Source organism: Sorex araneus, chromosome X, assembly GCF_027595985.1.
Source record: "Sorex araneus isolate mSorAra2 chromosome X, mSorAra2.pri, whole genome shotgun sequence".
Taxonomy (NCBI): domain Eukaryota; kingdom Metazoa; phylum Chordata; class Mammalia; order Eulipotyphla; family Soricidae; genus Sorex; species Sorex araneus.
Genome location: NC_073313.1, coordinates 313,973,885 through 314,045,973, shown reverse-complemented (window position 1 = coordinate 314,045,973; position 72,089 = coordinate 313,973,885). Strand labels below are relative to the sequence as shown.

Genomic DNA, 72,089 nt, shown 5'->3' with positions numbered 1-72,089 from the left:
CCATGAAGAGAACGAAATAGGGTAGAACAAAAGAGCTGCTTTCAATTCTGGGAGTATGTCCTGTGGCAAAGGAAGAGCTTGTGTTGTCTAAGTGCAAACTGTCCCATGAGCACTAAATTAATGGAAACCCTAGACAGGCATATTTCAGTATCACAACCGGCAAAACTTGCTCATTGGCAGAGCTCTCCAAATAGTAATGGGGATCCCCACCTCCAGTGTGTGAACAGAAATGTGAAAATCTCCCAGGAAGGGTTTGCTGTCTCCAAGTCCTAGGACAGAGGTGGGTATGAGAGGCTGTACTCTGGTGTGGCACAATATTAGTCTTCCTGACTTTAAAGGGAAGCAGAGACATCAACCCCTTTTATCTTTACAGTCACTGTCACTGTCCTCCCCTGCAATTACCCGGTATCTCCTGAGAAAAGCACAAGTTTTCCCATTTATTTGGGAATTAAGGATCCAGAAAAGTGTCTGTCCTGTGAGGAAATTGAAGGGAAACCCACACTGCACCTGAAGGTGAGTGGTTAGAAAAATAATGTGAAAAAATCATTTGATATAAATTTTTCTTCGCAAAAATATCTAATTTTAGAATTAAATAGAAATATTTCCCTGTTTTTAATTATATTTGCTCTTGACTCCTTTTGAAATGTGCCTACAGCCAGCATTTTAAAAAATTTATCCTGTCTCTTATTAATGAAGACTTCCTTTCTTTCTCTCTTTCTCTCTCTCTTTCTCTCTTTTTCTCTTTCTTTCTTTCTCTCTTTCTTTCTTTTTGGGTCACACCTGGTGATGCACAGGGGTTACTCCTGGCTCATGCACTCAAGAATTACTTCTGGCGGTGCTCAGGGGACCATATGGGATGCTGGGAATTGAACCCAGGTCAGCTGCGTGCAAGGCAAACGCCCTACTGCTGTTCTATCACTCCAGCCCAAGACTGCCTTTCTTGAGTTTTGATAGGCTCTGTTGATCTGTCCAGTCACCTTCTCCATTTGTTGGAACAAAGGAAACAAACGGTACCTGAGTTTTTGTGTGTGGGATCTGTCCCTAACTCTTAAGTTTTCAGGGAGCTGTGGTTCTAAAGATGAATGAGTTGATGCTCTTTTCAGGGAAAGAGAAGTCTTTCCTGAACTCTGCCCAAGTGACTCAGGTTTATTGGCTATTATCTAAGAAAGGAATTTTGGAAGAAGACAAAGTAAAAGAAAAACAGTTTACTTAAAAGTGAGGAAGAAAACAAACAATTTAAAAGGCAATGTAGCTTTTTTCAGAGACCACTGCTTTCCAGAATGGGTTAATATGATTTCCTCCAAGTTGCTAAGGCTTGGGGTGCTCTGTGCAGATAAGAGCTATTGCTAAGGCTTTGACATAGGAGAACTTTGAATTATTTATATTTTAATTTAGGTTTTTTGTTCCAGTCAAAGCCTTTCCTCTCCTGAGTGTCCAACATTCCCCCATTTTGTCTCCATCTTTCAGTCTTCTCAGGCCTTAGTTCCTGTGGAATCACCTCCAAGAAAGGTCCAACCTTTGAGCCTTTGGTATTGAATAAATGATTGGTGATAGAAATACATATTCACTTACTTAGAAATAGTTTTTTTTTTACCTAATTACCTAAATAAATTTGTGTACAGATTTACATGTACATAAAGCACATATCCCTCAGTGATACAAGGATATTTCTGAGTGTTAGCTTCACTTTGCTCTTTTGTGTGAAGGTCTCTCTCATCTGTTAGTGCAATTGACCTTCTCTGTTGGCAGTTAGTCAAAGACCCACATCAACCTTACTTTTGTGGATCTTCCAGTCAAACGTCTATCCTGGGCAGCTTTGCAAAAGAATGCCTTGGCTTCTTGCTGAAACTTGATACTTTTTTTTAGGATTCTCTCAGTCTGGTTTGGCAAGTTCCATTTCATTATACGACTGTGGTCACTTGATTGACTTGTTTCTGAGTCACTTCTGTGCCATTTCTAGATTACAGGGCGGGGGCTAGGAAGAGTTCTTCAGTGCTGATTCTATTCTTTTACAATATATATTTTCTAACAAATGGAGAAACTTTCTAGAACTTTAAAACATCTATTCATTGTGTAACTTGACCCTGAACTACTCAAATGTGCTTGTCTCCTTCTGGACACTGTCTTTCACCTTTCAGGATGAGAAGATCTTAGACCTGTACAATAAGCCCGGACCTGTGATGAACTTCCTCTTCTACCGAGACCAGGATGGCAGGACCTGCACCTTTGAGTCAGTGGCCTTCCCTGGCTGGTTCATCGCCTCCTCTGATAAGGGCAAGCCCCTCTTCCTCACTTCCAACCCAGGGGGAACAGACAATACTGCTTTTATATATATTGATTACAGTTAGCCTAGAGGTGGCAGGTTGGTCATAGGCCTCAGTCTTAAATTTTCTTGTTCCCAGCATTTAAAAAATATTTATTACCTCAATATCATTTCACATCAGAGGTGAGCACAACCTGCTTTTATCTTATTTAATAACTGAAGACAAATGATGAATTCATGGCTCTGAGGATGAAATGTGAGCCTAGAAGTAAGCGGAACAAAGCAATATAAAGCTTTTCTCTCAAGATGAAGTCTATTCTGCAACCCCCGGGAACCTTGGGGCCCCAGAGGTGGTAGAAGCATCTCAGGAGTGGGTATGAAGAAATTTCACATCTCATGAGACTATATTTCAGTTTGCTGGACCCGAATGATGCTGATCAGTGTTTTTTGTTTTATCATGTTTTCAATTTTTTTCCTCAGTGTATTACATGCTACATATTTTTGTGTGTACACTATATTCCATTAATATTAGGATCTTTTAAAGAAAAACAATGACTGGGCCGGAGCGATAGCACAGCGGGTAGGGCGTTTGCCTTGCACACGGCCGACCCGGGTTCGATCCCCGGCATCCCATATGGTCCCCCAAGCACCGCCAGGGGTAATTCCTGAGTGCAAAGCCAGGAGTAACCCCTGAGCATCGCTGGGTGTGACCCAAAAAGCAAAAAAAAAAAAACAAAACAAATAAAGAAAAACAATGACTAATAATATAATTACTATTGTCAAATTTCTAATATGTAAGCATGTAGGATAATAAAAAGTATATGTTTATACAACAATAAAAATGCAACAGGTTTAATAGAAAATTCAATATAAACTGAAATCATTCAGAGTAACTCAGAGAGAGCATCATATTGCATGAGTCCAGGACTAGCACGTAGTCAGGGGAGAAAGACCCCTTGCCGAGCTGAGAGTGTGGAATGGGAGATAAGCATGGAAAAGGGAGGGATTATGTCACTATTTTCTTTAGTCTCACAACCTTTCTTGTCTACCTCTCAATTTTTTAAAAAAAATTTTAGGCATATTCTTCGCACTTTAAAAACTGTGAAGTTTAGATGACTTGCTAGAAACCAGAGGAACAGAGTCTAGCTTTCCAATATTTCAGATGACGTACTCAGTCATACTTCAGACAGTGTATACTGATGAAATCCAATAGCTGATTGAAGGTCTTACTCTAGAAAGCCGTGGCTCATATCTGGCTCCACATATTTATTATTTTGTCTCTAATGCGAGAAATGCAGAGAACTGACTTAATTTTTTCTACTTTTGGGCAATCATACTAGGCTAGGCAGAGAGGAAGTCGCTGGTAAGCATTGACATAACAATTTAAGGAAGTGTCTTCTGCAGGTTGACTTGTGACTTGTTATGATTTTTAGGCCTCTGACATCTACATCCTACCACCCATGGCTTGATGGCTCTGTTTTCCTCCTTCTTTTAGCTACTGTGAAAATTTTGTTCATACCGGCATTAAAAGTCCTTGAATTTTCATATGGCACAGTATGAACTCATTAAAAAAGTCACATGAATTTTTTGGTCATATAAGTGGGATCAGAGGTTAGGTGGCCATCCTGAGGAACCAGAAGAACTCTGACAACTTTATTATAGTTAGAGTATAACACAAATGGAAACACTAACTTACATCAAACTCACAGAGATCTTGTGGGACCCAGAGAACAGATACTCAGATCACTAGCATGCTCATCACATCTGAGAAAGAACATGTTACATAGAATGTGAATCCACGGAGTAGCGGCATTCCCATTTCCAAGTGCTTGCCTAGCAAACATCTGGCTAACACACATCTGTGGGATCAGATGCTCTTACTTTTGAGCACCAAGAGCTCCGGGCCAACATTCACTGAAATATTTGAATCTTTAGCGACAGGGTCTTGTAGAAGGATCTGATGAACTTGAACAGTCTTTTGGATTTGGAATAGGGGGAGTTAAGGATCTTGTCCCCCCACCCAGGAGCAGAGATCCTCTGCCCATTTTCCCCTGTCTCTGGCATCCCAGAGGTCAAACCCATAAGCCACCTCTTGCCAGCGCCACATAATCTTGTCATCGTCCACCATTTAGATCGCACGGCTTTTTCTCCCAGAAGAGAGCAACATGACGCCCGTCACACCCATGCCACTGGACTCTGCATCAGGCTGTTTCACTCGGGTTGGGTGAGTGAAACAGAGGAGGGCACGTGAGAGCCCTACCTGCCACAAGGGACCCAGCCCCAGCAGCTGAAAACCCCCACAACCCAACTGCCTCCATGCTCAAGGCTGCTCCCCACATGCTCCAGCCGAGCCTCAAGCACCAGTGAACGTATTTCTGGACCCTGCGGCTGCATTTGCGGCCATGCGACAGACCATAAGACACTTCATACCCATTATTCAAGAGTGCCACGCCACATTTGATGGGGTTCAAATAGTAGGCAACTAATCTTAGAGGGAAATATATATATGCGTATATACATATTTTCAGATATATATATGAAAGCTCACGTCACCCAACCATTAACAACATGTTAGTGATATCCTAAAGAATGTTTTAATGACTCTTGCCAAAATAGAACAATCTTCACACTGTTTCTCTAGCGATACTTTATTGTAGCATTTTCAGCGATTTTTCATAACAGACAATACAATATATATTATTTCAGTTGTGCTTTGGGACAGGGCTTGGGGCTTGGGATGGAAACATACCAAATATGGTGGTGGGAAGATGCAATGGCTGTGGGATTGGTGTTTGAATATTAAATGTAATCAAATATTGTGAACTACCTTAAAAATAAAAATAAAAAAAAGAATCTTGTCCACCCAAGTCACAATTTTGGAGAAAATAGGGTGATTTTGGTATTTTATGTGAAGTGGCTTTGGGATTGTTCTATTTTTGTTCTGTTACAAAATTTGTTCTATTACAGTCTTGAACAATTGTTCAAAATTGTTCTGTCACCAGGAATCCTGCATATCTAGGGCTTCTTCCAAAGCTGGAACCATCAGCAAAAGAACCTGGAAATAAAGATGGTATTACACCCCTAACCCCACACTGAGAACCACCCAGAGGGGTGATAGCTGTTAAATATCTATAAATATGAAAATAAAAATTACAATTTTACTCATTAGATTTTATGAAGTTGCCTAAAAAACTCTTACTCCAAAAATATATATCTATGGTTAAAAGCAATAGTCCCTGCCCTCGTCCTGTTTCCATAAGGAAATTGTTATTCTGTTAAGTTTTTCTGCTCTTTTTCTCTACGTATCTAGGCATATGCCTTTACTTCTGTTTCTTAGATTATCCAACTTTAGACACTATGTATTCTACAAGACTGATATCAATTGCATTTCAAACATAACAACCAGCTCTTTATTTACATCGAATTATATTAGCAAATTAAAACAAGTACATTTATTAGTGACCTGATCCTAGGGTAATCTTGTTAGACTATAATTCCACATGACACTGACAAGGTATGCAACAATCTTTTTTGGATTTTTTAATATTTAGATAATTTTTTTCCATTTAAAATGTTATATTTTTATTTTTATTGAGTCACTGTGAGATACACAGTAACAAAGCTGTTCATGATAGGGTTTCAGTCATACAATGTTTCAACACCCATCCCTCCACAGGGTACATTTCCCACCACCAATGACCCCAGTTTCCCTTTGCCACATCCCCCCCCCCCAGCCTACCTCTATGGCAGGCACTTTTCTTCTCAATTTGGATAATTTAAAAATATGGCTTCCCCAGCAATGATTGAGGACCTGGAGGTAACTCCCAGTATCAGCCTGGTAGTGAGAGGTTGCCAGTTCATAACTCTGACCCGCATTTCTGGGTGTCATCAGGACCACTCCAGGCAGTGCTGTGGAGAGCATGTATAACTGGGATCCATCCACTGCCTATTGATCAATGTTCTGAATTACATCATTACCTTAAGCTTTTTCATTTATGTGTGAGGAAGGAGAAGTACCTGGGATGAACATGACTTGTGGTGATACTGATGTTTAGAAGTAGAACTGGAAATATTAACACTCTTGATTTTGGGTCTTTAAATTTCTGTCTCCTGGAGTTGGTGTTATGAAAAACTATGTGAGAAATCAGCAATAATGATCCAGAGCAAAGTATGATCCATCTCACACCCATTGTTGGGCTAGTCCTTATCTAGCAGGGTGTCAGTAAATAAAGCACCAGGGGTGGGACACTGCTGGTCACCTAAACATCATTACATAATGACTTGATATAATAGGTACCTGTATATTTCAAACTTGAAGCAACATCACAGTTGCCTAAGGTATCAACTAAATGTCCAAATTTTGGACTTACTCCAGACTTACTGCATTAACACTTATTATCCTAGGAATCCCAACTTACTAGGTTTATACAGGGACAAACAAAAATTAACATTTAATTAAATTAAATGTTAGAAAATGTTGATGATGAACCAATTTGGGAAATACTTTTTACATATAAAAAGATTTAGATTACTCATGGTTGGAATGATTTATGAGGTACTGCAAAAATAAAGAGATGCATGAAATTTTATACTTGTTGCCAAATTTCTCAATACTTTTCTTAGACTATACTCACCTGTGTGATTTTTAACTGAACTCGATAGAATGGCTTGTATAAAGACATTTAAAACTATGGGGTCAGGGAAATAGCTCAAAGGACTAAAGCATGTGCTTTATGTGTGGGAGTCCCAAGCCAAGTATTGCCAAGTCAGCCCTGGAGTAGGTGTTGTCCAAAAATCAAAACCAAAACAAATTTTGGTCTTAATAAAACCAAAGTTGTGCTGTAGACTACTAGCCAGCAATTAAAAATTTGAACTATACTGTGTGCAGGGCCAAGACTAAGCCCTGAGCACCACCAGGTACGTATCCTAAACCAAAACAACAAACAAACAAAAACTGAGCTACTGCTGAATGACAAAACCCAAGTTGTTGGTGGTATACAAAAAGGTTTATAATGTATGATTAAATTTATATGTTCAGTAACAGAGAAAACATATCTACGATGATAGAAATCAAAATAGTGGTTTTTTTTTAATTTATTTATTTTTAATTAGAGAATCACCGTGAGGGTACAGTTACAGATTTATACACTTTTGTGCTTATACTTCCCTCATACAAAGTTTGGGAACCCATTCCTTCACCAGTGCCCATTCTCCACCACCCGTAAACCCAGTGTCCCTCCCACCCTCCCCAATCCCATCTCCCCCCCACCCCACCCTGCCACTGTGGCAAGGCATTCCCTTCTGTTTTCTCTCTCTAATTAGCTGTTGTGGTTTGCAATAAAGGTGTTGAGTGGCCGCTGTGCTCAGTCTCTAGCCCTCATTCAGCCCGCAACTCCCTTCCCCCACATGGCCTTCGACTACAATGTAGTTGGTGATCGCTTCTCTGAGTTGACCTTTCCCCGGAACGTGAGGCCAGCCTCGAAGCCATGGAGTCAACCTCCTGGTACTTATTTCTACAGTTCTTGGGTGTTAGTCTCCCACTCTGTTATTCTATATACCATAGATGAGTGCAATCTTTCTATGTCTGTCTCTCTCTTTCTGACTCATTTCACTCAGCATGAAACTTTTCATGCCCATCCACTTAACTACAAAATTCTTGACCTCCTTTTTTCTAACAGCTGCATAGTATTCCATTGTATAGATGTACCAAAGTTTCCTCAACCAGTCATCCGTTCTGGGGCATTCGGGTTTTTTCCAGATTCTGGCTATTGTAAACAGTGCTGCGATGAACATACATGTGCAGATGTTGTTTCGATTGTACTTTTTTGCCTCTCTGGGATATATTCCCAGCAGTGGTATTGCTGGGTCAAATGGGAATTCAATATCTAATTTTTTGAGAGTCGTCCAAATTGTTTTCCAGAAGGGCTGAACCAGTCGGCATTCCCACCAGCAGTGAAGAAGGGTCCCTTTCTCCCCACATCCTCTCCAACAGCGGTTGCTTTTGTTCTTTTGGATGTGTGCTAGTCTCTGTGGTGTGAGGTGGTATCTCATGGTTGTTTTAATCTGCATCTCTCTGATGATTAGTGATGTAGAGCACTTTTTCATGTGCCTTTTGGCCATTCGTATTTCTTCCTTGGTAAAGTTTCTGTTCATTTCTTTGCCCCATTTTTTGATGGGGTTGGATGTTTTCTTCTTGTAGAGCTCAACCAGTGCTTTATATACCATTGATATCAACCCCTTATCTGATGGGTATTGTGTAAATATCCTTTCCCATTCTGTGGATAGTCTTTGTATTCTGGTCACTGTATCTCTTGCGGTGCAGAAGCTTTTTAGTTTAATGTAGTCCCATTTGTTGATCTCTGTTTTTACTAGATTGCTTAGTTCCGTGTCACCTTTGAAGATACCTTTATCTTCAATATCGTGGAGGGTTTCGCCGACCTTGTCTTCAATGTACCTTATGGTTTGTGGTCTAATGTTGAGGTCTTTAATCCATTTTGATCTGACTTTTGTGCATGGTGTCAGGTCAAGGTCTAAACCCATTTTTTTGCATGTGGTTGTCCAATAGTGGTTTGTTTTGACAAGGGATGAAGGCAAATAGAAGTTTCTCAAAGTTACTTTGGATCAAATATTGGTCCTGTTGGAATAAACTGCAAATCACAATGACTTTCTGATTCGTTGCAGCAACACAAGTCATAAGTCAATGGAGAAATACTTCTCTTTTTTTAAAAAAATAATTAATTTTATATTCATAAAGTTGTTCCCAGTAATTATTTACATTCAATATTTCAACACCAATCCCACCACCATTACTGTTTCCCACCACCATTTTTTCAAAATTTCCCACCACCATCCACGCCTGTGCCCCATAGGGGCATTTTGGAGTCTGGAGGCATCTCTGCGGTGTGCTGCTCTCTTTCAAAATTTATTTGTGAGTCTCTGGCCAATAATATAAATGGCACCCAGAGGCAGTTCATTGGCATCAATGCTAGCAAACCGGAGAGGTGGGGGAGGTGAGGGGAGGTTGCCAATCCCCGACTCCGTGAAGCCTGGAGTTTTCAGTCACTAGTCCTGTATACGTGGATTTTTCATCAGATTCATTATCATGTGTGGGGAACTCAGGATGAGACTGTGAAGGTCAGCTGTGAAGGTGGTGGCTATTGGAGGTGTGTGGCTGTCGGGGTTCATTTGGGGCAGGCAGAGAGACACACTTAGCCCCTCTGAGGTGCCCAGGTGAAATCAGCTTGGTGAAGGGTGGGGAAATATCTCTGCGGTGTGCTGCTATCTCCCGAGATTCATTTGTGAGTCTGATTTTCATCTCTTTAAAGATATATTTATCGGTCTCTAAAGCAAGGTTGATAAATGAGCTTGTATAGCTGAGCTGGAGGTGGTTTATAGGTGTAACTCCCACATATCTAACTTTTGCCACTTAATTTCTTGGGAACTTAGTTCCAAGTTGTTGGGGTCTGGTCAGAAGCACAGCAGCAATTTTGGGGTATCAGGAAGCCTGAAGGCATCATCAGGTTACAGATCCACTCACCCCGCAGGTACAGGCTGACCTGCTGGATGGCACCGGATCCCTGAAAATACTTTTCACAATCTGAAGAAAATTGTTTCCTAGCTATAATTCTCCACCCAATCAATCTATCAGTTAAATAAAAGAATATACCAATCTATTTTTGGATAAGCAAGATATATGTGCTTGTATCACTGTATCACTTTCATCCCGTTGCTCATCGATTTGTTTGAGCGGGTACCAGCAATATCTCTCATTGAGAGACTTATTGTTACTGTTTTTGGCATGTCCAATACACACAGGTAGCTTGCCAGACTCTGCCGTGAGGGCATGATAGTCTCAGTAGCTTGCCGGGCTCTCTGAGTGGGGTGGAGGCATCGAACACGGGTTGGCCGCATGAAAGGCGAAAGCCCAAGCAATGTGCTATCGCTCCAGCCCATATGTGCTTGTATCAAGAATTAAGCTAAGATAAATACATGGGTTTCTTGAAGGCAAAGATATCATAGAGAATATGAGATTTCAGCCCACAAGGTGATGGTAAAGTATATTTCAGGAGACAGGCTGGCATAAGGGAGGTCTAATGCCTCTCTTATGAGATATGAACACTGTACTATCTAAAATATTTATAGAAAAATTAACCAAAATAATAGTTTTTACTTCTAGGGAAAATTAGGTATGCAGGAAAGGAAATACAATCATATTTTATTATGTCCCAATTCTCAATAGCATTTATATCATAATACTAATATAAACTTTGTAGGATGATCCAAAAGAATGGCAAAAATATTTGGAGAAGGTATATGAATATATGGATTGGTGTGCATGCACATCTTCATGTGTGTGTGTTTGTGAGACTGAGAGAGAGATAAAAAGAGAGAGAAAGAGAGAGGAAGACATGGGGGATAGGTAATTTGATTTGTAAGTTTGAATTCAACTTTGAAGGAATGACTAGACATAGTAGCTAAAATTGAAACAAAGAAGCGCAACAAGGTCTGGAGAGATCATACAGCAGGTAGGGCACTTGCCTTGCACACGTCTTGCTCAGGTTCTATCCCCAGCATCCCATTTGGTCCCCTTAATTTGCCAGGATTGAACCCTGAGAGCAGAGTCAGGAGTAAGCTCTAAGCATTGCCAGTAAGCTCTAAGCATAGCCAGAATCCTACAAATTAAAACAAACAAAAATATGAAGAAACTGGCAACATATTTACAGTATTTAGAGATATGATGTAAATATATATAAAAAGGATGAGTTGTCTCCTGGCAGTGGGAACTAGAATCTGTTCTGTTTTATTAAAATTTATATTATCCACAGGTGTTTTAAATGATGTGATAACCTGAAATCCACTCTGGCTCTTAATGTTTCTGGTACCAATTATATGTGCTTTTTTTTCTTTTGTACTTTTAAGCAACTCTCAGACACCAGCTGGCTGTCCTAGGATTCAATTCTTTCACTGTCCTGCTGCTTTTTGACTGGCCATCTCACAGCACCCTCACATGCACCTAGGCAAAGATATACCAAGACATGTCCAAGCTGGGTTGAATCATCTGGGTTGTACAAGTTTTGTGCTTGTTTTTTCTTCTGCCTTCACTCGTTAAAGAAGCTGCCTCCTTCTGCGTATGTGTCCTCTGAAGGATGACATCCCAGTCCCCCTTAGGGTATTGCTCTGGGTCCATGGGGGCTGGTCTGGAAGGCCAGAAGCCTGGTTCCATGGGAAGTCATCTGGGATGGCGACTATTGGCACCCTCTTGGACCCATGGCCAGGGGAGCTGACTTTATGTTGGTGTGTTCCAGGAACCTTGGTCCCTATAAATCAGCTTGCTCTTGGGGAGAGTAGGAAATTTTCAGGAGACCTTCAGAAACCTGATTTTAGTGGGGCTGTCCTGTCAATAGCCGGGAATATCAGAGTGGATCTAGTGCTGCGGCAGACTGGTGGTGAATCCATGTTAAAGTAAATCTTTGCTTGACTTGTCTTCTCTTATATGTTGTCCTGAATTGGCAAACGGTATCATGTGAAACAGTCTTTGCTACCCTTCCCAATGCACTTAAAGAAGGCTGGTGGGCCACGCCCAGTGGTGCTCAGGATTTACTCCCCAGTTGGTGAGTTTTGAGAGTATTTTGATTGGAATAGGCTATTGAATTATTGGTCTAATGTGTTTGGGATGTAATCCCTTTCGAGCTCTATTTAAAATAATTTTTATTTTACTTATAGTTTCCAACTTGTATTTGGCATGTAAATCTACACATAGAAAATTTGATTTCCAATAAATTAATTAAAAAATTCAGACAGAATTTGCAAAACAATCTCTGCATTCGAAGCTGCTCGACCTCTTATAGCCTAGTTCTCCCTCTTGGAGAGCCTGGCCAGGTACTGAGAGCATCCTGCCTGCACGACAGAGTCTGGCAAGCTCTCCGTGGCGTATTCAATATACCCAAAGCAGTAACAATGATGGGTCTCATTCCCTTGACCCTGAAAGAGCCTTCAATGCAGCACCGCTGGAAAGAACAAGTAAAGAGAGGCTGCTAAAATCTCAGGGCTAGGATGAATGGAGACTTAACTGGCCCCCGCTCGAGCATATTGATGATCAATGGGATGATATTGATACAGTGACAGAATGTGTTTGGGATAGCTAGGCTGTCCTTGTCAGAATTAGGTAATGAAGGTTGAGATGTGAGTCTAAAGCGCTGGAAAGGGGGAAAATATCTATCGTTGCTAAGAAGCAGCCTTGCTCCCCACACTGATGTACTTGTTGAGGAAGGCCCACTACAGTGCATGTACAGGGCTTGCAGTTCAGTTCTGATACTCGCCTAAGACTTGGGGGGGGGGTCCCCTTTGGCCTAGGTGCTTGGAGAACACCTCAGCTGAGAAGAAGCTCTTCAGGCTCCCTGCGTCTGGTTCCCAGAGGCCAGGCTCCCCCACACTGTTGTACCTGTGGTGGAGGGGCCGCTTCGGTTCCACACAGTAAGCTTTTAATTTTTCTTGATGATGCAGGCAGTGCAAAGGCCATTTTCATAAAAGGTGATAAATCAAACATAAGAATTGTAGAATTTTGGACAAAACATTACAGGGAAGGAATCAAAATGACAAAAATTTGTAAGAAAGTATTTGCTGGGGACCAGAGAGAAAGCACAGTGGGCAGGTGCTTTCCTTGCACCGGCCAAAGCTGGGTTCAACCCTTGGCACCCCGTGGTCTACTGCCACACTGCAGGTAAACTCTGAGCACTGTCCGGTGTGGCCCAAACTACCCCACTCCCAGAATAGAATAAATGTATTAACTTTTAAAATAACCCATAATCTAACTGGGATTAAATTTATAAATTATTTTGAAAGAAAATTTATCACTTGATAAAATTTTTATCTCATTCAAAAGAAATTGACACCTGTTCATTTATACTATTTTTGATGTCTTTTTTGGCAACGTATGCTAGGTGGTATATATTACTGAAAGAAAAATTATTTTTCTACATTATTTTGGTTTAATGATATGCTGAATCCATGATTACTTAAATATAGAAGTATATATTATATGTATTTTCAATGTTATGAAAGTATATTTTACAAATCTGGCATATTTTATCTGTGTTTCTGAGCTACAGTTATCAATTCTAAAGCACTGACCACAAATTCCATTATAAAAGTAAAAGGTAGCAAGTACTAGATTTATGATCTTAATGGGAGTGAATCTTATGCCTGGTGTGATTATCTATTGAAATGATTATACAATGCTTACTATAGATTACTCAAAAACTTAGGCAGATTTTCTAATGTTGAGTCTTCTACATTCTAGAGCAAATCTAAGGATTATAAAATATTCAATGCATTATAAACTTTGAGAACTGATATTTTATTTAGAATATTTTCACTGGCAAAAATGTTTTCATTGACATTTATAAATTAAATGAGGCTACTATTGGTATATTACAATAATGTTATTATTTATATTGTTATTATAATTATTTTTATTATCTGATTCTTAAATTATTTGCAGTTTTATTCATTTAGTTTTTGGCTTTTGGGTCACACCCAGTGGGGATGCTCAGGGGTTACACCTGGCACTGCTCAGGAAACCATATGGAATGCCAGGGATCAAACCTGGGTCGGATGAGTGCAAGGCAAATGCTCTACCCGCTGTAGTCTCTCTCCAACCTCCATTACCTGGCTATTAAACCAAAATAATACTCCTCAAAAAGAGTTGAATATTTTATTTGTGAAACACATTGTGTTGAGAGAAGTTAATTGTTTCTTGAAAGTTTGGTAGAATTCATCCTTAAAATCCAGCCTGAAACTGGATAGCTACCTGCAAAAAATGAACTCTGACCTCTGTCTAATGCCAGGCACAAAAGTCAGATCAAAGTGGATTAAAGACCTTAATATCAGACATGACTCTATAAGGTTCATAGAAGAAAATGTAGGCAGAACTCTCCATGACATTGAAGCTAAAAGCATCTTTAAGGACAAAACAGCACTGACCATGCAAGTGAAAGCAAACATAAACAAATGGGACTACATCAAACTAAGAAGCTTCTGCACTTCAAAAGAAACAGTGGCCAAAATACAGAAAGAGCCCACAGAATGGGAAAGAATATTTACCCAATACCCATCTGATAAGGGATTAATATCCAGGATATACAAGACACTAGTAGAATTGTATAAGAAAAAACCCTCCAACTCCATTAAAGAATGGGGAGAAGAAATGAACAAAAGTTTCCTCAAAAAAGAAATTCAAATGGCCAAAGGGAACATGAAAAAATGCTCCACATCACTAGTCATAGGGAGATGCAAACCAAAACAACAGTAAGATATCATCTCACACCACAGAGACTGGCACACATTCAAAAGAACAAAAGCAACCAGTGCTGGCGTGGATGTGGGGAAAAAGGGACGCTCCTTCACAGTTGGTGGGAATGCCGACTGGTCCAGCCTTTCTGGAAAACAATATGGACAGTCCTTCAAAAGCTAGAAATTGAGCTTCCATATGACCCTGCAATACCACTTCTGGTAATATATCCCGAGGATGCAAAAAAGCACAGTAGAAATGACATCTGTACCTATATATTCATTGCAGCACTGTTCACAATAGCCCAAATCTGGAGACAACCCAAGTACCCTAAAACAGATGACTGATTAAAGAAACTTTGGTACATCTACACAATGGAATACCACACAGCTGTTAGGAGAGATGAAGTCATGAAATTTGTTTATAAATGGATAAACATGGAGAGTATCATGCTAAGTGAAATGAGTCAGAAAGAGAGGGACAGACATAGAGGGACTGCACTCATTTGTGAAGTGTAGGGTAGCATCACATGAGGCTGACACCCAAGGATAGTAGATACAAGGGCCAGGGGGATTACCCCATAGTTGGAAGACTGCTTCATGAGCAGAAGGGAGAAGGGAGATGGAATAGAGAAGGGATCACTAAGAAAATGATGGCTGGAGGAACCAGTTGGGATGGAGATGCATGCTGAAAGTAGTGTTGCTGCTATAGTAGAGAGAGAGTGTGGGGAATATTGCCTGCGATAGAGGCAGGGGGAGGGTGGGAAAGGGGGGTTATACCCATGATATTGGTGGTGGGGAATGTGCACTGGTGGAGGGATGGGTGTTTGATCATTGTGAGACTGTAACCCAAACATGAAAGCTTGTAACTATGTCACGGTGATTCAATAAAAATTTTAAAAAATTAAAAAATTATCCCAGCCTGGGACTTTTTATAAAAGGAGATTCTAGGGTCAGTTTATCAACTGCTTATGGCACATCCAAATTATATATTTTTTTCTTATTTAAAAGCTTTATTTCGTGTAAGCTTATCTATTTCATTTAGACTTCCAAAATTTTGAAGGTAGGTTTTCACCATACTTTTTTGTTTAGAAACTTGACTGTGGTTTTGCTGGTATCCTAATGTTAAACAGTGCTTTTAGATAATAATTTTTTCTTAATGATATTTATCTTCTCTTTGCTGAATAACTCAATAGAACTCATGTCGTTAACTTCAGTATCTTCTATTCACTATGGTTTTTTGGGTGGGAAGGAGAGTTTAAAAATTTGAAAATATAAAGAGATGAAATGATTGTACATAGGGTAGGCCAATTATCTTGCATGCAGCCAACCCAGGTTCAATTCTCAGCACCCAATATGCTTTCCCCCCAAGATTCACCAGAAGTGGTTCCTCAACACAGAGCCAGGAATAAGCCCTAAGCATTGCCTGGTATGGCCCAGAAACAAAACAATTGGAAATATGGAGAGTCTAGCTAGAAAATGCTTTCCAAGCACAGTAGAAATGACATCTGCACCTATATGTTCATTGCAACACTTCACAATAGCCAAAATCTGGAAACAACCCAAGTGCCCGAGAATAGACGACTGGTTAAAGAAACTGGTACATCTACACAATGGAATACTATGAAGCTGTTAGGAGAGGTGAAGTCATAAAATTTGCTTATAAGTGGGTAGGCATGGAGAGTATTATGCTATGTGAAATGAGTCAGAAAGAAAGGATATAGAAGGACTGCACTCATTTGTGGAGGACAAAACAACATAACATGAAACTGACACCCAAGGACAATAGGTATAAGGGTCAGGAAGATTGCTCCATAGTTGGAAGCCTGCCTCATGAACGGGTGGGAAAAGAACAGCTGGAATAGAGAAGGGATCACTAAGAAAATGATGGTTGGAGGAATCCATTGGGATGGGAGATGTGTGCTAAAACTAGATGAAGGATCAAGCATGATAACCTCTCAGTATCTGCAATGCAATACTGTCTGCCATGGAGACAGTGGGAGGGTGGAAAAAGTGGGGGTATACTGGATGGTGGAGAATGTGCACTGGTGGAGAGATGGGTGTTTGATCATTGTGTAACTCAGACATGAAAGCTTGTAATTGTATCTCATGGTGAATCAATAAAATTATAAAAAAAAGAAAGATAATGCTTTGTAAATACACACAAAACGCCTAGACCTACTCCTGAAGAATTTTATTTATACTTCCAAAATACTCGAGTGAAATCTTGAAAAAGTAAAACTAAACTATTCTATTCTGTTTTTTCCTGGTTGCATTTTTTTCTTTCTCAGATTATATTCTTAAAGACCTAAACTATTTTGCCCAGGGGACTATCCCAACCTTGCGGCTATTGTTAGGGAAATGATTTCCCACAGCATGTCAGTCTTTGTAGGATGAGTCACCTGGAGATACCATGGTAGATGGAGACAGCTACAAGGAGGGACACTAGTTTGTAATTGTTCCTCAACCTTTTGTACCTCAGCCTCTTCTGATCTTTGCAACTTTCCCAAGTGTGCAACTCAAGGACACAAGAAAAAGGTAGAGATCAAAGTAGATCCAATTCTCTACTTTTTATTCTGCTAGTTGTCCTGTCCCTCGGAACTCTATAACAAGGTTCATGAGGAGAGGGTGCAAGAGTGATAGGGAGAGGGGAGACAAACACACATACAGAGAGAGGTGAGCAAAAGCTACTTTATTGTAACTCCACAGTGCTTATGTATGCTTAAGTTTCAATCTACTTGAGTCATAGCCTTTAGGTAAAACTAGAAGTAACTTATGGCACTCAGGGCAACTAGGGGAGGTAACAATAGATATCCAGAAGACTGATCTATCTGTTTCTGTTGGTTAACCATCCTGTTCCAAGACACTCTCCATTTCTGTCTTTATTTATCTCTAACTAAGGAAGTGGAAGGAACCTGTAGTTACTCACCCCAGGTAGACAAAGACTCAACTTTCTGTGGCTGCCACTTTTGTTTGCCTTTGTATCAGAGATGAAGTGGTGCAATACAAGCACAATACAGGCACCGATCCATTGCAATTGTCACCTAGTATTAGAGAAGTTTCTGCCCCAGTCATGCTACATAACAAACAAAACTTCAGGATTTAGAACAGTCATTTATTTTGCTCTTTCTCTATGGACTCAGTATCGGTTCAGCTGATCTCACATGGATTAGCTTCTCTCCAAAGTTGTGGATCAAAATCTGCTAGATTCCCCTTATTTGTAGTTTGTATCCAGGACTCAGATGGAAGATGCATTCTTAGAGCCTTCTCCTTTCATAGCAGAGGATAGGAATTCCAAGGGGCTTCCATAGACTCCCAAGCACCGTGTGTGTGTGTGTGTGTGTGTGTGTGTGTGTGTGTGTGTAAAGAGGGGGGAGTGGAAGCAGGGGAAGGAACACCACATACCTAGTGTTGTTCAGAGATTATTTTCTACTCAGTTCTTAGCAGTTCCTCCTGGCATTATCTGGGGAACTATGCAATGTCAGGACTCAAATTCAGCGCTTCTGTATGCAAAACATTTCCTCTAGTCCATTCAGCTACTTTTTTTCTTAACTTGTGACTGTTTCACTCTCATGTCTGCCCACATCCAACTGGCCTGAAAAAGCATATGACAAGACATCAAGGAAATACACTCCACCCACATGGAAGGGAAGAGCAGGTAGATATGGAAGACTTATGGACAAATAATACAATTTGCCTATTCCTATAGCCCTTCACATGTTAGTGGGCATGCACACTACAAAGGACAAGGTGATGAAGAACATAAGCACTTATCAGGAGCCACTGAGTATCCTTGTGAGCCTGAGTTATTTCTGTAGTAACAATATGGGGATGTACTTAAAGAGGCAGTCAAAGACAAACTTGAGAGTCAGATATGTCTGGACACACTGGCCCAGTTGCTATTTGGAGCACATACTATAGAGAAAAAAGATAACTTCAAAGGGATGAATCATCCTTCAAGAAATCAAAGCTAGGTTGGGCAAGCTTAACACAGTACAGCACCTTGGTCATTAGGAAGTTGTAGAAACTTTGAATTTATTCATAATCTATGGCTCAGATTTGTCTCCCGGGGCGATTTTTTTTGCCTCCATCTGCACCTCAAGGATGCAGATCTCTCAGTTCCAGGATTGGTCAGCACAATACCGATCCAAGAACACTTCAAGGACACAAGAAGCAGGAGTGAACTGGTTAGAAGAACCAAGCCCATCCTCAAGATCAACAGGGGACGCTCACTAGGACACTGAAAGGTAGCACTATTTGTAAATCAAACTGGTGAGATCTGAAGAATTTGAAGTCATTAAAAATTATCATGAATCCACTTTCAATGTGTCCCAGCCTGCAGTCTGGTGACAAGACTGGTTAGACTCAGGTGACATGTGCAGAGCATGGCAGTGGCACTATTGATGACAGGAGCAATGGTTGAATGTACCACTGGTCTGGGAACCTGTAGTGGACTGTGGTAAACCAGCAGTATTTGAAATAGAGTCCTAGAGTCCTTAAAAAAGTGTTACAGAAGCAAAAGAACACTCTCATGCACTCAATGTTTGCTTATGATGACCTGGGATCTCTTTCAGAGAAATTAATTGATAGTACAACTTTCCAGGGATGGTGACTTCTCTGATGTCCTTGAGAGTTTGGGGCATCAGAGTGTACCCTAGAATTTTCTGCTAAAACATTCACCTTAAATTCTAAATTTCTAAAATATAAACAGAAAGTCAGACAGTGATCCAGCCCTCGTCATGCTCCCTGAGAAGTTTTTGTGACCGCAGATCATGGAAAGGGAAAATCTAGTAAACCCAGTGTGGAAAATCATTATAGAGCCATGCATGATTCTCAGTTCGTGTAGGATTTTAGATCAGAGCTGACACCAGAACATCAGTAGGCAAAGCCCAGCACATAAAGAGTTAACTGACAAAAAATATCTTGTGTCAAGCTTTCTGGAGATAATGAAACGGGATATGGAAGGAAACCTGGGAATATTGGTAGGGGGAAGTTGGAAGAAAGTGGTGGGATCAGCGCTGCAATATTGTAAGTCTAAAACTCAACCATAAATAACTTTGTAAATCATCATCATCATCATCATCATCATCATCATCATTATCTCATCATCATCCCATTGATCATCGAATTCCTCTAGTGGTCTCAGTAATGTCTCCGTTTGTCCTAACTCTGAGATTTTAGAAGCCTCTCTTTACTCGTCCTTCCCAACGATGCCGCATTGGAGGCTCTTTCAGGGTCAGGGGAATGAGACCCAGCATTGTTGCTGGTTTGGGCATATGAATACACCATGGGGAGTTTGTGAGGCTCTCCCATGTGGGCAGGAAACCCTCAGTAGCTTGCTAGGTTCTCCCAGAGAGAGAAGTAGGCTATAAGATGTCGCTTCCAGGAGCTTGGTTTTAAGTCTCTGGATGTTGGCCATTAATGGGATTACATGGCGCCAGGGGCAGTCCCCTGGGTCTGATGCCTAGCTACCCGAAAATGAGAAATCTAGGGGGAAGAGACCCAGCTCCGATCTGAGCAGGCTTGGAGGTCTCAGCCCCGGGTCCCAGACGCCTGGGTTCCTCTGCCAGTACCTTCATGTGTAAGGCTCATCTGAATGTGTGGAGAGGGGCCTTGAGCATGGCTGTGGCTGGGTTTCAGAGGTCTTCAGCCATGGGAGCTCTGCTCAGGGAGGAGAGGGAAGCTGGAGCCCACCCCCTCCGAGGGGCCCCGAAGACAGCCAGGTGTGCGGGCAAGAGACTCTCTTACTTTGTAAATCACAGTTCCTTAATTTTACAATGTGTTGATTGAAAAATTAAATAAATAAAACTTGAGGCTCTCACTCCACCCATCCTCCTCCATCTCCTGATGAACTCACTACTTAATATCCAAGTTCAAAACAATATTGTGTGTGACTAATCTCTAGTTTTTAGGCTCTGGAGGCAGGAGACCTGCATCGAAAGAGACCATGGATTCAAAGAAGGAGATCCTGCATGTTGGGGAGCTAAGAATGGTAAGCTGATGGGGCCAGAGTAATAGTACACCAAGGTGTTTGCCTTGCACATGGCTGACCCAGGTTCAATCCTAGGCATTCCATATAGTCCCCTGAGCACCACCAGGAGTAATTCCTGAGTGAAAAGCCAGTAGTAATCTCTGAGCATCACTAGCAGTGACCCCAAACAAAAACAAATGAACAAAAGAATGGTAAGATGGCACCAGTTTCAAGCAGTGGGTCAGACCTACTCTATTCTGCTCCTTAAAAGACAGAGATCTCCAGGGAGAAGTAGAGATGTTTAATCAACATTCACAATTCAAGGTACTGGTGACTTTAGCACAATTAGCTTATTAAGAAAAGTTTCTTCCCCTTTTTGTCATCCCTGATAAACATCTGCAACTACCAGACTCTTGGACTACCAAGACTCACCCTGTATCACATGAAATGCAGAGGAGATCTAAAAAATTGTAAGACTGAGACTGCTCCCTATTTTTTTAGAATACTGAAAAGTACAAAACCAGAGGACACTACCAAAGTCAAGGATACTGGATACCTGTGGTCAGTCCTAGTGAAAAGGTCTATTGAGTTCAGAGGTGAACCTACCCAGGAGAGATAGTAGCAAAACATTCCATACCTATGCTACCCAAAGTGGCAATTGAAGAAAACTGACAGATGGACAATGCCATACTTTGATCACACATTTAGAGTTCTCAGGAGATTAAAAAAATTTTTTTTTAAAATAAATCACTATAGCATCACCTAGTGGAAAAACAAAGAAATTACAATAAAAGAATAAAAGAATGAGTCTCCAGTAATTAATTAGATTACTGATTAGGAAATGAGAAGTCTATCAGAGGATGAATTTATAATAACTATTAAAACAGTACAAGTTCAGCAAGAAATTGAAGAATATGCAAATAGTGTTTTTTCACACCCAAATTGAGAGTTAATTTCAACCAAAATTCAGCCTGGCTGTTGGATTCTATAGAACCTGAAAAACCAGATGCCAGAAATTGATCAAACACTTCTGAAGTTCATATGAAACAACAAGCCTCCAGGAATAACTAAAGCAATTCTTGCGGGGAAAAAGATGGGAGGCATCACCTTCCCCAACCTCAAACTGTACTACAGAGTGGTAATAATTAAAACAGCATGTTTGGGGACAAAGACAGATCCATAGACCAATGGATTGGGATTGAATATCCTTACACACACCCTCAAATATATGATCATCCAATCTTTGATAAAGGACCAAGAAATATAAAGTGGAGCAAGGAAAGCTTCTTTAACAAGTGGTGCTGGCAAAACTGGACAACTACATGCTAAAAAAATAAAAAAGGGCTCAGAGCTCTACCTAACACCATGCACAAAAATCAGATCAAAATGGATTAAAAACCTCAACATCAGACCAGAATCCATAAAGTACATTGAAGAAAAGGTCGGCAAAACCCTCCAGGACTTTGAAGCTAAAGGTATCCCTTACCCCAGTAGGGATATTCTTGATAACCTATTAGTATCAATATTTTAAACTACATTACTCCAATGAGGGGTGGGGAGAGAGAGAGAGAGCGAGAGAGAGAGAGAGAGAGAGAGAGAAGAACCTGTCAAAGAGGCAAGCCAGGGTGGGAGTGCGTGGTGGGGAGTGATGGAAAGGAACCTGGGGACACTGATGCTGGGAAATGTTTACAGTGGTGGAGGCATGCATGTTGGAATACTATATGATTGAAATTCAATCATGAATGGCTTTGCAATGCTCTAAAAATTAATAATAATAGTAAAAGTTTTCTGTCAATTGACTCTTTGCCCAGAAATTTCAAAGTTTACGTTTTTTTTTTATCCTACAAAGTTTTTGCTTTTCGTTATTGTTGTACATTAGCATACAATTTGTTCTATGACTATTTCAAATTTATATAATTATACCTTTATGGTATGTCTGTGGAATTAGTTCATTAATGCTTTTACTGTTTCTATTTACTTGGGCCATTTTGATGAATAATCTGATATTATTTATTGAATTTTTATTAATTTTCATATTTGGGAGAGGATGTTGCATCTATCTAGCATGTTTACCCACATCCAAATGTGTGGAGTATTAAGATAAAAAAATAGTGTCAGAAAGATGTGACAGCAAAGCAAATCTAGGTGAAGTGCTTGTGTTCCTGGGAGAAGCAGTTTTGGAGCTGTCCAATCTAGGATTATGGCATAATCCCAAAAGAATAGTGTCAAGTGCCAAAATCCCTTAGAAGAATTTCCAAAAGGGAAAAATCTTGAAAGTCATCTACCGCAGTGATTGTGACATTCAGGATTGTGTCTTTTGAGATTATGAGCTGAATTCACAGGTGACTCATTGTGAGAAAGGTGAGCCGAGAAAGTCATTATTGTTGTCACAAGGTCTCCACATTGCTTTATTAATTAGTGATAGCTTCATAATAGAGATTGGAGTGATAGCACAGCAGGTAGGGCGTTTGCCTTGTACGCAGCTGACCTGGGTTCGATTCCTCTGTCCCTCTCAGAGAGCCTGGCAAGTTGCGAGAGTGTCCCGCCTGCAGGGCAGGGCCTGGCGAGCTACCCATGGCATATTCGATATGCTCAAAATGGTAACAACAAGTTTCTAATTGGAGATGTTACTGGTTCCCACTCGAGCAAATCGATGAACAATGGGACGACAGTGCTACAGTGCTACAGCTTTATAATAACATCTTTAGAGTTTTAACATTGGGATCTGGATTACTGATCATTTCTACGATGGAGTCTTTGACTTAGTGAGTACTAACCTGAATTCAGTTCAAGTCACACTTAACAGTGAATTTTATTTTATTGTTCTGCAATACTCCAAAAACAATTATGGAAAGAATCTGGCAAATTCTGTTATACTTATATAGAAAAATCATGTATTATGGAATACTATACAGCTTATAGTTAGAAAAGATGAAGTAATGAAATTTGCATACAGGTGGATCAACATGGAAAGTATCATGTTAATTGAAATGAATCAGAAAGAGAGGGACAGACATAGAAAGATTGCACTCATTTGTGGAATATAAAGTAACAGAATGGGAGACTATCACCTAAGAATAGTAGAGATAAGTATCAAGAGGAGTACTTCACAGCTTGGAAGCTGACCTCACACACTAGGTGACGAAGTAGCTCTGATAGAGAAGGGATCACCAAGCAAAGTGTGCTAGGCGGGCCCACTAGGGATGGGAGATACGGGCTGAAAATAGACTATAGATCAAAAAAGATGCCTACTTAATACCTCTGTAGCAAACCACAACACCCAAAAAGAGAGAGTGAGCAAATGGGAATGCCCTGCCACAGAGGCAGGGTGAGGTAAAGGGGACAGTGTGGGGGTGGTGGGAGGGATGCTGGGACCATTGGTGGTGGAAAATGGGCACTGGTGGAGGGATGGGCACTCGATCATTATATGACTGAAACGTAAGCATGAAAATCTGTAAGTCTGTAACTTTGTCTCACAGTGATTCACTAATAAAATAAGATAAATAAAATAAAAATCATGTATTTCGTAATCATTTTTTAAAAAATTATTTTTATTTTTGGGGGGCTGGAGCATTAGCACAGCAGGTAGGGCATTTGCCTTGCACGCGGCCGACCTTGGTTCGATTCCCAGCATGCCATATGGTCCCCTGAGCACTGCCAGGGGTGGTTCCTGAGTGCAGAGCCAGGAGTAATCCCTGTGCATCGCCAGGTATGACCCAAAAAAGTTTTAAAAAATTATTTATTTTTAAATTGAGATACAGTTACAAAGTTGTCTATGATTGGGTTTCAGTCATATAATGTTCCAACACCCTTCACCAGTGTGTATTTCTCACCACAAATATCACCAGTTTCCATCCCATCCCCACCTCCCTGCCCTCTATGGCAAGCACTTTTCCTCTCTCTCTCTCTCTCCTTCTCATATATATACATATCTATCTATCTATCTATCTATCTATCTATCTATCTATCTATCTATCTATCTATCTATCTCATTCCTTTTTGGTGTTATTGTTTGCAATACAGATACTGAAAGGTTATTATATATATCCCTTTACCTACCTTAGACCCCGACACACTTAATGTTTTATTTTCTACAGAAGTGATAGTCTTTGCAAATGCAGCTTAGGTGTTACATAGCTATAGTATCCATTCTTTTATTCTGAGACAAAAGTTCTCATTCATTTCTTTAGTGGATGGGTTGACTGTGTTTCATGAATCCTTAGCTCTAAAAAAGTTGTCTTCTTATCATGTCACTTCTGTTCCCTCTAATTTCACTGGTACTCAGAAATACTTAAGTTTAAACTGAGGTCTTCTTCGGTGTGCTGGTGAGTTGGAGAAGTGCTGGCTTAGTGAGATATGTAGAATAATGGGAAGGTAGAGAAGGGCCTGGATCAAGTGGAACAAGATTAAGGCTAAACAGGACAGATGTCACTATAGTAACAGGATTTTTTAAACTTATCGGGGAATGGAAAATTGCAACTTTCCAAATGCCTTAAAACCTATAAAAACTACATATCTGAATTGCATTTCTTGGGCCTCTGAACATCTCCTTGTCTGAGCTGTTTCTCTACATCCATGATACACCCCATCCTGATGTCTCTCTTTCAGTCCTATAAGTCTCTTTGAGATTTGTTGTTGTTGTTGCTCTTTGAGTCACACCTGGCAGTACACAGGGGTTACTCATGGCTCAGGCACTCAGAAATTACTCCTGGTGGTGCTCAGGGGACCATATAGGATGCTGGGAATTGAACCCGGGTTGGCCACATGCAAGGCAAACGCCCTACCCGCTGTGCTATGGCTTCAGCCCCTCTGCATGATTTTTGTTCCTTCCAGTTTACTTTCTGCAATGGTACTACTTAGGATCTTTTCTAGTCATTAGCTTTATAACATAGGTATAATCAACTCCTTGTATTCAATTCTGTTTTTTTTTGTGTGTGTATGTAGGGTTGTTTATTTTTCAACTAAATCCAGATAATCAAAAGAGTAACCCAGGAAACTTGGGAGCTGCACAATGTGGCCTTTTAGATGTTATTTTGTGGGGAACATCTTAGAAAAGATAAGATGCTGACATAGTGGTAAAAAAATCTTCAACTCATTAGAGGAATCTTGAGGGTAATGACACTGGTGGGCCTGACTTTAAATACAAATGATTCATGACCACGAACTTTCCTAGTAATAGATTAGCTGGAAAGAAATCTATAGGGTTTCAGTTTCTTCAGGAAGGACCATGTTCCTCTGAGATCAGTCAGAAACTGGATTGGAAAGCCAAAGAGGTACAGCAAGGATTTCTTCTTAGGTATAGGTTTAGGAGTTCATGTAGGTGCACAAGCGTTATTGATATTGATATTGTTTTATTATTTGCACTTTTCTGTTTTCTATAATGGCACGAGATTCTAAGTGTTAATTGTGCCTTGAAATTAACTTATTTCTCAGAAAATGTTTATGTTTTGGGGCCAGAGCGATAGTATAGTGAGTAGGGTGCCTTCCTTGCATGCAATCAACCAGGGTTCATTCCCCAGCATTGCAAGTAGTTTTCTGAGCATCACCAGGAGTAATCCTGGAGCACAGAGCCAGGCATAAGCCTTGAGAACCACAGTATGTTGTCTCAAAACTGAACAGAAACAACAAGAAAAACCATACACATACAGAGGAAAATTGTTTATTTGACTTCAGAAGATGGGATAAGGGTGTATTATGAATATGATACCCCTCCATAAATTACCATTAATTGAGGCTACAGTAGTCTACTTTATAAAGTAAAAGCTTGGGACTTATGGCTAAGTTTTGGGATAAATCCTAGCTACATTTTTACTTTTGGAAAGTGCTGGAATTAATATCCATTGGGTAACATCATGGACCAAGGTTTACTCAATTGAGGGAGTGCTTCATAGTGCACGGGGCTTCTCAAATAATAGGAGTGCTTGTACGTTTGGAAAAATGTAACTAGAATATATTCAATTGAGCCCTTCCTTCAGGAACGTTCCAAGCTAGAGTGGTTTACTTGCTAGAAGTACCATACAGATGTTCAAAATGATAGAACTCACTTGGTTTGAGGAGAGCGGATGAGCTTTCTGCCACAGCAGAGGGGCTCACTTTTTAAGGCGTGTGGTATTTGTAGCCCTAGAGGGTCTTGGCAAGAGTATTGAGCTCTGGGAAAGTTCCTCCATAGCCCTTTCTGAAAACCCAGAGTCACAGTTCCATATCCTGTGAATTTGGTGCAGAGTCTACATATAAGGAAGCTCAGACAGGTTGTACCTGGACTGATGCTGTGATTCCTTCCTGAAGGCCTTCCAGATCTACTGGCAGTTGGAACTGGCCAAGATTCCTATCATGTGATTGTTACTACCCCTCAAGGAAACAGGAGCCTCCCTACGCTCTCTAAATATAAGGCCATGGTCAGTCAGAGGCCATTGCTCTTCTTGGGAGCTGCTGGAGATATCACTCAGTCTCCTGGACTGTCACTAAGGTCTTTCTTAACCAGCTTGGACTTGAAAGTCCTCTGATTCTAGAAAGTTCCTCCTGTAAGTGCTTTAGGACTCAGTGAATTGTGGGATTATGCCAGGGTTGCCACCTGTCCTGTGTTGTAGTTAGGACACTAGCAGAGTGGTTCTGCATGGGATGACCTGCTTCTAGGCAGGAGCAGATGCCGAGGAGAGTGGATCATTGCTGGGAGGAGGTGCCGAGTTTTCAGGTGCTGTAGGGCACTGATGATCCAAACTCATACCTGGTATTGAAAATTCTAGAATGACAATGTCACTTCAAGGTTTCTGGTAGGAAGTAAATTCTGCCTGATAGTCTTCCCTTTTAGTAGAAGACTTAGTACAAAATATGATCCAGATTTTGTACTAAATCTGAGTCAGACATTGCGTCCAGCTAGAGTGTACCAGCTTCCTGTCCAGATCAAATGTCTTAACAAGCAGTGTCTTGGAGTGAGTGTTATCTCCAGCGTCCTCCAGTTTGTGGCAAGATATGTTTGCTCATTCTCTCCTGCTTTTATCACTAATAATCTAATTCTGTTGCAAGCTCCTCTGGGAGGAAAAAGTCTGCTCTTGTATCCTTTGAGGCAACTTGCTTACAGTAGAGCTTAAAGATAAAAAATGAGAAAGTTAAGCCATAAGGAAGAGCGCCAGTGAGAAAACAGCCAGGTGAAGTCAACAAGAGCTACTTTACTTCTCATCTGTGCAGATTTCTATTCATGTACCAGGAAGAAATTTCCACCTAGGTAAGAGGCTGAAAAGAGGAAGAGCTACTGGTGTCATGTGGAGGACATTCAGGAAGCCGAGTGGGGTGCACATACCTGAACCAGAGATTTACTGTTTCTTCCATTGTTTCTTCCATTCTGAGTGAATGTCTGGAGATCCAGTGGAGATTACTAAAATGAAACTATGACTCATCAAGAATATACAGTGGGTAGATGGGAGTAGAAAGATATAAATCATGTAGCATTGTAGCACTGTCTTCCTGCTGTTCATCAATTTGCTCCAGCGGGCACCCGTAACATCTCTATTGTGAGACTTCTTGTTACTGTTTTTGGCATATCAAATATGCCACGGTAGCTTGCCAGGTTCTGCTGTGCAGGCGTGATGCTCTGGGTAGCTAGCTGGGCTTTCCAAGAGGGATGGAGGAATCAAACCTTCTGTAGAGGTAAAAACCAATCTGCATGCTTTCACAGGAAAAGCCTTGGACTCTTGGTGGTCTTTTCATATTCTTATTATGTGTTTAGATTCTCCTGTAGCTTCCTTTCTGAGGGGATCTTACAATCACTGGGGCGTGACTCAGTTTTTTCAGCTGGGTAGTGCCTCAACTTCTGCATCTTTGTTGTTGATTTAGTTTCTCAATCTCCACAGAGCTCAGAATTTGCATCTCAAATCGTTGTGTTCCTTATGCTTTGGGTAATTTTAGGGCTGGTCAATTTCTTCTTAATTGCTTCCCCAAAAGTTATTACCAGGGTCTCACTATCGGCTGACAACATTCCCCCCAACCTTGGTATTTCACCCCCTTAAACTTTTTTTCTCTTTTAGAGTCTTTGTTTTTTGAATTTTTTATTAGTGAATCACTGTGAGGTACAGTTACAGATTTACAAAGGTTTGTGCTCGCTTTTCAGTCATACAATGGTCGAGTACCCATCTCTCCACCAATGCCCATTTTCCACCATCAATGGTCCCAGTATCCCTCCCACCTCCACCCCAACCCCCTCACCACGCCTCTGTGGCAGGGCATTCCCTTTTGCTTTCTCTCTCCTTTTGTCCCCCCCTTAAATTTTTAAGGGGTGAATAGGTGATTGTCCATCTTCTATAACTTCTTCCTGTTAGTGAAGGGCATGAGACTGCTCATACAGCGAATAAAAAAGTTTTCAGGTTGACTTAATACTAATGGGGCCCAGGCAAGAGCTTATTAGGTTTCAGAGATGTTAGTTTAAAAGAGAAATAGAGTAGATTAGACAATAATTTAAAAAATATTATGCCGTGGAGGAGAAAAGCTTTCCTTGGATCAAAGAAGGCAGATTGCTTTAAAAAATAAGGAAAAATGAATATAGCATAAGCTTTGTTGTTTAAGCTTTGTTTTGTGTTCTGATGAGTTTGCTATGAAAGAAAGATCTATTTGTATTTTCACTGGCCACCTGTAAAGACATGTTCAAAGTTAACAGACATATAACTTAGCTTTTAGTGTTGGATTTTTTTTAGAAGTTTAAGTCCTCAGAGGATTCATAGCAATAAGTTGATTTGCTCTCTGTCAGAGTCTGGGTCCTGGATGATGTAGATGGGGCTGATTTTATCTTGAAGAGATGAATCTAACTAGAAACTCCATTCAGTTTTACATCAATATAGGGTGTACTTAAGATAACTTTGCAAGAATGCTTCTGTTTTATTAGAAGGGGGTCAAGTATTACAGATTTTTTTTTTTTGCTTTTTGGGTCACACCCAGCAGTGCTCAGGGGTTACTCTTGGCTCTGCACTCAGGAATCACTCCTGGCCAGGGACCATAAGCGATGCTGGGAATCAAACCCAGGTCGGCCACTTGCAAGGCAAATGCTCTACCCGCTATGCTATCACTCTAACCTCAGTATTCCAGATTTTTCAGTAAAAGCCTGCTACCTGGCTGAATTTTTGATGTGACTAATGCTCCATTTACATTAGGTGAAACAATATTTCTATATCCTAGAATTGCCTGCTGTACCTGTCCAAAACTAGTAATACTTTTAGTTAATTTTAAATGCTCTGAGTCTATTGTTAAAAAAGAGCCTGTTGGAATTCCAGTCAAGAGGGCAGCGGTTCAGCGGCCAGTGTCAGAGCTGGCAGAGGGACAGCAGCCCTCAGTGCTCTGAACTGCTGATGGGGTCGTAAAATTTCTGTGTGAGAGAATATGGGTGCCCCTGGATATTCTGTCTCAGGGAGAGCACCATGAAACTAAACTGGCTAGGCACCCCCGGCGGAGTGCCAACCTGAAGTGGGACTCCAGCAGTCAACTGGTGGAGCTACTGCAGCTCTCGGTCTCTCAGTGCTACAGGTGGCCACAGAGTTTTAAAGTGATTGAATCAGGTAATTTGGGTCCAACACAGTGCCATTGCAGAGCGAGGTCCTGGAGTTGAGAGAGTTCCCAGGTTCCCCCCATGGGGGTCCTGTCAGTGGGGGCAGGCCCGCCACCATTTTCTCCCCAGACTAACTTGTACCACTCACAGTGTTACTATGGAGGGGGACCTTCCTGACCACCAACTGTCTGGAGACCGAGGATGGGGGTGTGTGCCCGCTGGTCAGGCTCTTCTGGACTGGTGGCTGCAGCCCACCCAGAGTGCCCCCATCACATATGGTAGAGCACTGGCCCTGGTCCTAGTCCTTGCTGGGGTCACAATTGCCATCACCACTGGGGCCCAGGGGGCGTGATGCCACAAGCTAGTCAGCCTGGACCCCCTGGTGAGTGCATCAGCAGCCTGATGGTGCCCACTGGGTTTCTGACACCCCAAAATTGCCACAGTGTCTTCGACCAGGTTCCAACAACTCAGGACTCTAGTGTGACAACTAAATATATTAATTTCGTTGTTAATATGAGTTACACCTTCTCTGTCCCTAGCCAATTTCTAGGACTTCTCAAGAAATTCTGGGATGTCTCAGGAGGAGGATTATCTAATCTTGATTTATTCTTGAAAAGTCACTAGCTACATTTGTTAGAAAAAATCGTTTGGTAGAGTAAAAGTGGAGCAAAAACTGTTTTAGTAACATGCCTTTTTGTACAAATCAGATTCGAGTTCTTTAGGGGTTTTAATCTTTTTGGGGGTATGAAGATATAAAAACTCCCCATTCTAAGACACAAACAAATTGCCTAGAAAAAGTTAAATATTTAGATCAGATACTTTTAAGGGTTGGTCTCTATCCAGAAACCATAAAAAAGTTATTCTAAACTCAAACTAGGAAACAATTAAAAGCCTTCAGGGAATGACAGAATTCTGCATATTTTGGATCCCCAACTATGGCATTATAGCAAAACTTCCTTCTGAGGCACTATAGGGGGCTGATTTTGAGTTTTTAAAGAGGAATAAGAGCTACCATTTGGCATTTCACACTCTTAAGTATCATTGAGCTTTGACTCCAGTTTTGGCAATACCTTAAATGTAGCTGAGAAGCAAGATGTTGTACTAGGTCTGCTTACCCAAAACCTGGGGGAAATTCCTAGATTTGGAAACTATTATTTAAATATTTTGACATTGTGGCTCAGGGTTGGTGCAAATGCCTCTGAGTGGTGGCACGAGCTTCTGTCCTAGTAGAGGAGTCCACAAAACTTACTCCAGGACAGCCACTAGATGTCCAGACTCCCCACCAAGCTCAGAGTGTGCAAGAAATAAAGGACCATCAAGGCTGAGAGGTGGGAGAATGAGAACGTTCCAAGCCCTACGATTAGTTACACTCTCCAGAGTAACTCTTAAGGTTATTAGACACTTAATACAGAAACTCTTATTCCCATGCTGTTTGAAGGTACAGATCTCCTTCAAAGAGAGGTGATGGAATGAGGTAACAGGTTTTATCTAAAAGACACATTCCTAGATGAGTCAGATGAAACTTGGTTTGCAGATGAGAGCAGCCTACTTCATGAAGGAAGTCAAAAAGTTACATATGCTGTTGTGAGTCTGACCTGGTCCTCTGAAGAACTAGACTCTAATTTCTACAAAAATGCATGTTACTAAAACAGTAATTGCTCCACTTCTACTTACCAAATGACCTTTGCTAAGGGGAACTTCAGCTCAAAAGGCAGAATTAGTTTCTCTCACTGAGCGTTCCAATTGGCTGAAGAATTTTGAGTAAACATTGATACTGATTCTAAATATGTCTTACAAGCTCATGCCAAAATATAAATAGAAAGTGGGTTTCTAAGAGTAAAAAAATATGATAAAGCATAAAGAAGAAAATTTGAAACCACAGGAGCAGTGTAGAATGACAAAGAAACTGCAGGGGCCATCATAAAAGAGATATTGAGATAATTAAGGGAAACATCCAAGTGGGTGGCAATTGAATTCTTGTTCACTTGTGGGGCTTATCCCCATCCAGAGAAAATTTCTATTAGGGCAGAATACTTTTTTTATAATGTAGGAGTACTGCTATTTATAAGCCATTGATTAAGCTGATTGAATTGGGCATGAACTCCACATTACTTTCTTAAAAATTCTGAATGTTTATTTTATTATTATTTCCCCCCTCATTTTTTTTAAATTCACTGTGAGATACAGTTACAAAGCTTTCATGTTTGAGCTTCGGTCATATAATTATCAACCACCCTTCTCTTCACCAGTAAACATTTTCCACCACCAAAATCCCCAGTATTTCCTCCCCCTGTCCGCGCCCACTTTGTTCCAATCCTTTCCCTGCCTGTGTGGCAGACAATTTCCCCCATACTCTCTCTCTACTTTAAATACATTCGATATTTTGACACCAGTCCCACCACCTCTCAAACCTGCTAGATAAGGCTAGATAATTTGTTTTGTATTGCTTGTTATGGATAGACTATAATGTTCAGGAAATTCTGTGTTGTTCTCTTCCGGGAACTTTAGTTTGTAGTCTCTGGGTCTAGGCTGTTGATGAGATTACTAGGTGCCAGGGGCAGTTTGTGGGTGTGACTGCCAAGCATTGGAAAACCGGGGACCTGGGGGGAGGAGGCCCAGTCCAGGGCTTGGAGATCTCAGTCACTGGTTCCTGCATATCTGGGTTTTCCTGCCAGTCTGCTCTTTGGTGAAGTTCATCCCGTTTTGGGTGAGGTTCATCCTCTCTTGGGTGAGGTTAGTCCATGTGTGTGGAGAGTGGCATTAGGCATGGCAGCATTTGGGTTCTGGAGTTTTTAGGCTGCCAAATTTGTGCTTGGGACAGGGAGGGAAACTCAACCCACCCCCCTGCAAGGTGCTCCAGTGAAGACAGGCCTGGCATGGGGTAGGGACTTCCTGCGGCGCTCTCTTCCAAGAGAGAGCTTTAGTTTATAGTCTCTGGGTCTTGGCCTTTGATGAGGTTACATGGTGCCAGAGGCAGTCTGTGGGTGTGACTGCCAAGCTACTGGAAAACTGGGGACCCGGGGGAAGGAGGTAGATCTGAGTCCTCCTCATTCCTGATCTGAGCGGGCTTGGAGATCTCTGTCACAGGTTCCCACATGTCTGGGTTTTCTTGCCTGTTCGCTTTCTGGTGAGGTTCATCCCGAAGCCAGGATACTTTGTTTTTTGTTTTTTAATTTTTTCCTTTATTTATTTTTAATTAGTGAACCACCGTGAGGGTACAGTTACAGATTTACTCATCTTTGTGCTCTTGTTTCCCTCATACAAAGTTCGAGAACCCATCCCTTCACCAGTGCCCATTCTCCACCACCAGTAAACCCAGAGTCCCTCCTACCCTCCCCAATCCCATCTCCCCACACCCCGCCCCGACACTGTGGCAGGGTATTCCCTTTTGTTCTCTCTCTCTCTAATTAGATCTTGTGGTTCGCAATAAAGGTGTTGAGTGGCCGCTGTGCTCAGTCTCTAGCCCTCATTCAGCCCGCAACTCCCTTCCCCCACATGGCCTTCGACTACAATGTAGTTGGTGATCGCTTCTCTGAGTTGACCTTTCCCCGGAACGTGAGGCCAGCCTCGAAGCCATGGAGTCAACCTCCTGGTACTTATTTCTACAGTTCTTGGGTGTTAGTCTCCCACTCTGTTATTCTATATACCATAGATGAGTGCAATCTTTCTATGTCTGTCTCTCTCTTTCTGACTCATTTCACTCAGCATGAAACTTTTCATGCCCATCCACTTGACTACAAAATTCTTGACCTCCTTTTTTCTAACAGCTGCATAGTATTCCATTGTATAGATGTACCAAAGTTTCCTCAACCAGTCATCCGTTCTGGGGCATTCGGGTTTTTTCCAGATTCTGGCTATTGTAAACAGTGCTGCGATGAACATACATGTGCAGATGTTGTTTCGATTGTACTTTTTTGCCTCTCTGGGATATATTCCCAGCAGTGGTATTGCTGGGTCAAATGGGAATTCAATATCTAATTTTTTGAGAGTCGTCCAAATTGTTTTCCAGAAGGGCTGAACCAGTCGGCATTCCCACCAGCAGTGAAGAAGGGTCCCTTTCTCCCCACATCCTCTCCAACAGCGGTTGCTTTTGTTCTTTTGGATGTGTGCTAGTCTCTGTGGTGTGAGGTGGTATCTCATGGTTGTTTTGATCTGCATATCCCTGATGGTTAGTGATGTAGAGCACTTTTTCATGTGCCTTTTGGTCATTTGTATCTCTTCCTTGGGAAAGTTTCTGTTTATTTGCTCACCCCATTTTCTGATGGGGTTGGATGTTTTCTTCTTATAGAGTTCAACCAATGCTTTATATACCATTGATGTTAACCCCTTATCTGATGGGTATTGTGTAAATATCCTTTCCCATTCTGTAGATAGTCTTTGTATTCTAGTCACTGTATCTTTTGCGGTGCAGAAGGTTTTTAGTTTAATGTAGTCCCATTTTTTGATCTCTGTTTCCACTTGGTTGGCCAGTTGCATGTCATCTTTGAAGATACCTTTATCATCAATATCGTGGAGGGTTTTGCCAACCTTGTCTTCAATGTACCGTATGGTTTGTGGTCTGATGTTGAGGTCTGTAATCCATTTTGATCTGACTTTTGTGCATGGTGTCTGGTCGAGGTCTAAGCCCATTCTTTTGCATGTGGTTGTCCAGTTGTGCCAGCACCATTTGTTAAAGAGGCTTTCCTTGCTCCACTTCACATCTCTTGCTCCCTTATCAAAGATTAGATGATCATACATGTGGGGTTGTGTGTAGGGATATTCCACCCTGTTCCATTGGTCTGCAGGTCTGCCTTTGTTTCAGTACCATGCTGTCTTAATTATTACCACTTTGTAGTAAAGTTTGAGGTTGGGGAGGGTGATGCCTCCCATCGTCTTTTTCCCAAGAATTGTTTTAGCTATCCGTGGACATTTGTTGTTCCATATAAATTTTAGGATTGCTTGATCCATTCTTTGAAGAATGTCATGGGTATCCTTATAGGGATCGCATTGAATCTGTATAATGCTTTGGGGAGTATTGCCATTTCGACAATATTGATTCTCCCTATCCATGAGCAAGGTATATGTTTCCATTTCCTCATGTCCTCTTTTATTTCATGGAGTAGCGTTTTATAGTTTTCTTTGTAGAGGTCTTTTACTTCCTTGGTTAAGCTGATTCCGAGGTACTTGATTTTCTGGGGTACGATTGTGAATGGGATTGCTTTTTTCATGTCCCTTTCCTCTGCCTCATTGTTTGTATATATAGGAAGGCCATGGATTTTTGGGCATTGATTTTTTTTTAAATTTTTATTATATCAACATGTGGAAAGATACACAGTTTTCAGGTTTATGTCTCAGTTATATAATATTCAAACACCATCCCTTCACCAGTGCCCATATTCCACCACCAGAATCCCCAGTATACCCCCACCCCTTCACCCCCCACTGTATAATTGATGAATTTCACTTCATTTTCTCTTTACCTTGATTACGTTCCATATTGCAAAACAAAACTCACTATTGTTGTTGGAGTTTCCCCCCAAGACAGACAGCCTTACTAAGGAAGCATTTGATAATTGGTTTTCCATTAAAAGATTGTATGTTTTCAGTTTTTAGAAAAGGTCGCGGGGCCGCGCTAATGGCCGCATGGCTCGGATGTGTTCCAGTCCCGCAACCCGGAACTGTGTTAGTTGCTGCTCCGTGTCGCCAGAGCTCCATTTGGAGAAGGCGTCCCAGCTGTACCTCCTCCGTCTGGATCCCTGGTGTTGTTGGCCCCGATTCCGGTCCGGAGCATTTCTCTGGCCGCGTTGCTCACCAGACTGCCTGGCCTCTTCTCTGTTCAAATCTGGGCATTGATTTTGTAGCCTGCAACTTTACTGTATAAGTCTATTGTTTCTTTTTTTGTTTGTTTTTTTTTTGGGTCACACCCGGCGATGCACAGGGGTTACTCCTGGCTCTTCACTCAGGAATTACCCCTGGCGGTGCTCAGGGGACCTTATGGGATGCTGGGATTAGAACCGGGGTCGGCCGCGTGCAAGGCAAACGCCCTACCTGCTGTGCTATCGCTCCAGCCCCTAAGTCTATTGTTTCTAAGAGTTTCTTAGTAGAGGCTTTGGGCTTCTCTAGATATAGTATCATATCATCTGCAAATAGTGAGAGTTTGATTTCTTCCTTCCCTATCTGAATGCCCTTAATCTCTTTTTCTTGTCTAACAGCTATAGCAAGTATTTCCAGTACTATATTGAAGAGAAGTGGTGAGAGTGGGCATCCTTGTCTTGTGCCTGATCTTAGAGGAAAGGCCCTTAGTTTTTCTCCATTGTGGATAATGCTTGCCATAGGCTTGTGGTAGATAGGCGAAGCCAGGATACTTTGAAGGAGAGAAATAATAGAAGTTGCAGTAAGGTTTTTCAAGGAAATAAGCTAATTGATGATTAATTAAACAAGGTAAACTATTTAATTCAGCCAAAGTTGTGAGCTTCTGAGGGTAAGACATAAACATGTGGTTAAGGCATAAACATGTGTTCAACATGGGATTGATCTCCAACACCACATGCTTCCCAGAGATGCGCCTAGTAAAGAACAGGAGCAACAGAAACTTGCAACCATAGCTGGTGAGGAGAACGGACACTGGGAAGCAGTCTAGAAGGTTTTACTTTTTTAAAAAAGCAAATGTGCATCAAAAATGAACCAGAAATCTTCCCCTACCCGTACCCCCCACAAAATCCTGCAACTGAACATTTACACCAGCTTTATTCATCTTTGTCAAAGCCTAGAATCACTATTGACAAAGCGTTTGCTATAGCCAGGCTGTGCTCCTCAGGGGATGTAAACTGAGAGGTGAGTCCAAAGTGCTTGGAAAGGGGAAAATAGAAGCTGCAGCTGCCCTGGAGGCCACACGCCCTACTGCTGCTATAACTGTGTTTGATTTGGCCATGTCGGTGACGGAATAGGTTTAAATTCTCACTTCTGATGCTGTCCTGTTTGTGGCTTTAGGACACAAAGCCTTTCTTTGTCAAAATCCGGAATGAATGGTTTGAGGCTCTTCCTGTTCCTGGAGCGAGCAGATACAATTGGGCTACACTAGCACACCACAAATGGAACAAATGGAGACGTTACTGGCGCCATCAAGGGATGACAAGTGATACAAGTGATTGTGTTTTGGCCTTGCCTTCATGCCCTCAAACCACTACTCCCAAGCAGAGGGTGTTTTTATATTTTTAAATTTTATTTTGTTAAATTTTATTTTAATGAAGTTGTTTCCAATAAATTATTACACCCAATATTTCAACACGAATCCCACCACCTTTACACCTTCCTACCAATATTATTTCGAATTTTCCCAACACCACCCAAGCCTGCTTGTATTGCTTGCTATGAATAATTGACTAAAAATGATCCAAAAAAGCTTTCCTTAGAGGAAAATGTGTGAAAATTGTTGCATCTCACCTTGGAGCCAGTAAGCCCCTATATAAGAGATGACTAACATGTTGTGATCAGTTGAGACTTTGTGTGCTAATATATATATATATATATTTAATGAAGATCAGTTGCCTTCTAATTTACACCCCATCAAATGTGGTGTGTTACTCTTGGTTTATAAGTGGCATGTCACATGCCCACTAATAAAATATGCCATGTCACATGCTCACTTTTGCTCCTGTGTGCTCCAGGAATTCTAAAATTTTAAACAGGGTGCTAGAGCTGGAGTTAAATTTTTAACTGGATGGTGATTTGGGGGTTCGGAAGCATCTCTGTAGCAAATTGCTCTCTTCTGAGATTTATTTGTGCGTCTCTGAATCATGGCCATTCACGAGTTTATATAGTGACCAGAGGCAGTTAATGGGCCTGGCTGCCAGGCAGCCAGAAACACAGGGAGATGGGGGGAGGGAGCAAGGGGTGCTTTAAGCCCCCCAGAGGACACTGGGCAAGTTCTAGAGATATTTTTGATTTTTAGAACTGTGAATGAGGGCACTAGTAGAGCTAGTGCAGAAGTCAGGATGCTGATAAATGCTTTGCAATGCATAGGAGAGTGTCCAGAGCAGTGGATTATCCAGTTACCAATGTCCACGGTGCTGAGATTGAGAGGTGATGGTCAAAACCATGTCCTTACACTCAGCCCTTGTCTTATTTTTTCCCAACATCTATACCCTTTACCCACTAATCTCATGAGTATAGAATAGTAAAAGAATGAATTAGGAAATGAATTGGGTCTTTATTTGTATAAAATGCAGAGTTAGTACTAGAGAGATAGTAGCATTGTAGTCCCATTGTTCATCGATTTGCTCAAACAGGCACCAGTAACATCTCCATTGTGAGACTTGTTACTGTTTCTGGCATATCAAATACACCACGGGTAGCTTGCCAGGCTTTGCCATGCAGGCAGGATACTCTCGGTAGCTTGCCGGGCTCTCCGAGAGGGACGGAGGAATCAAACCCGGGTCTGCCCGTGCAAGGCAAACGTCCTACCCGCTGTGCTATCGCTCCAGTCCATCATCACTGTGGAGAGGAATGAATTTACTATGCAATCTCTGGAAGTTTTATTATTTAAGTGCAGCATGAAGAGCAGACACTATTTTTTTCCATTTCTCATCTTCGGCAAGAAGCCTAAGAAGAGTGAATTCACTGTGTATCTGGAGTGACGTCTGTGACTAGTCTCTACTGTCCTAAGAAGGAGGCCATAGGGTCGTCTGGCCTCAGGCATTTCATTCTGTAGGCCTCCATTTCTTCCTCTGTGGGCTCCTCAGTTTCATAGATACTATTGTGTAGGCTATCATTGGTTTGTCCTTTCTCCCTTGCCACAAAGAGTTTAGGTTTATCTGGTAATAATCTCTAAACATTTTAAGACATCGTTGGTATGTCCTGTTCCCCTTGTCACAGGAAGCTTAGGTTTATCATAGTGCTCCTGAGGCAATTCCATTCCACTGCATTTATCTGTAAACTCCTCTCTATGCTTTCTTCTCCAACCTGTCTATCACCTTTCCCCCCTAATCAGACTGTGTTAACTTGTAAGGTCAGATTCCTCAGAAATCTATGATTTTATATGTATGAGTGAGATATTGCTTTTGTCCTCTCCTTATGTCTTTTGAATAGTTTAGTTTAAAGCAATGTCCTTTTTGTATGGACAAAGGAAGACAGTCAATATTATACTTTATAACTTGGGATTTAATTGGCTTTGAATATTATTCATTCCCAGGCATCTGCTTTCTCAACTTAAGCCCCAGTTGCCCTTAGTTCCTAGCACCCCAAAAGCAGGGTCTCGACGAAGGACTGAAAGGACCCAGGGCAAGCTCTGAGCTACCCTGGAATTGAACTGGGCCAGGCCAAAGTGCCACGATACTCAACTATAAGTTGAGAGCAGATCATGGAAAAATGCTGTCATGATCCCAAAGTAACGATGAGACTAGGACCCTGCTAGGGATAGGAAAGACTAATCTGGCCTGAGCACTGTAGTCTGAGATAGAGATGGCCCCAGGAGAGCAATTCTATCTATAAGCTTAATGTATCTCTTACTATGTCCATACAAAATGATTAGTATTATGAATGCTTATATGTTAGTTGGACAAGGAGAGGAGAAACACACCCATGGGATTTTGCTCTTGGGCAGGTGTCCTGCTGAAAGAGAATCTGTCCTAAAAACAGCATCCTCTGAGGGTCACAACCTATTAATTGTGACCACACCTATGTGTAAGCCCCAAACCCTCATGCTTGGGGATTTAACGAGGCTCTAGGAGTGGGCTGGGGGGCCGCCAGCTCTGGGGAATCTAGATCCTGATCAAGAGCGAGAAGGAAAATGAAGGATTATGGGGGAGGAAGAAGCAGGAGGAAAATCAGAGAATGGAGATGGGAATGGAATAAACTGCAACTGAGACCAACCAGCCTGGCCCTCATTCCTTCCTTCACCTGCCCATCTTCATCGACCTCCCTGGGGTAGGGGAAGCAGCGTGACACTACTGAACTCAGGCGGATGGAGAGACAGAGACCTGCTGCCCCATTTTTTTGTGATTACACACTATTGTATAGCCACTTCCACTCATCGATCCACATGATCTCCTTGACATGAAAAGGCGGGCCTCCTTGGCATTCAGAGCCTTCTTCAGTTTTTCGTATTTCTTTTCTTCATCATCACTGTCTGAACTACTCTTGATGCTGCTTCTTCTTCTTTTGCTCTTCTTTTAGTTTTTCCTGATGTATCTCCATAAGGGTGTGAGGCTTTTTCACTGACTCTTCTTCAATTGTATCATTTAGAATATATTCTGTGGTCACATGGCCTCAGCCTGCGGTGGCCTCACCTGCCAAGGGCTCCAGGTCCCGACAACTTTGGGCTACGTTACGGGCCCTGAAGGCTGCATCTCTTCCCCAACGCGCCCCCAGTGTGTCTTGCAGTGACTCTGAGGAAGAAGAGGAGGTGGGAAAGAAGAAGAAACGCCAAAAAAGCAGCCTGTGTGCCAGTGCTTCGACTGCATTTGAGAAGAGAGATAGTACAGGGTGAAAATACTTGCCTTACACGAGGCTGACCCTGGTTGGAACCTTGACACCACATATGGTACTCACCCCTTGCAAAAAATAAAGAAAAATGTGAGTTGTATTAATAGGAATTTAATGGAATGAACAAATTTCCCACTCTGCCAAAATGAATATGTACCTAATACACAGCAAGCAGTTTAAGAACAAGTTCAGTAACTAATTCACTTGCATTTTTTTTTTTTTGCTGCAATTTGGCACCACCTATGGTAGTTGCTTCCTTGATTTGGGTATCCTTGGACATTTGTATATTCTTTTCCCAACTGGTTGGGACATTCATGATTTTTCCACTAATTTCCATTGACTTCTTTAATCTCCCAGTTGGTTGTCATTTGTTTCATTGCTGTTATTTTAATTGGCATGGATATGTGGATAAACTTCTCCTGCACTTGACCTTAGCCAAAAGGCCGAGAAGCGATGATAAGCTTCTCCTGACTTATGCTTGCTTGCATGCTAAAAGATGCCTGGATGGCTTACTGCTTACAAGCAACCTCAAACTTAGTGGCTTCCAGAAAAAGTTATGTTCTATTACTTGGTTTCAGGATTCATTTTGCTATTTCAAGGATTTTTTGTGCTTCCACATGACATTAGAAATGTTATATTTATTTCCTTGAAAATACCTTTGGTTTTTTGATAGGGATTGTATTGAATCTGAAGATTGCCTTAGGTGAGTTTTTTGTTTTAAATATTTTTTATTTAATGCACAAAAACATGGCAATGGTTGATACAATTTTAGGATCAAAATTGAGTAGATAACAAAGTTGCAATATTAGCATTAATAGATTAAGAAAATAAATTTATATCTGATTACAGAATTGTAAATCTTTGCCTAAGAATTTAATAAGCTTTTTGTTGCTCCAGAAGGTGTTCCAGTCTGTGAAGTCTAAACATTTTCATATAAGATCTCTGTCTTAATAGCACTTATTTTTCTAATCTGTTACCACAGGATATCTTTCCTCTCTTTGTGACTCCCATTTCTTTTAGTAATGCCTTAAAGTTTTCCGTATATCATCATCCACTTCCTCTGCTGTTTGTGCTCAGTATTTTCTCTTTCTTGAGGGAGAGTAAATGGGATTATTTTCTAAATTTTCTTTTTTTCTAACTTTTCCCTGAAATGGCCAATACTATCATCCAGAACTGCCAGGGGTAATTCCTGAGTGCAGAGCCAGGAGTGACCCCTGTGCATCGCTGGGTGTGATGCAAAAAAAAAATTTAAAAATTGTTTTAGTCACTTTGAATTTGATTTAATTTCTACTTAACTGAGATAATGTTGTATGGAAAAAACGGATGGGTCAACAGTATGCACATTTAAATTGTTGGGCATAGTTTGGATTAAGAGTTAATGCTGTGTTTTAATTTATTCAGCTCTTTCATTGCTACTGTAGTCAAGGTTACATGTTTCTAACAATTGACAATTATGTTCTTGATGTAATTCTGCAAAATTGTTTTCAAAATGTCTGTGTTGACTCACATAATCATTCACAGGATGAGTGAATTGTATTTCCTCACAACATCTTCTAAATTTATAACTTCCTAATAGGTAGAAAATAAATTTCATTACTGTTTTGATTTGTATTTTGCTAATCATGAGTATGGCTAGTTGTGGTCATGTCTAATTAGGGCATTGTATTTCCTCTCAGTGAAATGCTTTGTTTATATTATTGCTCATTTTCCTATGGGTTATTTACATTTTTATAATTATGTAAATACAATAAATACTTTGGATATTAAAATATGTTTGTTACAAATGTTTTTTGATAGACCATATCATTTCATTTCTTCCACTGAGTGTTTTGTCTAAGATTTAAATTTTTTTTTTTTTTTGCTTTTTGGGTCACACCCAGCGATGCTCAGGGGTTACTCCTGGCTCTGCACTCAGGAATTACTCCTGGCGGTGCTTGGGGGACCATATGGGATGCCGGGGATCGAACCCGGGTTGGCTGCGTGCAAGGCAAACGCCCTACCCACTGTGCTATCGCTCCGGCCCCTAAGATTTAAAATTTTTGATGATGCCTGATTTATTATCTTCTCTCTCATGGCTGTAATTTTTGTATTACAGGGGAAAGGCTAACAGTTCTTTCATTTGATTCTTTGTCTAAGAATTTCAAACTTTAGGCATTTAAATTACAACGATTCCATAAATGTTTTATAGTGAACTGTACAGTAAAAGCTTTTATTTTTAGCTTTTATTAAACATACGTGTATAATTTGGTCAATAGCTGTTTTAAATTTAGGGAAATCTTATTTACTATTATGAATACTTTGTTTTAAAGCCTTTAATGGTACTATTTCTTCAATTTCTGTCATCATTTTGGTGCTATTTTTGTTAATTTGTTTTAATTTTTCAGAAGAAAGAAGAAAAAGATGAAGGAGAAGGAGAAGACAACAAAAGAAGATGAAGAAGATGAAAGCAGAAGAAGCAGAAGCACAAGAATAAACAGAAGTAGCAGAAGGAGCAGACAAAGCAGAAGCAGAAGCAGCAGTAGCAGCAACAGAAGAAGAAGAAGAAGAAGAAGAAGAAGAAGAAGAAGAAGAAGAAGAAGAAGAAGAAGAAGAAGAAGAAGAAGAAGAAGAAGAAGAAGAAGAAGAAGAAGAAGAAGAAGAAGAAGAAGAAGAAGAAGAAGGAGGAGGAGGAGGAGGAGGAGGAGGAGGAGGAGGAGGAGGAGGAGGAGGAGAAGAAGGAGAAGAAGGAGAAGAAGAAGAAGAAGAAGAAGAAGAAGAAGAAGAAGAAGAAGAAGAAGAAGAACAAAGAAGAAGAAGAAGAAGGAGAAGAAGAAGAAGAAGAAGAAGAAGAAGAAGAAGAAGAAGAAGAAGAAGAAGAAGAAGAAGAAGAAGAAGAAGAAGAAGAAGAAGAAGAAGAAGAAGAAGAAGTCAGTTTGTTAATTCACAATTTCAAGTTTGAGTTTTCAAGGGAAAATTAGCTTTAGAAAGATGTGACAGCAAAGCAAATCAAGAAGATGGATTTGGGTTCCTTTGAGAAGGAGAGTTTAGGTCATGTTCAATATAGGCATTGGGCCATACAATGTCAAGTGCCAGAATCAGTAAGGTGAAAATCCAGAAACTCAAAATCTTGAAAGTCTTGAAAGTATACTTCAGGGATTCTTGCAGTCAAAATTGTGTCTTTCAGGAGTTTAACAAAACCCACAAAAGGTGGACTCACAGTAAAAGGACATTAAGAAACTCATTATCATTGTTGCCACAAAACCTCAACATTATTAATCAGTGATATATTTATAATAGCATCTTAGAATTTGGAAATTTAGATCTGGTAAATTTATTTATTGCAATTATTTCCATATCTAGGGCTTTGGTTTTGTGTCTACTTGGCTAAATTCAATTTCGAGTATCTTGCCGTGCAGGACAAGATATTCTCAGTAGCTTGCCGGGCTCTCGGAGAGGGGCAGAGGAATTGAACCTGGGTCGGCTGCATGCAAGGCAAATGCCCTACCCACTGTGCTATTGCTCCAGCCCAAAGAGGACACATACCACAATTATGAAGGATGTTGAAGACTTTATCTGGGCAGGGGGAAATCCTAGCTTTTTTCACGTTCTTTGGAATCAATGATAAAACAATTCTGACTTGTTTTAAGTCACTTAGACCTTTTGAGAATCTCCTGCATTATTCTACCTCTATTTTCCCTTCACCCATAAGGACACACTTCCTTTTCAGAAATATGAACATTAGTTTGAAGAAGACACCTTGATATCTGATATTTGATATTATCCCTCTGCGTTCCTTGATGATTTTCAATACCTCCAGTTTTGTTTTGTTTTTGCCTGAGATGGTAACTAACAGGGGCAACTCGCCCATTCTTTTCTACTCTTTAGTATTATAGTATATGACTATCCAACTTCTTGAATTCAGTCCTGTTCTCTGTTTTTGCAATTTATGGTGTGGGTTCTATTTTCTTTACTAGCTTCATATTGAGTCAGGGACAAAAATAATGCAGCCTAGTTGATGCTATTTTGTGGTAAGAATCCCAGGAAAAAAAGAATATGATGACTGATGCAGAGTGGAGAGACCCTTCGCTCACCAGTGAGGTTTTGAAAAGATGGCACAGGCTGAGCCTGGCTTTGAACTGAAGTGTGTCAGAATTCACAATCACACTCTTTTCTAGTAATAGCTGAATAGGATTGGATTTTCAACAGGGAAGAACTATGTTGTTATAAGGTGAACCAGAAGATGGGGAGGAAATTCTGAGTGGGTGAGCGAGTATTTCTTCTCAAACAGGAAGAGGGGCTGGTTGAGTTGCTTACTTGCATTGCTCCATTTAATTATTTATATTTTTGTTTTATTTTTTTCTAGATAGGGAGACAGAAAGTTATAAATTTTACCTACTTCTGAAATTAACAGGGTTCTCAGAAAAATTCTTGTTTGATCTACCTTAAGAGATGGAATTTTGTGTGTATTTAAAGAATAATAAAAATAATTTCATTACCATTTATTGAGTCTATAAATATGTTATTTACTGGAAAAGAATGTAGGAGACCATTTGGAACTGTGTTTCAATTTGGGGACAAATCCTAGCTATGCCTATAGATTAAGGCAATGCTTGAGTTAATATTTTGTGGCAGGGGAGGGAGAAGAAGTAACTTGGAATGAACTTTACTCAATTGAGACTGTGATGCTCAGTATCTTAGGCATCCCAAAGGGATGGTGTTTCTCTGAGGGTTTTAAGAATGTAGGTAGGGAGCTTTCAACTGAACCCTTCACTAAAGAGAACTCAACGTGGAGTGTTTTGGTCTTCAGAAATACCAGCCAACTTGGCTGAAACATACAGCTAATTTCAAAGTCAAAAGACACCTTTAGAACAATCATGATAAGCTCTCAGTATCTGTATTGAAAACCACAAAGAAGGAAAGTGCCTTCCACAGAGACGGGCTTGGAGGTTGGGGTGGCAGGAGGGAAAATGGGGACATTGGTGGTGGAATGGGTGTTGGAACTTTGTATGACTGAAACCCAATCATAGAAAACCTTGTAATTGTTTATCTCATGGTGAATTAATTTTTTAAAATTTTATTTATTCACCATGAGATATAGTTACAACTTTCTTGTTTGAGTTACAATCACACAATGATCAAACACCCATCCCTCCACCAGTGCACATTCCCCACCATCAAAATCCCCAGTATACCCCACCTTTCCCACCCTCCCACTGCCTCCATGGCAGACAATATTCCACATATTCTCTCTCTACTTTTGGGCATTATGGTTTGCAATACATATACTGAGATGTTTAAAAAAAAGACTCCTTTAGTAGGAGAAGCAAGGTCAAGCTTCCCACCCCAGACAACTCCCTTCCTGAAGAATGTGATGCTCAACTAGTTCCAGAGCTGCGTGACTGAACTGAACTCTGGGGAAGTCCCTCCAGAGCCCCTTTCTGAACATCAAACATGATGAACATCTCATCAACTTTATTTCCTCAGAGGCCTGCCTTACATATAAGCGATCTCAAACAGGTTGTAGTTCTGCCGATATTGTGATTTTTTTCTTCAGAACCTCGTCAGTTTCTTCATCAGGGCATCTGGCAGGAGGAGCTGATTTGCTTTCTTGTCACACAACTGTCACACCCCTTCAAGGAAGCGGGAACCACCCTGTGCTCTCCAGATATATGAACAGGCATCGTGACAGCCCATTACCACTCTTGGGAGCTGCAGGAACTGAGACTCAGTCCCTAGGAATAAAGGTCTTTCTTTGGCACCAGAGCTGAAAGTCTTCTGACCCTTTTCTCTGCTTTTTGGTTCAGTGAAGCCTGGGACTGTGCAGGCAGGTTCCATGTCTTATGTCTCTCAGGGGTAGTTACTGGGTTCCTGTTCTGGCATGAGTCTGTCTTGATTATTGGCAGAGTCAGATGTCAAGGGGATGGAGGGGGCTGCTAGAATGAGTGGGCAGAGGTATCAAGGGGTTCTGGGATACTGATGATCCAAACTCATGTCTGGTCTAGGAATTTCTAGACAAGATACTGTTATTGGCTGAATTTCTGGGAGGGTTAAAATTCTGTCTGACCTTCTCACCCTGCTTATATCAGAAAGATTTATTACAGGATGAGGCTCAGATTCTCTGAGCAGGACTTGGTGTAATTAGTTTGTCCCAACCCCCTGTCCAGAACAATGACCCGAGAAGGTCTTGAAAGTTCTCTGAAATTTTATATTCATATCACTGTCCCCACAGATGCTGAGACAACCTCCTTACAACAGACATTCCAGAATACTCTTTTTTTCAATTTTCCAGGTGATGTTGGGATGGATCAAGGGAGGCTGGAGACCCCCACATCGGCAGATGTCTCTTCAGAATCCTCTCTCTGTGCGCCACACTGCATCAGGCATGACCCTCGTGGAGCAGGGATTAGTCATGGTGAGAACCAGTGCTTGATGACAGCTCTAGCTCCAGACCAACATACACTAGTGAGCACCAAAGGGAGTAGTTGAACTTCACATGTGCACTGATAATTAACCAGCTTAGACCCATTAGGGCTTTGCCCTTCTCACAGACCACAGAGCTTCTCCGTACAGAAAGTCTGGAAACCAGGTCCCGTGAGTACTTGCAAGCTTGGTGTGCAAAGCTAGACATTTCATACCGAAGGGCCTGGAGTAGGTGATCCTTCTTCTGGTGTGCAACAAAACAGCCTTAATCTTAATGTTTCTTTGTTATCTTTTTCCGTTTGACAGCAAGGGACTCATCTGACTTTGGAGAGGTCTCTGACTTGAATCACAATGTGTGGATCCTGCAAGATGAAAATATTGTGTCAGTTCCCCGGAAGGAAAGTGTGACTCCCGGTGAGTGGGGATTCTGTGACTGCTCCTGGAGAGGGTGCCCCGCTCACATGACTGGGCTTGAGGGCTGCCACTGGGCCTCTTGTTGAAGGGTGGCATCACAGTGACCCATTTGATAGAGGTGGATTTCAAATCTTCCTGGGAAGAAAAGTATGGGAGAAGTTTATATGGAACCCCATGAAGAGAACGAAATAGGGTAGAACAAAAGAGCTGCTTTCAATTCTGGGAGTATGTCCTGTGGCAAAGGAAGAGCTTGTGTTGTCTAAGTGCAAACTGTCCCATGAGCACTAAATTAATGGAAACCCTAGACAGGCATATTTCAGTATCACAACCGGCAAAACTTGCTCATTGGCAGAGCTCTCCAAATATTAATGGGGATCCCCACCTCCAGTGTGTGAACAGAAATGTGAATATCTCCCAGGACGGGTTTGCCGTCTCCAAGTCCTAGGTCATAGGGGATGTGAGTGCATGCTATGGTGTGGCACAATATTAGTCTTCCTGACTTTAAAGGGAAGCAGAGACATCAACCCCTTTTATCTTTACAGTCACTGTAACTTTCCTCCCCTGCAATTACCTGGTATCTCCTGAGAAAAGCACAAGGTTTCCCATTTATTTGGGAATTAAGAATCCAGAGAAGTGTCTATCTTGTGAGGACATTGAAGGGAAACCCACACTGCACCTGAAGGTGAGTTGTTAAAAAAAATAATGTGAAAAAATCATTTGATATAAATTTTTCTTGGCAAAAAAATCTAATTTTAGAATTAAAAAGTATTTCCCTGTTATTACTTATATTTGCTCTTGACTCTTTTTGAAATGTGCCCACATCAGCATTTTAAAAAATTTATCCTGTCTCGTCTCTCATCAATGAAGACTGCCTTTCTTTCTTTCTTTCTTTCTATTGAATCACCGTGAGATAGTTACAAAGCTTTGAGCTTTGATGTTTGAGCTTCAGTCATAAAATCATTGAAACTTGATACTCCTTTTTTAGGATTCTCTCAGTCTGGTTTAGCAAGTCCCAATTCACTGTACAAGTGTGGTCACTTGATTAACTTGTCTTTGAGTCACTTCTGTGCCATTTCTAGATTACAGGGCGGGGGCTAGAAAGATTTCTTTGGTGCTGATTCTATTCTTTTACAATATATTTTTCTAACTAATGGAGAAGCCTTCTAGAACTTCAAAATGTCTATTCATTGTGTAACTTGATCCTGAACTACTCAAATGTGCTTGTCTCCTTCTGGACACTGTCTCCCACCTTTCAGGATGAGAAGATCTTAGACCTGTACAATAAACCCGGACCTGTGATGAACTTCCTCTTCTACCGAGACCAGGATGGCAGGACCTGCACCTTTGAGTCAGTGGCCTTCCCTGGCTGGTTCATCGCCTCCTCTGATAAGGGCAAGCCCCTCTTCCTCACTTCCAACCCAGGGGGAACAGACAATACTGCTTTTATATACCATAGTTACAGTTAGCCAAGAGATGGCGGGTTGGTCATAGGCCTGAGTCTAAAATTTTCTTGTTCCCAGCATTTAAAAAATATTTATTACCTCAATATCATTTCACATCAGCGGTGAGCACAACCTGCTTTCATCTTATTTAATGTAGTACTGTCGTCCCATTGTTCATCGATTTGCTCGAGTGGGCACTAGTAACATCTCCATTGTGAAACTCCTTGTTACTGTTTTTGGCATATTGAATATGCCACGGGTAGCTTGCCAGGCTCTGCTGTGTGGGTAGGATACTCTTATTTATTGACTGAAGACGAATTATGAATTCATGGCCCTGAGGATGGAATGTGGGCCTAGAAGCAAGAGGAATACGTGATATAAAGCTTTCCTCTAAAGACAAAGCCTGAGAACCTTGGGGGCTCAGAGGTGGTAGAGGCATCTCAGGAGTGGGAAATGAAGAAATTTCACATCTCATGAGACTATATTTGAGTTTGCCGGACCCGAATGACGCTGATCATTGTTTTTTGTTTTATCATGTTTTCATTTTTTTCCTAAGTGTATTAAATGCTACATATTTTTGTGTGTACAGTATATTCCACTAGTATTAGGATCTTTTAAAGAAAAGCAATGACTAATAATATAATTACTCATGTCAAATTTCTAATATGTAAGAATATAGGATAATATAAAGTATGTGTTTATACAATAATAAAAATGCAACAGGTTTAATAGAAAATTCAATGTAAACTGAAATCATTCAGAGTAACTCAGAGAGAGCATCATACTGCATAATTCCAGGATTAGCATTTAGTCAGGGGAGAAAGACCCCTTGCCGTGCTGAGAGTGTGGAATGGGAGGTAAGCATGGAAAAGGGAGTGATTATGTCACTATTTTTTGTACAGTATCACAACCTTTCTTGTCTACTTCTCAATTTAAAAAAAATTTAGGCATATTCACCGCACTTTAAAAACTGTGAAGTTTATAAGAGCCTTTCCCCTAAGATCATGTACAAGACAAGGATGACCACTCTCACCACTTCTCTTCAATATAGTACTAGAGGTACTTGCGATAGCTATTAGACAAGAAAAAGAGATTAAGGGCATCCAGAAAGGAAAGGAAGAAATCAAACTCTCACTATTCGCAGACGATATAATACTATATCTAGAGAAGCCTAAAGTCTCTACTAAGAAACTCTTAGAAACTATAGACTTATATAGTAAAGTTGTAGGCTACAAAATGAACACCCCAAAATCCATGGCCTTCGTATATACAAACAATGAGACAGAGGGAAGGGACATGAAAAAAGCAATCCCATTCACAATCGTACCCCAGAAAATCAAGTACCTCAGAATCAGCTTAACCAAGGAAGTAAAAGAACTCTACAAAGAAAACTACAAAATGCTACTCCATTAAATAAAAGAGGAGATGAGGAAATGGAAACATATATACCCTGCTCATGGATAGGGAGAATCAATATTGTCAAAATGGCAATACTTCCAAAGCATTATACAGATTCAATGCGATCCCTATAAGGACACCCATGACATTCTTCAAAGAAACAGATCAAGCAATCCTAAAATTCATATGGAACAACAAATGCCCACGGATTCTTGGGAAACAATTCTTGGGAAAAAGACGATGGGAGGCATCACCCTCCCCAACCTCAAACTTTACTACAAAGCAGTATCAATTAAAACAGCATGGTACTGGAACAAAGGCAGAGCCGCAGACCAATGGAACAGGGTGGAATATCCCTAAACATAACCCCAAATGTGTGATCATCTAATCTTTGATAAGGGAGCAAGAGATGTGAAGTGGAGCAAGGAAAGCCTCTTTAACAAATGGTGCTGGCACAACTGGACAACCACATGCAAAAGAATGGGCTTAGACCTTGACCTGACACCATGCACAAAAGTCAGATCAAAATGGATTACAGACCTCAACATCAGACCACAAAAAATAAGGTACATTGAAGACAAGATCGGCAAAACCCTCCACGATATTGAAGATAAAAGTATCTTTAAAGATAACATCCAACTGGCGAACCAAGTGGAAACAGAGATCAACAAATTGGACTACATTAAACTAAAAAGCTTCTGCACCGCAAAGGACACAGTGACCAGAATACAAAGACTATCTACAGAATGGGAAAGGATATTTACACAATACCCATCAGATAAGGGGTTAACATCAATGGTATATAAAGCATTGGTTGAACTCTATAAGAAGAAAACATCCAACCCCATCAGAAAATGGGGTGAACAAATGAACAGAAACTTTCCCAAGGAAGAGATACAAATGGCCAAAAGGCACATGAAAAGGTGCTCTACATCACTAATCATCAGGGATATGCAGATCAAAACAACCATGAGATACCACCTCACACCACAGAGACTAGCACACATCCTAAAAACAAAAGCAGCTGCTGTTGGAGAGGATGTGGGGAGAAAGGGACCCTTCTACACTGCTGGTGGGAATGCCGACTGGTTCAGCCCTTTTGGAAAACAATATGGATGATTCTCAAAAAATTAGAAATTGAGCTCCCATTTGACCCAGCAATACCACTGCTGGGAATATATCCCAGAGAAGCAAAAAAGTATAGTCAAAATGACATCTGCACTTATATGTTCATCGCAGCACTGTTTACAAGAGCCAGAGAATCTGGAAAAAACATGAATGCCCTAGAACAGATGACTGGTTGAAGAAACTTTGGTACATCTATACAAAGGAATACTATGCAGCTGTTAGGAAAAATGAGGTCATGAATTTTGCATATAAGTGGATCAGCATGGGGAGTATCATGCTAAGTGAAATAAGTCAGAAAGAGAGAGACAGACATAGAATGATTGCACTCATCTGTGGAATATAGAATAACAGAGTAGGAGACTAACACCCAACAATAGTAGAAATATGTACCAGGAGGTTGACTCCATGGCTTGAAAGCTGGCCTCACATTCTGGGGAGTGGGCAACTCAGATAGAGAAGGGAACACCAAGTAAAATGTGGTTGGAGGCCATGCGGGGGAAGAGTGATGCGTGCTGAATGTAGACTAGAGACTGAACACAATGACCACTCAACACCTTTATTGCAAACCACAACACCTAATTAGAGAGAGAGAACAAAAGGGAATACCCTGCCACAGTGTCAGGGGGTGGGGGGAGATAGGATTGGGGAGGGTGGGAGGGATGCTGGGTTTATTTGTGGTGGAGAATGGGCACTGGTGAAGGGATGGGTTCTTGAACTTTGTATGAGGGAAACATGAGCACGAAAATGTATAAATCTGTAATTGTACCCTCAAAAAAATGAAAATAAAAATAAAAATGAAAAAAACTGCGAAGTTTTTTTGATAGAAACCAGAGGAACAGAGTCTAGCTTTCCAATATTTCAGATGATGTACTCAGTCATACTTCAGATAGTGTATACTGATGAAATCCAATAACTGATTGAAGGTCTTACTCTAGAAAGCCGTGGCTAATATCTGGCTCCACATACTTATTATTTTGTCTCTAATGCGAGAAATGCGGAAAACTGACTTAATGTTTTCTACTTTTGGGCAATCATACTAGGCTAGGCAGAGAGGAAGTCGCTGGTAAGCATTGACATAACAATTTAAGGAAGTGTCTTCTGCAGGTTGACTTGTGACTTGTTATGATTTTTAGGCCTCTGACATCTACATCCTACCACCCATGGCTTGATGGCTCTGTTTTCCTCCTTCTTTTAGCTACTGTGAAAACTTTGTTCATACCAGCATTACAAGTCCTTGAATTTTCATATGGCACAGTATGAACTCATTACAAAAGTCACATGAATTTTTTGGTCATATAAGTGGGATCAGAGGTTAGGTGGCCATCCTGAGGAACCAGAAGAACTCTGACAACTTTATTATAGTTAGAGTATAACACAAATGGAAACACTAACTTACATCAAACTCACAGAGATCTTGTGGGACCCAGAGAACAGATACTCAGATCACTAGCATGCTCATCACATTTGAGAAAGAACATGTTACATAGAATGTGAATCCATGGAGTAGCGGCATTCCCATTTCCAAGTGCTTGCCTAGCAAACATCTGGCTAACACACATCTGTGGGATCAGATGCTCTTACTTTTGAGCACCAAGAGCTCCAGGCCAACATTCACTGAAATATTTGAACCTTTTGCAACAGGGTCCTGTAGAAGGATCTGATGAACCTGAAGAGTCTTTTGGATTTGGAATAGAGGGAGTTAGGAACCCACCCGGGAGCAGCTGAAAACTCCCACACCCAACCGCCTCCATGCTCAAGGCTGCTCCCCACATGCTCCAGCCAAGCCTCAAGCACGAGTGAACGTATTTCTGGACCCCGCCGCTGCATTTGCGGCCATGCGACAGACCATAAGACACTCCATACCCATTGTTCAAGAGTGCCACGCCACATTTGATGGGGTTCAAATAGTAGGCAACCAATCATAGAGGGAAATATACATATGCGTATATACATATTTTCAGATATATATATATATGAAAGCTCAAATCACTCAACCTTTAACAATATGTTAGTGATATCCTAAAGAATGTCTTAATGTCCCTTGCCAAAATAGAACAATTTTCACATTGTTTCTCCATGGATACTTTATTGTAGCATTTTCAGTGATTTTCATAACAGACAATACAATATATATTATCTCGGTTGTGCTTTGGGACAGGGCTTGGGGCTTGGGATGGAAACATACCAAATATGGTGGTGGGAAGGTGCAATGGTGGTGGGATTGGTTTTTGAATATTAAATGTAATCAAATATTGTGAAATGCCTTAAAAAAAGAATCTTGTCCACCCAAGTCACAATTTTGGAGAAAATAGGGTGATTTTGATATTTTATGTGAAGTGGCTTTGGGATCATTCTATTTTTGTTCTGTTACAAAATTTGTTCTATTACAATCTTGAACAATTGCTCAAAATTGTTCTATCAACAGGAATCCTGCATAACTAGGGCTGCTTCCAAAGCTGGAAACATCAGCAAAAAAACCTGGAAATAAAGATGGTATTACACCCCTAATCCCACGCTGAGAACCACCCAGAGTGGTGTGGTTCTCTAAATATCTAAATATAATATTTAATAGCTGTTAAATATCTATAAATATGTAAATTAAAATAACAATTTTACTCATTAGATTTTATGAAGTTGTTTAAAAAACTCTTACTCCAAAAATACATATCTATGGTTAAAAGCAATAGTCCCTGCCCTAGTCCTGTTTCCATAAGGAAATTGTTATTCTGTTAAGCTTTTCTGCTCTTTTTCTCTATGTATCTAGGCATATTGCCTTTATTTCTTTTTCTCAGACTATCCAACTTCAGACATTATGTATTCTACAAGACTGATATCAATTGCATTTCAAACACAACAACCAGCTCTTTATTGACTTCGAATACTACTAGCAAATTAAACGAAGTACATTTATAAGTGACCTGACCCTAGGGTAATCTTGTTAGACAATATTTTCACATGACACTGACAAGGTATGCAACAATATTTTTTGAATTTTTTTTAATATTTGGATAATTTTTTCCATTTAAAATGTTATATTTTTATTTTTATTGAGTCACCGTGAGATACACAGTAACAAAACTGTTCATGATAGGGTTTCAGTCATATAATGTTTCAACACCCGTCCCTCCACAGGGTACATTTCCCACCACCAATGACCCCAGTTTCCCTTCTGCCACACCCCCTCGCCCAGCATACTTCTATGGCAGGCACTTTTCTTTTTAATTTGGATAATTTTTCAATATGGCTTCCCCAGCAATGATTGAGGACCTGGAGGTAACTCCCAGTATCAGCCTGGTAGTGAGAGGTTGCCAGTTCATAACTCTGACCCGCATTTCTGGGTGTCATCAGGACCACTCCAGGCAGTGCTGTGGAGAGCATGTATAACTGGGATCCATCCACTGCCTATTGATCAATGTTCTGAATTACATCATTACCTTCAGCTTTTTCATTTATGTGTGAGGAAAGGGAGGTACCTGGAATGAACATGACTTGTGGTGATACTGACATTTAGAAGTAGAACTGGAAAAAATAACACTCTTAATTTTGGGGCTTTAAATTTCTGTCTCCTGGAGTTGATGTTATGAAACACTATGTGAGAAATCAGCAATAATGATCCAGAGCAAAGTATGAGCCACCTCACACCCACTGTTGGGCTAGTCCTTATCTAGCAGGGTGTCAGTAAATAAAGCACCAGGGGTGGGACACTGCTGGTCACCTAAACATCATTACGTAATGACTTGATATAATAGGTACCTGTATATTTCAAACTTGAAGCAACATCACAGTTGCCTAAGGTATCAACTAAATGCCCAAATTTTGGACTTATTCCAGGCATACTGTATTAACACTTATTACCCTAGGAATCCTAACTTACTAGGTTTATACAGGGACAAACAAAGATTAACATTTAATTAAATTAAATGTTAGAAAATGTTGATGATGAACCAATTTGGGAAATACTTTTTACGTATAGAAATATTTAGATTATTCATGGTTGGAATGATTTATGAGCTACTGCAAAAATAAAAAAGATACATGAAATTTTGTATTTGTTGCCAATTTTCTCGATACTTTTCTTGGACTTTACTCAACTGTGTGATCTTTAACTGAACTAAATAGAATGGCTTGTATGAAGACATTTAAAACTATGGGGCCAGGGAAACAGCTCAAAGGACTAAAGCATGTGCTTTATGTGTGGGGTCCCAAGCCAAGTATTGCCAAGTCAGCCCTGGAGTAGGTGTCGTCCAAAAATCAAAACCAAAACTGGGAGATTGTGCTGAAAGTAGACTATAGATCAAACATGATGGCCACTCAATGCCTCTATTGCAAATGACAACACCCAAAAGGAGAGAGAGAACAAAAGGGAATGCCCTGCCACAGAGGTGGGGGGTGGGAAGGATACTGGTATCATCAATAGCGGAGATGGCACTGGTGGTGGGATGGGTACTTGAGAATGACATGACTGAAACACAGCATGAAAAGTTGTAAGTCTGTAAAAATAAATAAATAAATAAATAAAATGATTAAAAAAACCCCCAAAAAACCAAAACAAATTTTGGTTTTAATAAAATCAAGTTGTGCAGTAGAATACCAGCCAGCAATTAAAAATTTGAATTATACTGCGTACAGAGCCAGGACTAAGCCCTGAGCACCACCAGGTACGTATCCTAAACCAAAACAACAAACAAACAAAAACTGAGCTACTGCTGAATGACAAAACCCAAGTTGTTGGGTGTATACAAAAAGGTTTATAATGTATGATTAAATTTATATGTTCAGTAACAGAGAAAACATATCTACGATGATAGAAATGAAAATAGTGGTTTGTTTTGACAAGGGATGAAGGCAAATAGAAGTTTCTCAAAGTTATTTTGGATCAAATATTGGTCCTGTTGGAATAAACTACAAACCACTATGACTTTCTGATTTGTTGCAGCAACACAAGTCATAAGTCAATGGAGAAATATTTTTCTTTTTAAAAAAATAATTAATTTTATCTTCATAAAGTTGTTCCCAGTAATTGTTTACCTTCAATATTTCAACACCAATCCCACCACCGTTACCCTTTCCCACCACCATTATTTCAAAATATTACACCACCATCCACGCCTGCCCCATAGGCAGATGCTAAATAACTTTTTGGAGTCTGGAGGCATCTCTGCAGTGTGCTGCTCTCTTCCAAGATTCATTTGTGAGTCTCTGAATCACGGCCAGTAATGCATATAAACGTCACCCAGAGGCAGTTCATTGGCATCACTGCTAGCTAACCGGAGAGGTGGGGAGATGAAGAGGGGTTGCCAATCCCCGACTCTGTGAAGCCTGGAGTTTTCAGTCACTAGTCCTGCATATATGGGTTTTTCATCAGATTCATTATCATGTGTGGGGAATTCAGGATGAGTCTATGAAGGTCAGCTGTGAAGGTGGTGGCTATTGGAGGTTTGTGACTGCCGGGGTTCATTTGGGGCAGGCAGAGGGACACACTTAGCCCCTCTGAGGTGCCCAGGTGAAATCAGCTTGGTGAAGGGTGGGGAAACATCTCTGCGGTGTGCTGCTATCTCCCGAGATTCATTTGTGAGTCTGATTTTCATCTCTTTCAAGATATATTTATAGGACTCTGAAGCAAGGTTAATAAATGAGCTTATATAGCTGAGCCAGAGGTGGTTTGTGGGTGTGACTCCCACATACCTGACTTTTGCCACTTAATTTCTTGAGAACTTAGTTCCAAGTTGTTGGAGTCTGGCCAGAGGCACAGCAGCAATTTTGGGGTATCAGGAAGCTTGAAGGCATCATCAGGCTACAGATGCACTCACCCCTCAGGTACAAGTTGACCTGCTGGGTAGCACCGTATCACAGACAATACTTTTCACAATCTGAAGAAAATTGTTTCCTAGCTAGAATTCTCCACCCAATCAATTTATCAGTTAAATAAAAGAATATACCAATCTATTTTTAGATAAGCAATATATGTGCTTGTATTAGGAATTAAGCTAAGATGAAGATATGGGTTTCTTGAAGTCAAAGATATCATAGAGAATATGAGATTTCAGCCCACAATGTGATGGTAAAGTAGATTTTAGGAGACAGGCCGGCATAAGGGAGGTCTAATGCCTCTTTTGTGAGATATGAGCAATGTAGTATCTAATATATATATAGAAAAATTAACCAAAAATAACAGTTTTTACTTCTGGGGGAAAATTAGGTATCCAGAAAAGGAAATATAATCATATTTTATTATGTCCCAATTCTCAATAGCATTTATATCATAATACCAATATAAACTTTATAGGATAATCCAAAAGTATGGCAAAAATATTTGGAGAGGGTATATGAATATATGGATTGGTGTGCATGCACATCTTCATGTGTGTGTGTTTGTGAGACTGAGAGAGAGATTAAAAGAGAGAGAAAGAGAGAGGAAGACATGGGGGATAGGTAATTTGATTTGTAAGTTTGAATTCAACTTTGAAAGAATGACTAGATATAGTAGCTAAAATCGAAACAAAGAAGTGCAACAAGGTCTGGAGAGATCATACAGCAGGTAGGGCACTTGCCTTACACACGTCTTGCTCAGGTTCTATCCCCAGCATCCCATTTGTCCCCTTAATTTGCCAGGATTGAACCCTGAGAGCAGAGTCAGGAGTAAGCTCTAAGCATTGCCAGTAAGCTCTAAGCATAGCCAGAATCCTACAAATTAAAACAAACAAAAATATGAAGAAACTGGCAACACACTTACAGTATTTAGAGATATGATGTAAATATATATAAAAAGGATGAGTTGTCTCCTGGCAGTGGGAACTAGAATATGTTCTGTTTTATTAAAATTTATATTATCCACAGATGTTTTAAATGATGTGATAACTCTGAAATCCACTCTGGGTCTTAGTGTTTCTGGTACCAATTATTATGTGCTTTTTTTTCTTTCGTACTTTTAAGTAACTCTGTCCTAGAATTCAATTCTTTCACTATCATGCCACTTTTTGACTGGCCATTTCACAGCACCCTCACATGCACTTAGGCAAAGATATACCAAGACATGTCCAAGCTGGGTTGAATCATCTGGGTTGTACAAGTTTTGTGCTTGTTTTCTCTTCTGCCTTCACTTGTAAAGAAACTGCCTCCTTCTGCGTATGTGTCTTCTGAAGGATGACATCCCAGTCCCCCTTAGGGTATTGCTCTGGGTCCATGGGGGCTGGTCTGGAAGGCCAGAAGCCTGGTTCCATGGGAAGTCATCTGGGATTGCGTCTGTTGGAGCCCTCTTGGACCCACGGCCAGGGGAGCTGACCTTATGTTGGTGTGTTCCAGGAACCTTGGTCCCTATAAATCAGCTTGCTCTTGGGGAGAGTGGGAAATTTTCAGGAGACCTTTAGAAACCTGATTTTAGTGGGGCTGTCCTGTCAATAGCCGGGAATATCAGAGTGGATCTAGTGCTGCGGCAGACTGGTGGTGAATCCATGTTAAAGTAAATCTTTGCTTGACTTGTCATCTCTTATACGTTGTCCTGAATTGGCAAATGGTATCATGTGAAGCAATCTTTGCTCTCCTTCCTAATGCCTTTAAAGATTGGGGGACCACACCCAGTGGTGCTCAGGATTTACTCCTGGCTTTGTGCTTAGGGATTACTCCTTATAGGCCCTGAAGTCCTTAAAGGGTGTCAGAGACCTAAACCAGGCTGGCCAGATGCAAGGTAAAAGCGCTACTCATTGTGCTACCTCTCTTGGACCTGAAATTTTTCCCCCTTAATTTTACACTCCACCCAGATGGTAGGTTAAAATCATTTTGTGCATGGGTAATTGTACAAATCAATGTTTCAGAGATAAGACGAGATTTATAAATATTTAAATTGCTGGCCTCTCACTGATGTCAATCTGTCTTTTCTGCTGTGTGTTATTTGGGCAGTTGCTCTTACTGAGTTTCCCTGAGAACATATGAGAAACTCATTGTACCATTAGAGAAAGAGCAAGCTGGATATTTAACCACCAATTTCTTTTACTGCTGTTTGAAGTCCCCTGCCCCCAGATAAAACACATCCCTGACATGTACAGCTGATAGGTGACACAGTAGCAATGAATCAAGATGGGACTAAGTATTGACAGCATTTTCTAAGCATCCCTAATTGAACTAAAACAGTGCATAATGCTAACTCAGGGCACTGGTGCATGTGGGATTCAAGCACTCTTCCCCATAATCCAGACGAGTGATCAAGAGTTCATGAGGCACAGGGTGCCTTGCTCAGGCATGGCTCCTTGGAGTGAGAAACACTGGCTCTGAGGTGCTTGAGGAGCACACACTGGGGTGTTCTCCCCATGTCTGAAGTAGGTAAAGAATACCTTGGAGAAGGGCAGGTGTGTCCCTCCACTTGCCCCTAAGAACCCAGGTGAGCACAAACATTCAAAACTCAATTGCTGCCTCACTCACAGCTGACCTTCACAGACTCACCCCCAGCCTCCCATGCATGAGATAGAATCTACTAAAAACCGAGGTATGCAGGACTTGTGACTGAAATCTCCAGGCTTCTGGAGTTGGGAATGGGACCCACCTCCCATCTCACTGTGCTTCCACCTTCTTTGCAGTCATGCTCACGAACAACCTCTGGGAGCCATTTATGCTTATTAGGGACATGATCTAGACACAAATGAATCTCAGAAAAGAGCAGCACGTTGCAGAGATTCCTCTGGACCCCCAAATCACCATCCACTTAAGAAAGAAAATTTTCTGATTCCTGTTCTAACACCCTATGAAAAAATGGTAGGATTCCAGGAGTGCATGGCCACTTTCATAGCCACGTGACATTTTATACAATTATGCCACTAATACAACAAGAGTAGTACACCACATAGGTGGGCTGTAAGGTGGACGACAACCAATCTTGATAAAAGTACATATATATATATATATATATACACATACATACGTATATATGTACACACACATATATTAGTATACAAAACTCAAACTCTAACAACATGTTAATGATCTCTAATTCAGAGGTTTAATGGCTCCAAGATGAGATACAATTTTCACACACTTTCCTCTAAGGCAACTTTTTGGGAAAAATTTTAGTCAATTATTCATAACAAGCAATATGAAATAAATTATTTAGCATCTGCCTTTGGGGCAGGCTTGGGTGGTGGAGGGAAAACTCGAAATAAAGGTGGTGGGAAAGTGTAATGGTGATGAATTTGGTGTTGAAATATTAAATGTAATCAGTTACTGTGAGCAACTGTGAAAATAAAAAAAAATTTATTGAAAATACCTAAAAAGTAAAAAAAAATATGATGACTATGGTAAAGGAGCAGTAAGAAGCTACAAAGGTAGGGGGGTGGTGATTCCCATCCCTTTTTCGGTCATCCTGGAAGTACGGGCTTCTACCCTTTGGAATAACATTTACATGTGTCATTTTTGTGACATCAGGTCTGTCACAGTCATCAGTGCTGGGATTATCTCATAATGCTTTTTCCTCTAACTCAGTGTTGAATTTCCTGCTTACTACTTTTAAAGTTTTAGTATGCTTTTCTTTTACAGGGTGCACTGACAGGTCACAACTGTGGTGTGACTGACTGACCTTTAATGACGTAAAGCCTTTCTGAATCCTCTGGCGTCAAGAACCCAGGGCGGCAGGCACTTCTGGCCCAAGTGGGGCAGAACCTCCTTCCTTGCCCAAGTGGATAAAAGGGCCTTATAAGAGTTTTTCAGACACCAATGTGTTGAGAAAGCCATGGTCCATGATGATTGGACACACGGACATTTATAAGTAGATTATAGGTCCACTCTGTAGCTGCAAAGCCTGTTGATCTTTGATTTTATTTTGCTTCTAGGCCTCTGGCCTTGGTATGCTTCTATATTTGGGTGAATAAGTTTTATAGGCACAGCTGCTTCCGCTGGAATGTAGACTGTGCTTACTAAAGGTGAGGAAGCAGGGTGAGTTCTGGAGAGCTCAGAAACTCTGAAGAATCAGAAATTCTGATTAGGCTCACTTTTGAACCTGTCACCAGCCTATCTTTGGACTCAGATTAAACCTGAAATTGATAACCTGAGACTGACTCAGGTCCTCAAAGCTGGGAAAGCTTGCACATAAATGTTTTCAGTTTTGGGCGTTCTGAAGTGCCATCACCATCATGGATAAATTGTCTGAAGGTAACATGGAAACATAAAACATGGATGAGGAGTCTTATTCTGTACACTTATTCTATCTAACATTTGCATTTTTGCTTTCTCTATAGGGGTATCTAGGAAAGAGCCTATTCTGGGAACTATTCAGGATACCAATCAACAGGTTTGGGTCCTTCAAGGTCATACCCTCATAGCAGTTCCGAGAAAGCCCCAAGTGGTCCCAGGTAAGTAGCGAGATGAGTCAAAGGCAGACTCTTTGATCAAAATGGGTGCTCAGTTTCTTATTTCATCATTGAGAAACTGACTGGGCCTATGTTGAGAAGGGTACAACCATAGTGAGAGAGCAGTCATAAGGCTGCTGTGATGGTGGGCAAGAAGCCAGCGAAGAGAGAGAAGAATCAGTAATGGCTGGGGAAATGGCAAAGACTTTTTTCTTTGAAACTTCTAAGACTTCATGAGCAGACCAGTATCAGAATCCTTGAAAGGTTTTCCTAAAAGAAATTCTCCAAGAATAGATCATAAGTATAGATTGGGTGGTGTATGGTGAGGTGACAGTCTATGATGCCCGTTAGCAGATTCCAGACTCTGTTACTGCTGTGTAAATGGTCCCTGAATGTGTCCTTTTCCACATTGTGTTTCCAGCCACCATTGCCTTAATCCCATGCAAATACCCAGACACTCTTGAGAAAGACAGAGGGAATCCAATCTACTTGGGACTGAAGGAACCGGAGCTCTGTCTCATCTGCACGAAGATCAGGGGGAAGCCCACACTGCAGCTTAAAGTGAGTATTAAACACAAGGTCTTGTCAGTGCCTAGCTTGGAGAGGAAAGGCTATCAGTTTTACAAACTTATCATGGATGGAAGTAACAATTTTGGAAACTTTGAAACGGCATTGGTTATCCTTGGAGTAATTCATTTTTGCTTCTTTTTGGATTGCCTGTATTTGAAAGAATCAAGAAAATAGTGCAAAGCTGTTATAAAACTAGTTTGCTAAATTTATGTAATTTATAAAATAATCTTGCAAAGAGGAATATTTTATTTTTGTCTGACAATTTAAAAAAATTTATCAGTGAATCACTGTGAGGTATACAGTTATAGACTTACAAATGTCCGTGCTTGTATTTCAGTCATGCAATGATCGAGTACCAATCCCTCCACCAGAGCCCATTTTCCACCACCAATGGTCCCAGCATTCCTCCCACCACCCCCACCTGGTCCCCTCCACCTTACCCCACCTCTGTGGCAGGGAATTCCCTTTTGCTATCTCTCTCTTTTTGGGTGTTGTGGTTTGCAATAGAGATATTAACTGGCCATCATGTTCGGTCTATAGTCTACTTTCAGCCAGCATCTCCCATCCTGAGTGGGTCCTCCTAGCACCCTTTACTAGGTGGTCCCTTCCTTATCTGAGCTGCCTTTTCCCCCAGCATGTGAGGCCGGCTTCTAAGCTGTGGAGTACTCCTGGTACTTATCTCTACTATTCTTGGGTGTAAGTTTCCCATTCTGTTACTTTATATTCCACAAATGAGTGCAATCTTTCTATGTCTGTCCCTCTCTTTCTGACTCATTTCACTTAACATGATACTTTCCATGTTGATCCACCTGTTGCAAATTTCATGACTTCATCTTTTCAAACAGCTGCATAGTATTCCATTGTGTAGATGTACCAAAATTTCTTTAAACAGCCATCTGTTCTCGGACATTTGATTTTTTTTTCCAGATTTTGGCTATTAAAAAGAATGCTGCAATGAACATATAAGTGCAGATGTCATTTCTACTATACTTTTTTTGTATCTCTGGGATATACCCAGAAGTGGTATTGCTGGGTCAAACGGGAGCTCAATTTCTAATTTTTTGAGAAGCATCCATACCGTTTTCCAAAAGAGCTGAACCATCGGCATTCTCACCAGTAGTGAAGGAGAGTCCCTTTCTCCCCACTTCCTCGACAACACTGGTTGCTTTTGTTCTCCTGGATGTGGGCCAGTCTCTGTGGTGTGAGATGGTATCTCATTGTTGTTTTGATCTGAATATCCCTGATGATTAGTGATGAAGAGCAGTTTTTCATGTGCCTTTTGGCCATTTGGATTTCTTCTTTGAGAAAGTTTCTATTCATTTCATCACCCCATTTTCTGATGGGGTTGGATGTTTTCCTCTTGTGAAGTTCAACCAGTGTCTTGTAAATTCTTGATATCAACCCTTTATCTGATGGGTATTGGGTGAATATCCTTTCCCTTTCTGTAGATTGCCTTTGTATTCTGGTCACTGTGTCTATTGAGGTGCAGAAGCTTCTCAGTTTAAGGTAGTCCCATTTGTTTATTTCTGTTTCCACCTGTTTGGCCAATGTGTGATCTGACAAAATTTTTTATTGTTATACTTTAGGTTGCTACAATAGTTTTAGCTTATGGCATCAATGTACAAAATTACTGCACTCTCCCACCACTACCAGTGTTCCCATCTACCAGTACCTCTATGTCACCTTCAAAGCAAGATTCTTTTTTTTTAATTCATATTTTATTTTATTATAGTTTAAGTAATATGGTTACAATAGTGCTAAGGTTGTTAAAAATAGGTGGTATTGATGTACAAAGTTCCCAGGCACCACTACGAAAGTGCCCACGACCCTCCACCACTGACCTTACATCACCTCTCTCCTGGGCTGTGTTTCTCCTCCCCCCGCCGCAATCTGCTTTGTAATCAGTTTTATAATCCAAGGCCAAGAGTTTGTCATTGTTCTATACTCATTATTCTCTTCATTATATCTCTAAATTATTTTGCTAAGTGAGATCATCCAGTGACTACCGTTCTTCTGACTTATTATTTAAAAAAATTTTTTTATTTTTAAATGAATCACCATGTGGTACAGTTCTAGACTTACAAACATTCATGCTTACATTTCAGTCATACAATGATAGAGTACCCATCCCTCCACTACTGCCCATTTTCTACCACCAATGATCCCAGTATCCCTCCCACTACCCCCACCCTATCCTCCCCACCCCACCCCACCAATATTCTGTGGCAGGGCATTCCCATTTGCTCTCTCTCTTGTTTTGGGTGTTGTGGTTCAGAGCAATATTCTTATTACTTGCTTTAGTCTGAATGCTATGTGGTTTTGTATGAGCAATGCCATTTCTGATTTTTTTCAGTCTGACATTATTAACCTGTATGCACCTTTCATTCTGAGTCTGAGTTAATTGTGAGAGTGGAAGTGTATCTCTGTGGGCAAGAGAAAGTTGGTTTTAGTTTACTGATCCAGCTATCCATTCTGTGCTGTTGGGACAGTTCAATCTACTGGTATTTAGAGAAATTATTGATATGAAGAAATTTGTTGCCACATGTTTAAGAGGAGTTTGGTTGTTTATGTTGCTAAATTCTTGATTTTTAATATGGGGCCATTCCATATCCCTCTACAAACTGGTTTAGATTTTATGACTAGCCTCAGCGGCTATATGTCTGAGAATATTTTTATCCCTCTTTCAATGCTGAGTGATAATCTTTCTGGGTGGAAGTTCTTTTCTTTTCTTTTTTTAAGTGTTTCTTTCTTTCTTTCTTTCTTTCTTTCTTTCTTTCTTTCTTTCTTTCTTTCTTTCTTTCTTTCTTTCTTTCTTTCTCTCTCTCTCTCTTTCTTTCTCTCTCTTTCTTTCTTTCTTTCTTTCTTTCTTTCTTTCTTTCTTTCTTTCTTTCTTTCTTTCTTTCTTTCTTTCTTTCTTTCTTTCTTTCTTTACTTCTCTCTTTCTTTCTTTCTATTGAATCACTGTGAGATAGTTACAAAGCTTTGAGCTTTGATGTTTGAGCTTCAGCCATAAAATCATTGAACACCCATCCCTCCACCAGTGCACATTTTCTACAACCAATGTCCCCACTATCCCCCCCACCCCAACCCTACCCCTGCCTCTATGGAAGACAATTTCCCCCATAATCTCTATCTATTTTGGGGCATAATAGTTTGCCTGAATATTTCCATCACGATTCAAGACTGCCTGCCAAGGGCAGACAGTAGATAATTTATTTTCTATTGCTCACTTTGAATATACGAGAGATTGAGCCCCTCTGGAATTCTAAAACTATAAATGGTTGGGGGCCAGAGACATCTTTGTAGGGAGCAAATCTATTTTGGGATTCATTTGGGAGTCTCTGAACTAACGTCATTGGTGAGAGGCACGCAGAGGCAGATTGTGGGCATGACAGCCAGGACCCTAAGTGGGCAGAGAGATGGGGAGGAATGACCCAAATTCTCTGCCACCACCATAAGGCCTGGAGTCTTAATCCTGGAGCCCCGTATACCTGGGCCTTGCTTCTGGAAGCTCATGGTGGGGGGGGTTCATTTGGAGCAGACAGAGAGGGCACACCCACTCCATATGAGGTGCCCCTATGGAATTGGCTTCATCTGGGGTCCAGAGAGATCTCGGCAAACTGCTATCTTCCAGGACTCACTTCTGTGTCTCTGGACCAAGCCCAGAAGTTCTTTTCATTCAGTACTTTTTAAAGATATCTTTACCTCTTTTTATTTGTAGGCTTTTATTAGAGATAGCTTCTATGAATTCTAATGTTTACTCCCATGTATATGAGGTTTTGCTTCTCTCTTGCTGCTTTCAGGAATCTGTCTCTGCCTTTGGTTCATGCACTTTGGATTGACAGTTGTGTTGCTGTGATTTTGCTTTGGTTTACTTTGACACTCTGAGCATCGTGGATCAGAGCTCCCATATCTCTCCTCACAGTGTGGGAAGTTCTCGCCTAATTATTTATTTTGCTAACTTTTCTTTCCTTTACCATCTTAATTCTCCTAGAATTTCTACAATTCCAAGATTTTTCCTCTGGGTACTGCCAATAATATCTCACATATCTTGAGTTTTTTATTCTCTTTTCTATTGCTTCTTCTATCCAAATGGTACACTACACTGTATCTTCAAATTCACTAATTTAATACTCAGCTTCATCCGTTCCGCTGCTGAGACTTGCTACTATATTCTTTAGCTCCTTTACTTCTATTTGAATGAATTATTTCTTTTTTCCCCCATCAGTGCTTGTTCAAGCTTATTGCTTCTCTTTTCAAATTCTATTTTTAGATTTTGAGGCATCTGTAGAATTTGTTATTCACAGTTTTCTTCAGGCAGATTAGAGAGGTCTAATGTAATTTGGCATCTTCCTGGAAGTTTGTCGCTCTCTGTTGACATAATTGAGTTTCATTTTTTTTTCATTATTCCTGGTGTTCAGTTCTTTTATAAAGTATTTGTTACCTTTAATGCTTAATCCTATAGCATGAGGGAGAGGTGTTTTGGTTTGTTGTAATAAATTGGGGAGGTGATCTTAATCAGGAATTATTAATGAGTAAATAAAGTAAAATAATTGAGGCAGTTATATTTCTCCCTTGGGCCCTCTTTTTGTCCTTCAGGAGCAGAATATAATGCATCTGTACCATCACACCAAGCCATTGAAAGCCTTTCTCTTCTACCACGGCCAGAATGGCAGGACCTCCACCTTTGAGTCTGTGGCCTTCCCAGGCTGGTTCATTGCTGGCAACTCCAAAGGGGGAGCTCCTCTCACAATTACCCAAGAACTGGGGAAAGCCTACACCACTGACTTTGGGATCACGATACTAGGTTAAGGTCAGTTTGGAGTTGGAGGTATTCATTCATGGGGTGAGTCTTATCTTTCCTCACTTTTGCTTTTCAAAGTGCTTCTGAAACGATGTTGTCACAGTTAACCCAAAAGTCAAAAGGAGAGGAAGCAAAGCACTTATTTGGGATTAAAAGTTGTAATTTGGAGTACACAGTTTTAGGTAAGAGTTTAACATAGGTCCTTCCTAAGATTTGGTAAAAGCTATTATGTGAACAGTTCCTGGCAACAAAATTGGTTTTTATGGGCAGAAAAGAGGAAGATAAGGAATGTGGCTAAAGCAGAGTTAATTAGAATCAACAAGCTGAAATTATTTTTGGCTAGTTACTGATTCTATCCTCTAACAAAATCTCATAGTTATCTTTGTGAATAAGACTCTTCTCTTCTATTGACTTCTCAGGCAAGAATTCACAAGACAATTGCTGTTCATCCAAGTCCAGAGGTCCATGTAAAGGCAGAGATTAACCAATTTTCAAATCATGATAATTCTGGTCCTATTTGTAGTTGACTTCTTCTTTTATGTCTGTTTTTCACATAATATTGACTATTCACTAAGGGAACAGAGAGAAGACATATTTATGTCCAATTTTTAGAAGGAGAAACTAAGAATTAAATGGAGAGAACTATCAGATATTAACCTTAAAGTAGATTTTAGGGATGTGTAGTTAGACTTTCCACCTACGGCTATCTTGATGTTCACCATATAGCCATACAATAATTTTGGTATTTCTTTTTCCCAGGGTCACATGAAAAATACTCCAGGGGAACACAATAGGACAGGATAGAACGGAATCTTTGTCAAGGCTATATGCAAAAAATACAATACCATTACCATGTTAATTATATAATGATAATGATGATGATGCTAATAATAAATATTTGTTAGTAATGATTTAAATTACAAAGCTAATTTATTAAATTTGTGGTTTATTAAACCACTCCTCCATTTGAAGTACATGTCTCTGGATTTCCAGTTACATTGCTTGTGGCTATTGTATCAATACCTTTTGGAATCTTAGGGGAAGATACAGACATAGAAATTTCATCAAAAGGCTGAGCCTCTTCTTAACTTGGGACACAGTGGTGTTATATTCTGGTTTAAATGAAAACTGGAGGTTTATGAAACTCGCCTGAAGTTCATGAAAAGTTAAATTTATTAAATAAAAATTTTGTTTTCAATTGCTCTGTTGAGTGGAATGACTTAACTGGAAAATCACATAGTCATAACATTAATTATTCATACCTAAAGAAAAGAGATTAGTTTGTGAGGCAATTTCTCATTGAATCTTCCATTCCTTTAGTTTTTTTTCTTTTTGAAAGGGCAATTGTAAAGGCTTACTCCTGGTGCATTCAGGGATCACTCTTGATGAAGTTTCGGGGACCATTTGAGGTGGAGGGATTGAACCGGGGTTGGCTGTGTACAAGGCAAGCACCTTTCCCATTGGACTGTCTCTTCAGCTCCCAAGACTCCCATCTCTTTTTGTTTTTGTTTTTGGGTCACACCTGGTGGTTCTCAGGGTTTACTCCTGGCTTTGCGGATCACTTCTGATGGGGCTTAGGGTATCATATGGGTTACCAGGGACCAAACCCCGGTTGGCTAGGTACAAGGAACTCTCTGCCTACTGTATTATCACTCCAGCCCAAGCCTCTCATTCCTAAGAACCCAGTAAGCACTCTGATTTCTCGGCCTCATTGTGGGTGGTACTCTATACTAGAAATTTATTGATCTTGTACATTTTCTCAAAGAATTTGCTCTTGGTTTCACTGGTGTTTTGGATTGCTTTTTTGGCTTCCATCTCATTACTTTCTGCTCTGAGTTTTATTATTTCCTTCCTCCTGCTTGGGTTGGGCTCCTTTTGTTTGTTATTCTTCAAGATCTTAAGCTGTTAGGTTAGGTTACTTACGTGGGATCACTCTGACTTCCTGAAGAATGCTTGTATAGCTATAAACTTTCCTCTTAATGCAACGTTTGCCATGTCCCCTAAGTTCTGGTAACTCATGTCTTCATTCTCGTTTGTTTCCAGGAATCTTTTGATTTCCTCTTTGATTTCCTTTCAAAGCCACTCATTGTTAAGTAGTGAGCTGTGTAATTTCCAGGTGTTTGATTTGATTTTCTGTTTGTGTATGTGATTCACCTCTATTTTCCATGCATCATGGTCGAGAAAATCATTGATATAATCTCTATCTTCTTAATTTTATGGATGTATGTTTTGTGGCCCACCATGTGGTCTTTCTTGGAGAATGTCCCATGCACACTTGAGAAGAATGTGTATTCAGCTTTTTGAGGATGAAGTGTCCTATATATATATCTACTGAGCTTCTTTCTTTCATTTCTTCCCTCAGATAAAGTATTTACTTGCTAAGCTTGAATCTGGTTGATCTATCAAGAGGTGATAGAGTAGTGTTGAAATCTCTAATCAGTATTTTGTTGCTATAGATGTCTTTTTACAAAGCTATGAGTAGTTTTTAATGTTTTTCTGGTCCTTCATTAGGTGCATATACATTTAGGAGTATGAGTTATTCCTGATGTACAGATCACTTGATCAATAAGAAATGACCTTCACTGTCTCTTGTGACCTACTTCATTCTGAAATCAACGTGGTCTAATATCAGAATGGCCACCCCAGATTTTTTGAAGGAGATGTTTGCCTGTAGAATTGTTTCCCAGCCTTTGACTCTGAGTCTGTGCTTGCTCTGACTGTTCAGATGTGTTTCTTGCAGGCAGAAGAATGTTGGGTTCAATTTTCTGATCCATCCTGCCAATCCGTGTCATTTAATTGGTGTGTTTATCCCATTGACATTGAGTGAGATTATTGTTATAAGGCTTTGTCCCATCTTTCTGCTAAAGTTTGGTGTATTTGAGGGGCATGTCTTGAAAGTATCCTGTTTAGCTATTCTTGTAACCATGGTTTTGAGTCTATGAAGTTCCCGAGTTGTTGTTTGTCTATGAGACTATGTGTTGTTCCATCTGATTTGAATAAGAGTGTAGCTGGGTAAAGTGTTCTTGGTGAGGTGCTTATCTTATTGAGTTTTTTCACTATTTCCACCACTGTCATCGGGCCCTGAGAGTTTCACCAGATAAGTTGGCTGTAAATCTAAAGGATGCTCCTTTATAAGCAATTTCTTTCTTTGATCTTGCTGCTTTCAGAATTTTATCTCTGTCTATGGTTTTCACCATTCTGATAGGGATGCGTCTTGGAGTATTTTTATTTGGATTTCTTTTTGTTCGTACCCTTCAGGTTTCCTGAATCTGCTTACATGCACTCTTCAGCTCTGGGAACATCTCAGTAATGATGTCTTTGACAGTCTCTTCATCGTCAGGGTTTTCTTCCTGTCCCGCTGGGACTCCAATGATTTTTATGTTATTTCACATGGGTTAATGTCGATTTTCTAGTGGCATCTGTTGGTTTATTTTGAGGCTCTTTTCCATTTTCTGCTGTTGTCTGTAGATTCTCTGTACCTCATCTTGGAGTTCACTGATTCTTCCCTCAGCAGTTAGTCTGCTGTTGAGGTCTTCCACTGAGTTTTACAGTACACCTATTAGGTTGTTCAGATTTGTCATTTCTGTTTGTAATTTTGTTTACATTTTCATCATTTCTGCTCTCGAATCCACTTGTATTTTATTGGCGGTGCATTCCATTGTTTCTTTTGGCTTCCTATGCATCCTCAGTAGCAACCTTCTAAATTCCCTTTCATATAGGTTGTTTCTACGCACAGCCGAGCGTGGCAAGCTACTTGTGGTGTATTCGATAATGCCAAAAACAGTAAGTAAAACAGTAACAACAAGTCTCACAATGGAGATGTTACTGGTGCCCGCTTGAGCAAATTGATGAGCAATGGGATGACAGTGGCACAGTGATAGTGATACAGTGATAGGCTGTCTAGCTCACTATTACTGGTTGGGTTATCTAGGCTAGTTTCTTCACTAACTAACCCTGGTGGTACATAGGTATGGCTCTGATACATGGTTTTCCAGAGCTGGCAACACCTGAAACCTGAGAGATGTAGCAGAACTTTGTGAGGACAATGGGACAAACTCCCGCCTCAATGCAGAACTCTGAGCTATTTGATAGGAGAGAAAATAATCCACAGGCTTTCGTGGGGAGGAACCTGAGGGTGGCAGGAGACTTTGGACTCTGAGGTAGTTTCTGAGGGGTTGAGGGATCCATGATCAGAGTCCATCCCTGAAAAGAGAATGAGCTTGGGAGCTACTAGATAGAGTCCTTCAGAGAGTCCTTAAGGAGGGGGAGAGGCAGGCTAGTGTGACAGGAGTGTACATAATCTTCAGCAACTCCACACATGTACCCTCTAGAAAAGTCAGACTGAGCCAGAGAGCCCAGGACACCTTTGCAAGCTCAAAGCAACTACCCTTAACACTTTGTCCCCACTCAAAGGGACATTAAAAGGGTGGGGTGGGGTGGGGCAATAACTTCCTGGGAGTTCCAGTATATCTCCCCATTCCTCACTCTATTCCCCACAACTAAGTTCCAAATAACTCTTTGCCCTGGAACAAATGACTAGAAAGTTCTGACACTTTGTCTGTAACATTGTTACGGTGCCTGAGGTCCTGTGAGAAAGATGACAAGAATACATAAATATCTCAAGTCATTGCTGAACGAAAAGAAAGAAAAAAATAGAAGTTTGGAGTTCATAGCTAGAGGATTTGATTCTTTCTTTAAATAGGCCAGAAGGAGAAGTAGCTCAAGAAGGTAGAAGACCAAGAGTCATAAGATTGAGGCTCAGAAAAAAATATGGGGATTTATGGGGTGATAGGATCTTTGGTCAAGAATACCTTTCTTGACTCCACCTGAGGATCAGGCTAAGTGCTCAATCTCCCTCTATGCTTCTGTTGCTAATGAACGACTTGGTAATGACCAGTGACTCAGTGAGAAGTTATTCATTTAAGACTGAACAAATCTCTCATCAGGCTGAAGACAAGTGTCATGGGTAATTATGAAAACAAGTAATAATTGTGGTCCTCTGTCTAAAAGTCTGGTGATCTTTGCATTTAGCTAAGTCAAGGAAGATTATTCAAATAATCAAAGTAGCTACCAAAGTAATAGAGTATGTAG

General features: G+C 40.6%; 3 protein-coding genes across 3 annotated transcripts in view; all 3 read left to right on the top strand.

Annotated features, from left to right (window-relative positions):
- Positions 1-2,348, top strand: part of LOC129399911 (interleukin-36 gamma-like) — a 3,166-nt gene extending 818 nt beyond the window's left edge. Inside the window, exons 4-5 of the mRNA XM_055121321.1 lie at positions 374-513; positions 2,139-2,348. Coding sequence (XP_054977296.1) covers positions 374-513; positions 2,139-2,348 — 350 coding nt within the window. The remainder of the gene's footprint in view (positions 1-373; positions 514-2,138) is intronic.
- Positions 2,349-20,498: 18,150 nt separating this feature from the next.
- Positions 20,499-48,791, top strand: LOC129399910 (interleukin-36 gamma-like). Its single transcript, XM_055121319.1, has 5 exons — positions 20,499-20,543; positions 29,914-30,061; positions 47,218-47,325; positions 47,868-48,007; positions 48,582-48,791. Exons 1-5 carry the CDS (start codon positions 20,499-20,501, stop codon positions 48,789-48,791), a joined length of 651 nt encoding a protein of 216 aa, XP_054977294.1.
- Positions 48,792-61,375: 12,584 nt separating this feature from the next.
- On the top strand, positions 61,376-67,006 carry LOC101550852 (interleukin-36 alpha). The gene is made up of 4 exons (XM_004609320.2): positions 61,376-61,427; positions 61,514-61,627; positions 62,046-62,185; positions 66,794-67,006. The coding sequence occupies exons 1-4, from the start codon at positions 61,409-61,411 to the stop codon at positions 67,004-67,006; spliced, it is 486 nt and encodes a 161-aa protein (XP_004609377.1). The 5' UTR covers positions 61,376-61,408.
- Positions 67,007-72,089: the final 5,083 nt, after the last annotated feature.

Excerpts from the sequence above, each read along its gene's own strand:
- LOC101550852 (XM_004609320.2), top strand. Across the intron at positions 61,628-62,045 it reads AAAGCCCCAAGTGGTCCCAG|CCACCATTGCCTTAATCCCA; the intron begins GTAAGTAGCGAG and ends TTGTGTTTCCAG. Across the intron at positions 62,186-66,793 it reads AGCCCACACTGCAGCTTAAA|GAGCAGAATATAATGCATCT; the intron begins GTGAGTATTAAA and ends TTTGTCCTTCAG.
- LOC129399910 (XM_055121319.1), top strand. The coding sequence starts at position 20,499 with ATGGATTCAAAGAAGGAGATCCTGCATGTTGGGGAGCTAAGAATG. Across the intron at positions 20,544-29,913 it reads ATGTTGGGGAGCTAAGAATG|GGAGAGCACCATGAAACTAA; the intron begins GTAAGCTGATGG and ends ATTCTGTCTCAG. Across the intron at positions 30,062-47,217 it reads TTTTAAAGTGATTGAATCAG|CAAGGGACTCATCTGACTTT; the intron begins GTAATTTGGGTC and ends TCCGTTTGACAG.